The sequence below is a fragment of the Pleurodeles waltl genome, chromosome 4_1, assembly GCF_031143425.1.
Source record: "Pleurodeles waltl isolate 20211129_DDA chromosome 4_1, aPleWal1.hap1.20221129, whole genome shotgun sequence".
In the NCBI taxonomy this organism is placed as follows: Eukaryota; Metazoa; Chordata; class Amphibia; order Caudata; family Salamandridae; genus Pleurodeles; species Pleurodeles waltl.
In genome coordinates this window covers 9,569,042-9,641,130 of record NC_090442.1, presented here as the reverse complement: position 1 = coordinate 9,641,130, position 72,089 = coordinate 9,569,042, and the positions used below count along the sequence as shown (strand labels likewise).

At 48.8% G+C, this 72,089-nt stretch overlaps 1 protein-coding gene across 1 annotated transcript; it reads left to right on the top strand.

Moving 5' to 3' along the window:
* The first annotated feature begins 30,235 nt into the window (after positions 1-30,235).
* On the top strand, positions 30,236-62,469 carry LOC138287234 (zinc finger protein 436-like). The gene is made up of 2 exons (XM_069227588.1): positions 30,236-30,284; positions 60,396-62,469. Exon 2 carries the CDS (start codon positions 61,139-61,141, stop codon positions 61,682-61,684), a length of 546 nt encoding a protein of 181 aa, XP_069083689.1. The 5' UTR covers positions 30,236-30,284; positions 60,396-61,138; the 3' UTR covers positions 61,685-62,469.
* Positions 62,470-72,089: the final 9,620 nt, after the last annotated feature.

Sequence of the window (72,089 nt, the reverse complement as noted above, 5' to 3'; positions counted from 1 at the left end):
CTACCAGCAACATTGTAGCGCCTAATTCTGCCAGCTTTCTCAACTGCTTCCTGGTGGTGCATGCTCTGAGGGCTGTCTGCCTTCACCCTGCACTGGAAATCCTGAAGAAATCTCCCATGGGTTGACGGAGTCTTCCCCCTGCCAACACAGGCACCAAACTTCTGTATCACCAGTCCTCTGGGTCCCCTCTCAACTCGACGAGCCTGGTCCCTGGCACACAGGAGCTGGATCCAAAAGACTCCCACAGTCCCGTGGTCCTTCAGTCCAAGCTTGGTGGAGGTAAGTCCTTGCCTCCCCACGCCAGACAACAATCCTGTGTTCTGCGTGATCTGCAGCTGCTCCGGCTTCTGTGCACTTTTCCAAGGCTTCCTTTGTGCGCAGCCTAGCCTGGGTCCCCAGCACTCTGTCCTGCATTGCCCAACTCACTGAGTTGGACTCCGACGTTGTGGGACCCTCCTTTGTGACTCTGAGTCGACCGCTGTCCTCAGATCTTCCAAGTGCCTGTTCCGGTATTTCTGCAGGTGCTGCCTGCTTCTGTGGGGGCTCTCTGAGTTACTGAGCACCCCCTCTGTCTCCTCCTCCAAGGGGCGAAATCCTGGTCTTTCCTGGTCCCCAGCAGCACCCAAAATCCTCAACAGCAACTCTTGCAGCTAGCAAGGCTTGTTTGCGGTCTTTCTGTGTGTATATATTTTGTGTATTTTACTTACTGTAGGAGGCTGGCCTGGCTTGTATTGGGTACCAAGGGGTACTTACACCTTGCACCAGGTATCCCTTATTAGTGTAGAGGGGTGTCTAGCAGCTTAGGCTGATAGAAAGGTAGCTTAGCAGAGCAACTTAGGCTGAACTAGGAGGAGTGTAAAGCTCCTACTATACCACTGATGTCATATGCACAATATCATAAGAAAACACAATACACAGATATATTAAAAATAAAGGTACTTTATTTTTATGACAATATGCCAAAAGTATCCCAGTGAGTATCCTCAGTATGAGGATAGCAAATATACACAAGATATATGTACACAATACCAAAGATATGCAGTAATAGCAATAGGAAACAGTGCAAGCAATGTATAGTCACAATAGGTTGAAATGAGAGCACATAGGTACACGGGCAACACAAACCATATACTCTAGAAGTGGAATGCGAACCACGAATGGACCCCAAACCTATGTGACCTTGTAGAGGGTCGCTGGGACTGTCAGAAAACAGTGAGGGTTAGAAAAATAGCCCACCCCAAGACCCTGAAAAGTGGGTGCAAAGTGCACCTAAGTTCCCCAAAGAGCACAGAAGTCGTGATAGGGGAATTCTGCAAGGAAGACCAACACCAGCAATGCAACAACAATGGATTTCCAGACAAGAGTACCTGTGGAACAAGGGGACCAAGTCCAAAAGTCACGATCAAGTTGGGAGTGGGCAGATGCCCAGGAAATGCCAGCTGTGGGTGCAAAGAAGCGGCCACCGGATGGTAGAAGCTGTGGATTCTGCAAGAACGAAGAGGACTAGGAACTTCCCCTTTGGAGGATGGATGTCCCACGTCATGAAGAAGCTTGCAGAGGTGTTTCCGTGCAGAAAGACCGCAAACAAGCCTTGCTAGCTGCAAAGGTCGCGGTTAGGGTTTTTGGATGCTGCTGTGGCCCAGGAGGGACCAGGATGTCGCCAATTGCGTGAGGAGACAGTGGGGGCGTCCAGCAAGACAAAGAGCCCACTCAGAAGCAAGGAGCACCCGCAGAAGTGCCAGAAATGGCACTACAAAGAGGAGTGAACTGGAGCTCACCCAAAGTCACAAAGGAAGAGGGTCCCACGACGCCAGAGGACAACTCAGGAGGTCGTGCACTGCAGGTTAGAGTGTCGGGGACCCAGGCTTGGCTGTGCACAAAGGAAATCCTGGAAGAGTGCACAGGAGCCGGAGCAGCTGCAAATCACACGGTGCCCAGCAATGCAGTCTAGCGTGGGGAGGCAAGGACTTACCTCCACCAAACTTGAACTGAAGAGTCACTGGACTGTGGGAATCACTTGGACAGAGTTGCTGAGTTCAAGGGACCTCGCTTGTCGTGCTGAGAGGAGACCCAGAGGACCGGGGATGCAGTCTTTTGGTGCCTGCGGTTGCAGGGGGAAGATTCCGTCGACCCACGGGAGATTTCTTCGGAGCTTCTAGTGCAGAGAGGAGGCAGACTACCCCCACAGCATGCACCACCAGGAAAACAGTTGAGAAGGCGGCCGGATCAGTGTTACAAGGTCACAGTAGTCGTCTTTGCTACTTTGTTGCAGTTTTGCAGGCTTCCAGAGCAGTCAGCGGTCGATTCCTTGGCAGGAGGTGAAGAGAGAGATGCAGAGGAACTCTGATGAGCTCTTGCATTCGTTATCTGAAGAATTCCCCAAAGCAGAGACCCTAAATAGCCAGAAAAGGAGGTTTGGCTACTTAGGAGAGAGGATAGGCTAGCAACACCTGGAGGAGCCTATCAGAAGGAGTCTCTGACGTCACCTGCTGGCACTGGCCACTCAGAGCAGTCCAGTGTGCCAGCAGCACCTCTGTTTCCAAGATGGCAGAGGTCTGGAGCACACTGGAGGAGCTCTGGGCACCTCCCAGGGGAGGTGCAGGTCAGGGGAGTGGTCACTCCCCTTTCCATTGTCCAGTTTCGCGCCAGAGCAGGGCTGGGGGATCCCTGAACCGGTGTAGACTGGCTTATGCAGAAAGGGGCACCATCTGTGCCCATGAAAGCATTTCCAGAGGCTGGGGGAGACTACTCCTCCCCAGTCCTAACACCTTTTTCCAAAGGGAGAGGGTGTAACACCCTCTCTCTGAGGAAGCCCTTTGTTCTGCCTTCCTGGGCCAAGCCTGGCTGGACCCCAGGAGGGCAGAAACCTGTCTGAGGGGTTGGCAGCAGCAGCAGCTGCAGTGAAACCCCGGGAAAGGTAGTTTGGCAGTACCCGGGTCTGAGCTAGAGACTCGGGGATCATGGAATTGTCTCCCCAATGCCAGAATGGCATTGGGGTGACAATTCCATGATCTTAGACATGTTACATGGCCATGTTCTGAGTTACCATTGTGACACTATACATATGTTGTGACATATGTATAGTGCACGCGTGTAATGGTGTCCCCGCACTCACAAAGTCCGGGGAATTTGCCCTGAACAATGTGGGGGCACCTTGGCTAGTGCCAGGGTGCCCACACACTTAGGGCCTGATTCTAACTTTGGAGGACGGTGTTAAACCGTCCCAAAAGTGGCGGATATACCACCTACCGTATTACGAGTTCCATAGGATATAATGGACTCGTAATACGGTAGGTGGTATATCCGCCACTTTTGGGACGGTTTAACACCGTCCTCCAAAGTTAGAATCAGGCCCTAAGTAACTTAGCACCCAACCTTTACCAGGTAAAGGTTAGACATATAGGTGACTTATAAGTTATTTAAGTGCAGTGGTAAATGGCCGTGAAATAACGTGGACGTTATTTCACTCAGGCTGCAATGGCAGGCCTGTGTAAGAATTGTCAGAGCTCCCTATGGGTGGCAAAAGAAATGCTGCAGCCCATAGGGATCTCCTGGAACCCCAATACCCTGGGTACCTCAGTACCATATACTAGGGAATTATAAGGGTGTTCCAGTATGCCAATGTAAATTGGTGAAATTGGTCACTAGCCTGTTAGTGACAATTTGGAAAGAAATGAGAGAGCATAACCACTGAGGTTCTGGTTAGCAGAGCCTCAGTGAGACAGTTAGTCATAACACAGGTAACACATATAGGGCACACTTATGAGCACTGGGGACCTGGCTGGCAGGGTCCCAGTGACACATACAACTAAAACAACATATATACAGTGAAATATGGGGGTAACATGCCAGGCAAGATGGTACTTTCCTACACTTACCTCCTAAGGGAGTATACCCTCTGAGATACTTTTGGCATATTGGAGGTCATTCCAACCCTGGCGGTCGGTGTTAAAGCGGCGGCAAAACATCCAACAGGCTGGCAGTAAAAAAAATGCAATTCCGACCCTGGCGGAAACCGCCAACAGAGACCGCCACTTTAACACACCGCCCGCCACGGCGGGACAAACAAACAGTGCAGCGGTCACCGCCAACAGACAGGCGGGAGACAATGTACCGCCACCCTATCACAACCCACCAATCCGCCACCTTTTCCGGGGCGGTATCCCCTCCGATAAAAACATGGCGGAAACATCCATTTCAAACGGAAAATGCTCACCTCCATACACCCCACGAGGAATCTGGACAGCATGGAACCCGAACTCCACATCCTACCAGCCATTGTCTTCCTGCTCCTCTACCAGGAGCACAAACGCCGGCGTAGAAGACAACGGTGAGTACTGCACCTACGACACAGGGGAGGGGGGAGGCAAAAAATTACGGTGACACACTTATGCGACACACCCACCCCTACCCTCACCCACTGCAACACACACATCAATGCATAGCAACACATCACAGTTACCCCCCCAAACCCCCCGGAAGAATGCAAAGACAAAAGGAAATGATTATAAATTTAGAAATATATTGTAAGACTGAGTATAAAATATTTCACACATCTATAACTTTATATACATAAATTGTCCAGTCCGATATGTGTATCAGCCATTGTTCGTGGGCCACTGGGCCAAAACACATGGGCAAAGCCCACACAGGATACCTGCCTCCAACGGAGAGAACATTGCAGGGGCATCAGATAGGAAAACTACAGGTACCTCAGGGGGAAGGGAAGGGGGGGCACCTCAGCCAGATGAGTCCATGACGCCAGATCCACGAGCGGCCTCCATGGCCACTGTACCATCCTGGGGAGTGCAAAGCCACAGTCTCTCAAGTCTCTACAGTGGGTGGCTTGCCCACTGTGCCATCCTGGGGAGTGCAAAGCCACAGTCTCACAAGTCTCTACAGTGGGTGGGTTGCCCACTGTTCAACCCCGGGGAGTGCAAAGCCACAGTCTCTCAAGTCTATACAGTGGGTGGGTTGCCCACTATACCATCCTGGGGAGTGCAAAGCCACAGTCTCTCAAGTCTCTACAGTGGGTGGGTTGCCCACTGTGCCATCCTGGGAAGTGCAAAGCTACAGTCTCTCAAGTGGATGACAGTCTCCACTGGTACTGGAGGGGGACTAGTGCCCAGAGTGCTTCATGCAGCCCTGCCCGACACAGATGCGGGCCTGCCCCTTCCGCCAATGGGCCAGCGGTTCTTGAGATGAAGGGCCCAGTTCAGCGGTGCTTGAGACGGCGGTGCCCAGCAGAGCGGTGCTTGAGATGAAGGGCCCAGTGGAGCAGTGCTTGAGATGAATGGCCCAGCGGAGCAGTGCTTGAGATGAAGGGCCCAGTTCAGCTGTTCTTGAGACGGCGGTGCCCAGCGGAGCGGTGCTTGAGATGAAGGGCCCAGCGGAGCAGTGCTTGAGATGAAGGGCCCAGCGGAGCAGTGCTTGAGATGAAGGGCCCAGTTCAGCGGTTCTTGAGACGGCGGTGCCCAGTTCAGCGGTGCTTGAGACGGCGGTGCCCTGTTCAGCGGTGCTTGAGATGAAGGGCCCAGTTCAGCGGTGCTTGAGTGAATGGCCCAGTTCAGCGGTGCTTGAGATGGCGGTGCCCTATTCAGCGGTGCTTGAGATGAAGGGCCCTGTTCAGCGGTGCTTGAGACAGCGGTGCCGTGTTCAGCGGTGCTTGAGATGAAGGGCCCTGTTCAGCGGTGCTTGAGACGGCGGTGCCCTGTTCAGCGGTGCTTGAGATGAAGGGCCCTGTTCAGCGGTGCTTGAGACGGCGGTGCCCTGTTCAGCGGTGCTTGAGATGAAGGGCCTAGTTCAGCTGTGCTTGAGACGGCGATGCCCTGTTCAGCAGTGCTTAAGATGAAGGGCCCAATTCAGCGGTGCTTGAGACGGCGGTGCCCTGTTCAGCGGTGCTTGAGATGAAGGGCCCAGTTCAGCGGTGCTTGAGACGGCGGTGCCCTGTTCAGCGCTGCTTGAGATGAAGGGCCCAGTTCAGCGGTGCTTGAGATGAAGGGCCCTGTTCAGCGGTGCTTGAGACGGCGGTGCCCTGTTCAGCGGTGCTTGAGATGAAGGGCCCAGTTCAGCGGTGCTTAAGACGGCGGTGCCCTGTTCAGCGGTGCTTGAGATGAAGGGCCCTGTTCAGCGGTGCTTGAGATGGCGGTGCCCTGTTCAGCGGTGCTTGAGATGAAGGGCCCTGTTCAGCGGTGCTTGAGACGGCGGTGCTCTGTTCAGCGGTGCTTGAGATGAAGGGCCCAGTTCAGCGGTGCTTGAGACGGCGGTGCCCTGTTCAGCGGTGCTTGAGATGAAGGGCCCTGTTCAGCGGTGCTTGAGATGAAGGGCCCAGTTCAGCGGTGCTTGAGACGGCGGTGCCCTGTTCAGCGGTGCTTGAGATGAGTGTCCAGGTCAGCGGTGCTTGAGATGAGTGTCCAGGTCAGCGGATCCGGCCATGGCATGGATGTTACTCGCCACCTGACATGTGGGTGGCGGGCCTTCCTGCCCATCTGTCTGGTGGCTTGCGGGGCCCTCCTGGGCTGCAGTACCCGGCCTGTGGGTGTCCTCCTGCACACCTGGGATGGGGCAGGTGGGGCCCTCCTGGCCAGCTGGCCTGCTGCCGGACATGTCGGGCGTGCTGCCCTTCCCACCCTTCCCTGTATGCCTGTGGCCCTTTCCCACCTTTGGCGGTGTGCCAGGTGGCACCCGACTTCCTGCCGGAGCCAATGTAGGAATTTTTGGTCCCTGGTGTCTTTGGTCTCTCGCACCGGGCACTGGCAATCTTCGGATGCTTTTCCGGGGGTGGGCTGGCTGTGCCTTGGCTCCTAACTGAACTGGATGCCCTTGAGGGTGGGGGACTCCACAGTCCATGGCAAACAGTCTTTACAGGTCCTGGTTTTGTGGTGGCTGAGGTGCTGATTGGAGTCTTATGAGATGGACGGGGTGGGAGAGTTGTAGGAAAGAGGTCAAGTTTTGAAAAGAAAAGCAATTTCGAAAGAGAGGGACGGGTAGGTGTAGTGGGTATGGGAGTGGAGGAAGAGGATGTGGTTGTAGGAGTGTGAAGTCTGGTGTCTTTGGGTGCAGGTGCTTGGGCTGGAGGCTGTCGTGAGGTGGATGGCTGTTGGGTGGGTGGCTGCCTGCGTTTGTGTAGCTTGGAAGAGGGGGTCACAGACACACTGGGAGAGGACACAGGGGACGTGTAAATGGTAGTGGGGGTGGTGACTGCACGTGTGCGGAGTGTTCTGGTGGGTGTGCTGGTGATGGACGTAGTGGCTGAAGATGTTGTGCATGCAAGTGTGAGTGGAGACGTGACAGGGAGGGAGGAGGGAGACGAGGAGGAGGGGGACACAGTGGAGGCAGTGGGTGTTGGTATGTCTGCATGTGGATGTTGCTTGTGTGATGTGTGGTGCTTATGTCTGGATGAGCTTCCCTTGGGTGTTGAGGTGTGTGCAGGCTGGTCTGATGGTGTGGTTGGGATAGGCAGAGGTACAGGGGATTGGGTCTGGGTGGAGGAAGTTGGAGGGGGGAGGCTAGAGACAGGGACAATGGCTGCCGTCAGTGCTGAGGCCAGAGCGTTGAACGATCGCTGATGGGCAGCCTGACCAGAATGAATGCCCTCCAGGTATGCATTACTCTGGTGCACCTCCCTTTCTACACCCTGGATGGCATTCAAAAGGGTAGACTGGCCAACAATGATGGTCCTCAGGAGGTCAATGACCTCCTCACTGAGGGCAGCATGGGTGACGGGGCAGGGCCTGAGGTGCCTGGGGCGAAGGAGATGCTCACCTTCCTGGGTGAGCGGCCACGGGGCAAACGCTGAGGGGCTGCTGGGAGGGTGGTGCTGGTGCGCTGGGTGGCGGCTGTACCTGTTGTTGCGGGGGGCACGGATGTTGCCGCCACCACAAGGGAGCTCCCTTCAGAGGACGAGTCGCTGTCACTGATATCAGCACGAGTCCCTGCTGTGGAGCTCCCCTCGCCCTCCTTCCCACTGGTGTATTCGGACTCCGTTGCATGGCCCTCCAGGGCCATGTGGGATGCAGCTCCCTTGTGCTCCGATGCCACTTCTCCTCCGCCTGATGATGCTAATGTACACATGAACAGGAAGACCACAAAAAAGGGGGGAGAGAAATAAAGACATGTTGAGTGCATGCATTGGCGTCACTGTTGACGGAGAGGACAGACACAGAAGCCCCATGCACTACGCAGCGCACTTGGGGTCCACTATGCAATCCGTGGGACATGGCCTACAAGCCTATGGACGACAACTGCACACATAGATGACACAGGGCCATGGATACCTGTACTTGGCACCCTACAGAGGTGGGGGGTGGGGGCACAGGGCCATCCTATACGGAGGGGCCTAGCCTTCAGAAATCGCCCTGGCCTAGGGATACCCACAGCCCTCCTCCCCCACCCAGACACCTCCACTGCGCGCAAAGTCAGCAGAATGTATTTGTACTCACTCCCTTGTGTCTGCTGTGATGTCCTCACGCGCCCATCCAAATCGGGGTAGGCCACCGCCAGGATCCGGGACATCAGGGGGGTCAAAGTACGACTGGCACCCCTCCTACGTTGGGAGGCCATCCCCAGCTGAGCCTCCGCCGTCTTCCTGCTCCAGCGTCGGATGTCCTCCCACCTCTTCCGGCAATGGGTGCCCCCTCTGTTATGGACCCCCAGGGTCCGGACGTCCTTGGCGATGGCACGCCAAATAGCGACTTTCTGGTGGGCGCTGACCTATGTGACATGTACAGGGAGAGAAAAATTGTCATCACCTTCTGCATGCTCGATGTGAGTGGCCCCCCATCCCCACCCTTGCCATGTGGCACATGCTCTCATCTGTCGTTTGATGCATGCCTCAAACGCTCCCCTCCCCACCATCTTTCATCCACCCCACTCAACCCAGGCATTGCCCACTAAGCATGGTCCCTGTGTACTTACCTGTTGGTCCGGAGGACCGTAGAGTAGCGCATACTGGGGGAGGACCCTATCCATAAGTTTCTCCAACTCCTCTGCAGTGAAGGCAGGGGCCCTTTCTCCAGTCGCATGAGCCATTGTCTCTTCCAGACCGAGGTCACAGCAGCACTTGCAGTGTAGGTCCTCTCCTGTGGAAGATCAGGTATAAAGTGATTAAGCAGATAGAAAATGGTGGTCGCGACCGCCGGCGCACATCGTCATTGGCTCCTGAAACCCATAGGGTTCAATGTTAACCAATGCGGCTTTGCGCCGCGGTCTTCGACCGCCTACCGCCACGGTGTGCCACGCCAGCGCATTGACCTCACATCCCACTGCCGCACTTCATAGGTCAGGCAGCCGCCATTTCAAATGCCCACATGGCTTAATTTCTACTGCGTCACACATACCTAGGCCTTGCATCAACACTCATACAAACCTTTCAATGCATTGGGAATCGTGTTATGTGCAAGCTGTGGTTACGTACCTGTGGTTGATTGACTCTGTGCTCGCTGTTGTCCTTCATAGGCACCGTCCGCTGGGACATGCGAGGAGATGGAGGAATCTTTCCGTGTACAGACCGCTGGTGGACCTGTCGACAATGGAGGAACGACATGTCATACTGACATACAGGCTTGACCGAGCCACTATTCATGAACTGTGTGCCCAGCTGGAGCCAGACCTGATGTCACCAATCCGCCAACCCACAGGTATCCCCCCTCTAGTGCAGGTGCTGTCAGTACTCCATTTCTTAGCAAGTGGGTCATTTCAAACAACAGTGGCCATATCATCAGGGATGTCCCAGCCCATGTTTTCCAAGGTGTTGTCCAGAGTGTTGTCTGCCCTGCTCAAACACATGCGGAGCTACATCATTTTCCCTGAGGTGGGGGATTTGGTTACAGTGAAAGGAGACTTCTATGCCCTTGGACATATTTCCAACATCATTGGTGCCATTGATGGGACACATGTTGCTTTGGTCCCCCCCAGCAGGCGTGAACAGGTGTACAGGAACCGGAAGAGTTATCATTCCATGAATGTACAGATGGTGTGTTTGGCTGACCAGTACATCTCCCATGTTAATGCCAAGTTCCCTGGCTCAGTGCATGACGCCTACATCCTGCGGAATAGCAGCATCCCGTATGTGATGGGTCAACTCCAGAGGCACCGGGTGTGGCTATTAGGGGACTCTGGTTACCCCAACCTGTCATGGCTACTGACCCCAGTGAGGAATCCCAGGACCAGGGCAGAGGAACGCTACAATGAGGCCCATGGGCGGACTAGGAGGGTGATCGAGCGAACCTTTGGCCTCCTGAAGGCCAGGTTCAGGTGCCTCCATATGACAGGTGGATCCCTAATGTACTCACCAAAGAAGGTGTGCCAGATCATCGTGGCCTGCTGTATGCTTCACAACCTGGCTTTGCGATGCCAGGTGCCTTTTCTGCAGGAGGATGGTCCAGATGGTGGTGTTGTAGCAGCTGTGGAGCCTGTGGAGAGTGAAGAGGAGGAAGCCGAAGAGGGCGACATAGAGAACAGGAACACAGTAATACAGCAGTATTTTCAATGACACACAGGTAAGAGTACACACCGGCATATTACATTTACTTAAAGACTCCTACCTCTCTACTGTCTGACTTTTCCCCCAGTGTATGGTAACTGTGTTACCATGGAACACACCTTCCCCCCGTAGGTCGTTCCACCTCTTCCTGATGTCGTCCCTATTTCTTGGGTGCTGTCCCACAGCGTTGACCCTGTCCACTATTCTGCTCCATAGCTCCATCTTCCTGGCAATGGTGGTGTGCTGCACCTGTGTCCCAAACAGCTGTGGCTCTACTCGTACAATTTCCTCCACCATGACCCTGAGTTCATCATCAGAGAACCTGGGGTGTCTTTGCGGTGCCATGGGGTGGTGTGGGTGATGTGTAGGGTGGATTGTGTGGTGCTAAGTGTGGTGATGTGTATTGTTGTGTTGTGTGAAGTGCGTGCAAATATTGCTGGGTGACAGTGAATTGGGCGTCTGGGTGCTCGGATGTCTTTTCTCGGTGCGTGTTCACAAATCTCTAGGAGTGGAGGTTTGTGGGTGATGTGGGTGTGTATTTTATATTGTATTATGTGTGTGGGAGTGGTGTGTGTATGTGTATCAGGTGTGTGTATTTTGAATTGTCCAATGTGGTAGTGTTTTGGAAGAGTGTGTGTATTTCGAGCGCGGCGGTGTGTACCGCCAATGGAATACCGCGGTTGAAAGACCGCCGCGTGGATTTGTGTGTCGTGATAGTGTGGGCGTATTTCTGTTGGCGTGACGGTGGAGGTTTGGTCATCGCCAGTTTCTCGCTGCCCTTTGGTGTGGCGGACTTTTGTGGATGTCTGTATTTTGGCGGTTTGCCTGTTGTGGGTCAGAATGACCGTGGCGGTTTACCGCGGCGGTGTTATGGCGGTCTTCTTAACGGCGGTAAGCGACTTTTACCACCGAGGTTGGAATGACCACCATTGTCACTAAAATGAAGTACCTTTATTTTTAGTAACTCTGAGTATTGTGTTTCTTATGATATAGTACCTATATGATACAAGTGGTATGGTAGGAGCTTTGCATGTCTCCTAGTTCAGCCTAAGCTGCTTTGCCATAGCTACCTTCTATCAGCCTAAGCTGCTAGAAACACCTCTTCTACACTAATAAGGGATAACTGGACCTGGCACAGGGTGTAAGTACCTCTTGGTACCACTATAAGCCAGGCCAGCCTCCTACAAGTGCACAGATCCCTCACAGTGCAGTAAGATGCAGTGCAGTGCACAGACCCCTCAGTGCAGTAAGTTGCAGTGCACAGATCCCCTCTTTAACATAAATGATGAGCACAAACACCCCCAGTCCCGGAAGGAGAGCCCCCCAGAGGTCCCCGGATAGAAGTGCCCAGCTCAGCCCAGCTCCTGGCAGAGATTTCCTCCAGCATTATTCAGTCTATTTCTACAAACACAGCAGAAGGTGCTGACAATCTCCTACCTGAGCAGAAACCTGTGCAGACATTTCCAGGCTCTCTCCTCCTCCTGGGGCTGGGGGGGGGTGCGGGGGGGCAGGTGCAGATTTGGAGTCTGAGGGGGGTCTGTGAGGGTCTGAAGATGAAGATAACTGCACAGACAGACAGGGGGTCCTTCCTCCTCTGCAGCAGGCTGGACACAGAAGGAGAGGCCGGAAGTGATGTCAGCATCCGCTGCTCGTGCTGTCTCTGCCGCCGCTGACCCGGAAGAGGAAACCCTTCTCCCTTTCATACAATGTGCTCAGTGGATTTCACCAGCAGGCGAGGAGCGCCCTCCGGTGGCCGCTGGCGGGACCGCCTCCTCCAGGCTCCAGGAGTAAATACGTTTCATACAAAGAAGCAATTCGTGAGGTCAAACAATGTCCAACAATTCTATGGCAGGACCGGAGGCTCAGATTATGCTTCTCTCTCTTTACTACTCAAATTTTCAGCAGACAATCAAAACACATAAAAACATCAACTACATTTCCCAAAAGTCATTGCACAAAATGTCCACCAATCAACAGCCCCTTTGACCATATTAGAGTCCATAAAATTTCTGGAACCTCCTCTTTCTTTGACGCTCGTCGGCGAGTTAAGTGCTCTTCTTCTTATCTCTTACTATTGGGTTATTGTGACATTTGGCGGCGCGTGTGCTTGCTTACCGTGGCGCCTGCATTGTTCTTGTATTTTTCACCGTCAGTAGCCTTGCTGTTCTTCCGATCCGAGCGGAGTCCCGTTTTCGGGACGTTCCGCTATCTGATCAGCTACGTGAGTTTCTATTCAGGCATTTCCCCCTTTGATGTGATTTTAGCGCGTCTGCGCGTGAACAGTGCCTGTCCCTTATACGGCCCGCACCTGAGAGCTCGACAGAGCATGTAGCCCAAATCCTACTAGATCTACTAGTTGGGCTATGCGCATTCCGTCATGACGTAGGAATCACGCGTTATTCGCATTCCTGACGTGTTGGTCATCGGCATTCCACGCCTTGCTCTGGCTGCAATAATTGAGTTTTGCCCTACCTAAGTAGCGGTGTGCACGCTTATGAAAGGTTGTTTTGGGCTCTCATTTACGCCCCTTAAATATTGGTGGGGCTGCAATAATTTTTATACGGCTGTGGCTGAGGAGCTTTGCTGGAAGTCTTCCTGTGCACCTGGGGTGGCTCCCCCCTCCTTTGACCCCAGTGTTGTGACTGGATTTCGGTGGCTTGCCGACGGCAGTTCATTGCGCTACAATGACCGAGTGGCTGCCCTTGGAGGAGGAGGAGATTGGGCATGGTTTTGAGGAGGCCCTCGGTCCTCAGTTGGGAGCAGGTTTATCTGAGGTGATTAATGCCTCAGTGCAGCAGTCTCTGAGCAGGGCGTTGGCGGTGTCCGTACCGCAAAGGATGAACCAAGCTGTTTTAGCAGCTCTCAAGCCCATCACTCAGCAATTTGAATGTTTTGTGAAGAAACAAGGGTTGGCTCCCTTGCCAGAGGATAAGTTGATGGAGGAAGGCCATTCGGCTGCGGCTAATCCAATTCCCCAGACTTCTTCATGGCCGCATGATGGCGCCTTGTCGACGTTGACGCAGGCTTCTTCTGACCACGTGTATTGTTCCCTTCCCTCTGCTTCCAAGGGATCTTCCCTAGAGGCTGTAGTTTCGTCTGTTTGTCTGATTCAGTCACATCTGACTCTCATTCTAGTAGTCCCCTGTGCAAGCGTAAGGGAGCTCGGAAGTCCAGTTCATCCCATGCCAAGGAAAGGCCTATGTCGACCTCTAATCCCTTTCAGTTCAATCCGGAGGACATTATTCATCCTCGTTCAGCGGATTGGGCCCCGGCGGATTACCTCCATGATAAATTAAGTAAAGGTTTTCACAGTTAGTGAAAATAGGGCTGAGTGAAATAGGCCGGAAATTCCGGATAAGGTGGCGGAGATGCCAGACATTGATCCCAGCATGCTTACTTTCCTCAAGAAATTCACCAAGGACCCCAAAAAAGATATTGACAGGGCCTGGTGCTCATGTCAGGACAAGCTTTTGGACCTTTCGGGCCCTTTGGCCAAGATATTGGAAATGGCCTTAAGGGCTAAAGAGTCTGGTGAACAAATTGACCGTCACACCCTGGCTGAGTGGACGCAGAGGGCAATGTGTTTATTAGGAAATGCTAACTGCGCCATTTCAACGGAGCGGCGTTAAGTCCCTTCTCATGAGGATTGATTCTACCTTGACTGAGTTGGCGGCGGCTGATGCAGGTCCCCTGGCGGGAGGTTGTCTTTTTGGCGACAAATTCATCAAAGACATAGCCACGTATGTGACAACTTTCACGACCCTGGATAAGGCGCAAGTGGATCTTAAAAAGGTTTTCCACTCGGGTCTTTTTGGACAGGCCGGGCGAGGCAGCGGCCGTTCATCAGGCCATCCAACCTTCCAAGGCTCCCAGCGAGGCTCTTTCAGGTGTCAAGACTATGTCAGAGGAGGTGCTTTCTTCTCCTCCCACTCCAGATTCATTCGTCGGCGTTGCCAACGAGGAGGCTCAAGATCTAACACCCAGTCTAGTTTGTCTGTAGGTGAGATGGTTCTTTCATTCAGTTGGGGGGGTCGTGTACAGTTTTTCCTCCACAATTGGTCCAACATTGGGTGTTGCAGACTTTCCAGGGTTTTCGTCTGGAGTTCTATCAGACTCTGCTGCAGGAGAGTATTCCTCCTACTCTCCATTTTTCCCTACAAGACGCCAGCGTCATAGATTCCGAGATTCAGGATTTGCTCCAGAAGAGAGCAATTGCCTTATGCAAACCCCATCCTTCAGGGTTCTGCAGCAACGTTTTTCTAGTACAGAAAAGGGGAGGAGATCATCGTTTGGTCTTAAATCTACGAGAATTCAACGCTTTCATTGTTTACCGGCATTTCAAAATGGAGGGTCTTCATCTTTTACCAGACCTCCTTCAGTTGGGAGACTGGCTGATGCGCCTGGACCTCAAAGATGCATATTTGACGAGGTTTTCTGATAGATTGCGACAGATCGCTTCTGGTCCTTCCCAATTCCAAGCTTCGTGCCATCAAGAAGGAGCTTCAGGTGGCCTTAGCCAGACCCTCATTGTCCTTGAGAATAATTGCTCTGATTGTGGGGCTTCTGGCCTCCTCAGTCCAAGCGATTTTTCCAGGATCCCCCCATTACAGAGCGTTACAGAGATTCAAAATCCGTCATCTCCAGAGGGGCATGACCTATTCTGATTTGGTTCCTCTGACGGAGGAGGTTCGTTCAGAGCTCAGCTGGTGGTTGACCCAGGTCGATGCGTGGAATGGCAGAGCCATCTTCAGCTCCCAGCCCAAGACGGTGATAGAGTTGGATGCCAGTCTTTGGGGCTGGGGGTGAGATGCAGGGACATCTCGATGGTGGGGGAGATGGTCTTCGCAGGAACTTCAGTTGCACATCAGTTGCCTGGAGTTATTAGCGGGTTCTTTTGCAATAAGGACGCTGTCGCCCAAGAGAGTTTCGTGTTCCATTCTTTTTCAGATGGACAATGTTGTGGCAGTCAGGTATATCAACAAGATGGGGGATACTCAGTCGCCTGTCCTAGCTGAGATAGCCAAGGATTTTTGGCATTACTGTTTGGAGCACCATCTGCGGGTGACGGCGGAGTACCTTCCGGGTCAGATCAATGTGGTAGCGGATTGGAATTCCCGGTATCTCAGGGATTACAGCGACTGGAGGCTTCTGACTCAGTTATTTCTTTTGACTCAGCAACTGTGGGGCCAATGCAGGATAGATCTGTTTGCCTCTCGTCTGAACAAGCAGTTACAAGAGTTTTTCAGTTGGATACCGGATCCGTTGGCGAGGGCCACTGACGCTTTCCTTCAGGATTGAGCGGGGTCCCTCAATTACTATTATAAAGTCCCACACAATGTACTTATCTTTAAGCTTCAGACTTTATTTCCATCTCCACTGCTTCACCCTTCACACAGCCTTTTTGATCACCTCCACCTCACAGCTCCTCCAGTCATCTCCGCATTCTATTCCACCCTCCAGCCTCCAACTGTCTGAATGTTCCATCTCCCACACAGGGGAACAGAGCATACCAACTCTAATAACCTAAATTTCCTAACTACTTCTACATTTCCACTACCATTTTAATTACCTATTACCCTACAATATAACTACTTAATTTACATTATAAGAAACTATATTACAACAATTATGCTTTTCCTCCATTCGCCATGATCCCAAGGGTGGAGATTCAGATCAAATGGCAGAAAGCAGAGATGATATTGATCACTCCTCTTTGGAGAGCGCAGCCTTGGTTCCCGTTGCTGTTGGAGCTGGCGTGCGACTCTCCTCTACTTCTTCCTTGGTCTCCGGACATGCTTCTGGGTCTGCAAGGCGAGAAGCATTCTCTGGTGCTGGGGAGACAGTTGCAGCTGATGGCTTGGAGGCTTTCAGGCAGCAGTGGCACTTGCCAGGCATTTCATGATCGGGTCAGAGGTTTATCAGTGGGGCCTGGGCGCCCTCCACTAGGAAGAGGTATCTCTACGCTTGGAGAATCTGGAGGAGTTGGTGCCTGGAACGGCATTTGGATCCCGTGGCAGCCGGGCTTGTCCAAATTGTACAATTATTGTCGCAGAAAGCTGATGAAGGATTGTCGTACAGGTCGGTAAGTCATTTTCGTTCAGCCATTTCTGCAGGCCGTGTCAAGGTGGATGGAGTTCCGGTAGGTATGCATCCGGTGGTGGCTAAGCTTTTAAAGGGTGAGTGAGTTTCCAACCCTCCTTCTTCCCGGTATACGTCCCTTTGGGATGTGAACTTAGTTCTCCATTTGTTTGAGAGATGGCCTGATAACTCAGGAAAGTTAGCAATGATTCTATGCCTAGCGGGTTGTCAATGATCTTCTGATGTGATGGTCATGGATCTTGCAGGTAGAGTTTTTACACACAAAGGTGTTTCTTTTTCGATATCTAGAAGAACTAAAACAATGTCTACCGGTATAGAATACTTTGCTTTTCCATTTTCTAAAAAGGTGTGTGTCGTTGCTTGCTTGAAGGAGTATGAGCAGTGTACTAGATCTCTTAGGCAGAATCTGACGGGCCAATTGTTGATTTCACTTTCTAAACCTTTTAAACCTGTCTCTGCGGCTACCATTGCCAGATGGTTGCGTTTTGTAATGGTTGAAGCTGGTAATGATACTCATTTATTTGGAGCGCACTCTGTTCGGGGCGCGATGTCTTCCAAATCTGCAGGTTTGGGTGTGTCGGTGCTGGATATTATGAAATCAGCTGATTGGTCCTCGGATTCCACTTTCAAACAGTTTTATTACAAGCCAGTTGGTGCTTTTGCATCTAGAGTGTTTCAGACAGCTTTGAACTAGCATAATCTGAGCCTCTGGTCCGGCCATAGAATGAACCGTTTGCTAGCAATCGTGCCAAGAATCTTCAATTCTATTAAGGACACGGAGGCGAGGATTATCCCTCCCAAGGATTGAGGTTGTTTTTTGGGCAGCAATATGTTAATTACAAGAATATTGATATTTTAAGGTAAGAAATATAGGGGGTCATTACGACCCTGGCGGATTTCCTCCGCCAGGGCCGCGGGACGCGGTGGCACCGCCGACAGGCCGGCGGTGTCCCGCGGGGCATTCTGACCGCGGCGGCTTAGCCGCGGTCAGTAAAGGGAAACCGGCGGTCTCCCGCCGGTTTCCCGCTGCCCCCAGGAATCCTCCAAGCCGGCACAGCTTGCTGCGCCGGCTTGGGGATTCCGACTCCCCCTCCCGCCATCCAGTTCCTGGCGGTTCTCCCGCCGGGAACCGGATGGCGGGAGGGGGAGTCGCGGGGCCCCTGGGGGCCCCTGCAGTGCCCATGACAATGGCATGGGCACTGCAGGGGCCCCCGTAAGAGGGCCCCTACAAGTATTTCACTGTCTGCTTGGCAGACAGTGAAATACGCGACGGGTGCAAATGCACCCGTCGCACCTTCCCACTCCGCCGGCTCGATTACGAGCCGGCATCCTCGTGGGAAGGTCGTTTTCCCCTGGGCTGGCGGGCGGCCTTTTGGCGGCCGCCCGCCAGCCCAGGGGAAAACTTGAAATACCCGCCGCGGTCTTTTGACCGCGGCGCGGTATTTTGGAGGGCGGAATTCTGGCGGGCGGCCTCCGCCGCCCGCCAGAATCAGAATCAGGCCCATAGTTGTTTAAATTTCTTTATGTGTTTTAATTGTTCTTTATGTGTTTAAATAAGGATTAATAATGTTTTTGTATTTGTGTAATTGCTGTTAATGTTTTTAGAAAATGTTTGTAATTTTAGATTACTTATATTATTAATTTAATTGTAAAACAGTAATTTATTGTGTCATAGCGGTTTGTGAGGTTTGAAGCAGTACAGAGTGGGAAGGTAATTAAGTATAATTAATATATATACTTTTTTAGTTAATATTAATTATTTATATTCATTATTAAGTACGTAAATAATATTTTTGAAAGTTATAATTTAGGTGCAGGTTATTGGGTTTGTAGGCGTATCGGGTGGGTTGTTAATTAGATAATAATGTATTAATTATTAGTCATTGCTAAATTATTAATTCATTCATTGTTTATGTAAATTGTGTAATTATAATGTTTTAATTTATGTTTTAAGCGCGGGTTGTTAGTTTGTAGAGATATAGGGTGGGAAATTCATAAAAAATAATAGATTTATTATAAATTATTTACTTTCAAGTAGTCCAAGTCCGGGGCATTCATCAGTGCTACAGCGGATCCCACATTCAACACTAATTATAATGTGCTGAAGGGAAGGACCTACCTTCCCATACCCTCCAAAGATCAATTAACCTAATCACCTAAGGCCCTATACCTCGAACTCAGTTCACGTCGGCTGTAGGAGGGGCCTGGTTAGGATTTGTGAGGACGGCATCATTGATGACTGTGTGACTACAGGAGGCGCCTACCCCCTACAGACCATGAGGCCTAGGGCCTTAGGTGATTAGGTTAATTGACCTTTGGAGGGTATGGTAAGGTAGGACTTGCATTATTACTCACACTAAAAGGGTGTTCGGAGTGGAGGTTGATCTGTGCACCCTGCAGTGCTTTGTGATCACACTAGTGTTGCATAGGCTCTCATTATCCTAATGAGACTACTGGATTTGAGCAGCGGAATGACTTGCACTGTGGGAGACTGAGTCTGAGCCCACTACAAGTGACTCCTGTCGACCCAATTTGGGTTTTGTTCTGGCTAACTAGCAGTGCCTCATCTCCACCCAAGAGCAGGGATGATTAGGCAACCTGGCACATGACACAAATGACTCCTCAGGGAAATCGTTGTCACTCAGATCTCATCTGTTTCTCTCAGTTATATTAGTCTCACATATGCAAGGACAATCAGAGGCAGAGTATAGTCCAATAAGATTTTATTGAAGTAACTGCATCTTAGATAATAAAGCATGCATTGCAATAGCTAGGACGATGAAGCATGACAGGATTAAAATTGTGACAAAGAGAGTAAAACATAAAAATAACACTACCACATTGTCACTAAGATCGTTAGGAATAGCTCCTACCTAGGCTATGTTAGAGCAGAGCATATTAAGCTCTTATTCTGCCCTTCAGGTTCCCCTAGGAAGACATCATCCCTCATACCTGAGAAAGAGGCCTGAAGTCTTCATAAGCAGCTGCAGCGAAGCACTCAGCAATCAGCGTACATTCGTGGTCATCTGGCTGAAATCTCCCTCTAACGTACATGGGTCAAAGTAGTGTTTTTATAATAAAAACAGCTGATGTTCCAAGAAAGGATCCCCACGTAAGAGTGTGTATGTTTCTGTGAACATTAGAGACAAAGCGTATCACTCTTGCCGGCAACCTATCTTACTGAAGCCTTGAGAAAAGCACTGAGTGAAAGAAATGGCTTGTTGCTGGCCTAGGCGAAGAACAGCTAGATAGAGAAAATAAATCAAGACTGCAAATGTGGCTATTGTTAAAATAATAAAAACAAAGCTGAATAAATCTAGGTTAAAGTGCACAGCGGCAGGCCGAGTTTGCTAAAATAATGTATATAAAACTATAGCTAAAATGGCTACAAAACACTAGGAGGGCATTTACAGTGGAAACTAAACCATGTCCAGGCATGTGCACTTTATAAAATAAGCTATCACAAAGCCTCACAAAAGCTGCAGATGGTTACCTGCATTAGGGATTTTATTCCAGGGGTGAGGTGGCATCTTTAATGGGGGGACCTGGGCGAAGAGGACCATATAGGGAACTGCAGGTAAAAGAAAGAAATGGGGGAGCTAGCCCCTCCTTTCCCTCGATTCTGCCAAACCTGGCGGTCTCCAAGTCATAGTCGGCTTAGAATTCGGGCACCTCGTAATGTGCACGGCAGTCGAATTGCCTGTAACGCTATTCCTTTTCGCAGACCGCCAACATGACGGTCGCTGCTTGGCTGGTGGTGCTGGCAGTCCTGGCAGACTTCCCGGAGGCTACAGTACCGCATCCTTCTATCTCGTAATACAGTGGTTGGACTGCCACTGCTGACATGGCGGTCCCACCACTGCCACACATGTCATGACGGTGACGGTCAGACCACTGCACTCCAGGCGAACCAACCATCACATTACAGCCCTGGGGGGCACACCCACCAGGGGACCGCCATCACTGCCAGGAACATCGTTCCCAGTGGGCTGAGGGCACTCTGCAAGCCTTTCTGTGGTGGTCTCCCCACCATGGAAAGGCTGGCGGAAAGTCAGTATCAGAGGCCACAGGAGGGAAATCCAAGGCCCCCACGCCCAGCACCATCGGAATGCGCACTATCTGCTTAGGCCAACCGCCAAACTTGCAGGGAGGATGCCACCACCATGGCGGTGGCATCCCCTCAAACGTATTACAGTGTTCCCCCAAGAATGACTAGTGGAAACATTATATTACATTGTTCCTGCTGGGCTGCCCGTGGGAACAGTGTTACGGTGTTGCTTACAGCTCCTTTAAGGGAGCCATGGCCAATGATGTAGCACACCAGCTATGCAGCAAAGCAGACATTTCAGTGCGCATGCGGATAGTGCTGGGCAGGGAGCCTCTGCACTGCCCATGCCACGGGCAGTGCATTGGGCACCATGTGGCCCCTAGCTTTCCACTAGCCTTTCCATGGCAGAATGACCTGAATGGAAAGGCTGTTGGAAAGCTGAGTTGAAATCATCAGCGCTAAGTTCAGTGCTGCCGTAGCTGAGTACAACTCAGACCGCCGTCAGCACATTGGGAATGATGTTCCTGGCAGTGAAGGCAGTCCCATGGCGTGTCCGCCCACCAGGGTTGTAATGTGGTGGTCTGACCGCTGCACTCCAGGCCTCATTACAAATTTGGCTGTTTCGGGGTCACAATGTCAGTGTGGCACTTGGTAGCACCTCTCTGTGTGCAGGTTACAGTGCAGTACTTGGTGGCACCTATCTGCGCTTAGGGTACAGTGTGGTACTTCGTAGCACTCCTCTGCATTCAGGTTACAGTGCGGTACTTGGTGCACTCAGATTACAGTGTGGCACTTGATAGCACCTCTCTCTGTGCAGGTTACAGTGTGGCACTTGGTGGCATCTCTCTGCAATCAGGTTACAGTGTGGCACGAATTGGCACCTCTCTGCTCTCAGGTTACAGTGTGGCACTTGGTGACACCTATCTGTGCTTAGGTTACACTGTGGCACTTGATGGTACCTCTCTGCACTCAGGCGACAGTGTGGCACTTGGTGGCACCTCTCTGCGCTCAGGTTATAGTGTGGCACTTGGTGGCACCTCTCTGCGCTCAGGTTACAGTGTGGCGCTTGTTGGTACCTCTCTGCGCTCAGGTTACAGTGTGGCACTTGGTGGTACCTCTCCGCGCTCAGGTTACAGTGTGGCACTTGGCACTTCTCTGCATTCTGGTTACAGTGCGGCACTCTGTGGCACCTTTCAGTGTTTAGGTGACAGTGTGGTACTTGGTGACACCTCTCTGCTCTCAGGTTACAGTGTGGTACTTGGTGGCTGTAGTAAATGACATGAAGACACATAGGTAGATTTGCTGTGAAAACGTCTTTCTAGTTTATTAGAAAGTCCAAACTGCAAGGATAACAACTGTCTCTGCCCTCCACCAGGTTACAACTGCCATTTCAATTTCAACATAAACCTTCTTAGATTGTTCATGGAGCATTCTATGGAATACTGGAGTGGTATTCCATAGAATGGTGAGAGTGATAGATGCAAGGTAGTACATTACTCTTCCCTTTTAACAAAACACAAAAGCAACTTTGACCACACCCACATTAGTGTGATATACTATTATAATTACTAAAAAACAAAAACATAACACAATCAAAAAGGGAAAGACAAAAATAAAAAACACAGGCTTACAGTAAAAAGTATATAAAATCACTTAAATATAAGAAACACAATTTCTAGTTAAGCTTTATCTAAACCTGGCCGGAAATCTTTTTACTCTGTTGCTTCTATGAATCCCCTAATTTCTCACTAACGTCTGGAAAGACTAGTGTCCCCAACATCCTTCCCATTTCTCACAACACCCCTCTGGGGCATTTCAACTTCCTGTAGGTTCTGGTCACCCTACACTTCACTACTCTCCCAGCTTTCCATCAATCACAACCATTCACTCTGACTGCACTACCACACCTTGTCTATCACCATTAAATCACTGAACGTATTGCCAACTTTCTTAATGTGTGCTCCTTTTCTGATACGGATAACATCATTCACTTGCAGCTCAATTTCTTTCATTCTGGAGCAAATGTCTTAGTCTGTTTTTTGTTTAGGCTTTGCCATCGCAGAATTCTTCTTAACTGTTACATTGCATTCTTCCAATGACACGTAGTGGTTTATCCATTTTTCCATCCAACTCGAACATATCTTAGGGAAGAGTTTCCTCCCTCTTAGCAATTCAAAGGGAGATATCAATGTAGAACTTTGTGGGCTGCTCCTATAGAACCGTATCATGGATCTTTTAGCATTCAGAACTAAATACTTGTTAGATATTGCCCACCTGACACACTACACCGCCACCCTGTTCATGTGTTCCACTTGACCATTGGATTGTTGATTGAATAGTGATGTTCTAATGAGCTTGACATGCCCTGATCTCAAAAAAAACTTTTACTTCTTTATTCACAAGTTGTACCCCGTTGTCTGACAACAAAAAACGTGGGAATCCTTCCAGCATGAAACTACCTTTTAAAAACTCCACCACAGTTATGGCATTGGGTTCTGATACAAACCTTATCTCAGGCCACTTAGACCACAAACCAACTAAAACTTGATATTGATGTTGGGTGGCCAGAGCGTTAAATGGGCCTACTAGGTCAATCCCGATTTTTTTCCCAAGTGCGGAATGGACATTCAATCCATTGTAAAGGTGGCGTCCTCGAAACTAAATTTTTCTCCAAAGTGGCACAAATGATACACTTGTTAACAAATTAATCCCCCTCCTTGACCATCAAGGGTCACCAGAATGTCTGCCTCAAACGACATTTGGTGACGGTGCAACCTAAATGTCCCTTGTGTGCCATTTGAATGAAAATATACCTTAGCCATGTAGGCGGTACTACTTTTTCTATTCTGAGTTCCACAGGCAACTCTTCTGCTATTTTCCTAAAAAGATGACAAGCTACTTCAACTGATTCCTCATTAGACCAGCTTTTCAAGACATAGTTGATGGTTAGTTTTATGACTTCATCAACTACCATCCCGTCCTCCATTCATTGTCAGATATGGCACTCATCTCTTCCTAGTCAACAGCTGCAATCAGTCTTCCTCACATTCTTCAGTGTACATTTCATTGCTTTCCAATGAGGGGCAGCTCGTAAAAAAAAAAAACAGCCCTAGCATTCTTTGCCCCTTCAATGTGAAAAATATTGAAATGGAATTGTGTCAGTTTGGTCGATAACCTAGCTATGCAAGGCGTTTGGTCTTTCACTTTCTCTCCACTCAAGATTGTCACTAAGGGTTTGCAATCAGTGTTTACTGTAAATTTGGTTCCCCACACATAATGTTTACATTTTAAAATGGCCCACCCACAATCCAGTTCTTTCTCAATGGTAGAAAAAGTTGTTTCAGGTTCTTGGAGTGTCCTGGATGCATATCCAAATGTGTTTTCTACTCTTGACTCATTTTGTGTAAGTATGGTTCCCAAACCATAATTACTGGCATCAACTGTTATACAACAAGACAGATTGGGTTTGAACAGTTTCAACACTTTGAAACTGGCCAAGTGTCTTTTAATCCATTCAAATGCTTGTTGGCACTTGATGTTCCAAACAAAAGAGACATGCTTTTAATACTTCTGTCAAGGGTTTAATGTGGGAGGCATAATCAGGGATGAAGCAGCTATAAAATTTGCACACTCCCAAAAATGACTTGAGTGTTATTTTATCTTTAGGTGTTATGACATTTATGATAGCATCAACTGAACCTGGTCTTGGTTTGATACCCCCACCCGATATCACATGCCCCAAGTACTCCACGTTGTCCCTAAGTAATTCACATTTTGCTTTTTTTGAGCACAACTCCTTTTTCTTGCAATATATGCAACACTTTGTTAAGAATCTTATTGTTTTCTTCATTTGATGCTGCGAATATCAACAACGTCATCTTGAAAAGCACCTTTTAATCTCTTGAACAGGTGATACGTTATCCTGTGAAACACTGACTCCGCTGAAGCCAACCCAAATGGCATGCAGCAATACTGAAATGTGCCAAACAGTGAAACAAAAGCTGTATAGTGTCTAGATTCCAGCTCTAAGACCACCCATTGGTATGCTGATGCTAAGTCCAGTTTGCTGAACCATTTTGCACCTGCAATAAGTGCTAGCAGATCAGATACAGGGCTTGAAAAATCTACTCGACCACTTGCTATGGCAAGTTTTATTTTATGAGGTTGAGCTATTTTTTGATTCCACTCAACCCTTCTGGCGAGTGGACAAAGGACAGGTTTTCTGTTCAGTCATAAACTGAATTAGTAATTAAGCTGCCTTTAAATATTATTCTTGTCACATTTGCTGTGTGTTCAGAGACAGAGGTCAAAAGTCAGTTTGTCTTCTTGCATTGCAAATACTCTTCCTTGTGACTGCAAAGTTCCAGGATTTTGTAAGGTGACTGTCTGATCTATGTGAAATGAAAGGCTTTCGGTATCAGGTTTTTCCTACCACACACAACATTTATATAACTAAGTCAGCTTTACAAACATTTCAAAATATATTTCAGTAGCTGTGAAAGATCATTTTTTTACTTCTGTATGATGAAAAAAAATATTTTAATAGAATGAATAAAAATCATAACAATTTACTTGGTGATTTGCAAATGATAAATGTTTTCTAAAACCCAATTTTCACAGATTATTGTTAATACACTATACAGTTTTATCAGTAAAGCTGCAAGTTAGTGGGTTTTTTGGACATTTCTTGGAAATTTACTGTCTGGAAGTGACAGTCTGTTACCACATCATGCTTTAGTAATATATTTATTAAAAGTGAGTGTTTAAACATAAACCTCAGAAGCACTCCTGCCCTGGTGACAAACCTATTAGTAAACTAATAGGCAAGCCATGCATTGATCATGTGTACCCTATATGTGGGCTAGATTTATTATACTTGGAACAAATGTTTAGTGTTTTTAATCAACCAAAAGCGGATTTTTTTACAGCAGAAATGCTGAACTCACATATTTGAAGGTGCACTCATGTAAGAACGAAGAAAAAGATGAATGTAAAATACAATATTTGCCTAGGGGCACACAGTTTGAGACCCGTTTCCGGGGCAAGTACTTTACAGTTAGGTAGAGTAGAATATTCAAGCTACTTGATCTGCAAGTCTAGTAACATTTTTATGATTTTTCGAGGCCGGAGTTATTTTCAGTAGAGGATGTGAATCCACCTATATTGCTTTGTTTAGGCTGTGCAGATCCACACAAACTCTAAGTACTCCATTCCGTTTGTGCGCTACCACAAGCAAAGACAACCATAGAGATGATTCAGTGGGATCTATTATACCTTTCACACACTGCTCCTTTAATACTTATTCTAAATCCTCTCTAATGGATAAAGGAACACTGCAAAGTTTGTGCTTAATAGGGATGGGTCCTTCTTTGACTTTTATAGCATGGATGAACCCTTTGATTGTTCCAATTTCTTCTGTGAGTAGTAAGGGATTTAGGGCCATATGTACCAACACATTTTCCCATAGACACAGAATGGGTAAAACCCTTTGATACATCTGGCCCCTAGACCTCACCTCTTCTATGTGATCTGCAGCAATGGCCGTGACTTGATCTTTGACAAAACAAATGACACAAAATTATCTCTTTTTTTTTGCGCCATTTATTCCCCCCCCCCCAATGGGGGAATGCCCTCATTGCATACCTTATGCATGGCACATGTATAATTTAGTACAAAGGGTTATAAAGTGGTGCAATGCATGCATTTCGCCACTTTGTAAATTTGGCGCGGGGAAAAGGCCACCTTAGTTCCACCTTATGGTAACAAAATGATGCTAAGGTGGCGCTAAAGTGGCGCTAGGCCTTCTTACATCTGGGCCATGGTTTCTTCAGAAAACCCAGCTAACTCAATTCTTCTGCCCTCATATGCCACAGGAGAGCGATCGAGGGGCTCCAAAATCTTTCCAGACCATTTCTCCCGTAATATTTCATCCATAATTATTGTTATTCTAGCTCCTAAACCAACTAGTATTCTGATAGTTTTATTTCCTATTAATACATCAATGTAAGGATCAGCACATTCAGCTGGATCTCCTGTCTTAGGGCCCGAATGCGAGTCTGGTGGTCCTAAGACTGCCAAACGCAGGGTGGCGGTCAGACTGCCCTGGCTGTGGCGATCTGATCTAAGATCCTTACGTGCTGATGGCGGTCTTGGTTGTAATCAGCCAAGTTAGCACTGAACTCAGCACCACCCTGCTGATTACAACCTTGCTCTCTGCCAGCCTTTTTCATGGCGGTTCCACCACCATGAAAAGACTGGTGGCGAGCAATTATGGCCAATCGCAAGTCCATCTTCGAGATTAGGAAAGCACTGAAGGATTAGTTGGCAATTTGTTTTGCAAAATATCCTCTCAGATTCATTTGAGGATTTGGAAAGAGGTCTGCAAATATAATACGAATGTCTTAAGAGGAGTACAAGATGGCAGAATGAGGCTCTTTGCTGCATGCATGATATTTTACGGATAAAATAAAAAGCACATCTAATACAGGCATTTCTGTGGAGCACTAGACTGTTACGCATCAGCTTAGTACACTTGGGCAGTCTCACATGAAGGCACAATTAGTCTCTTCTCCTTAAGGGGGGGCTTATGTGTATTTCATCTCTCGAAGTAACAATTCCTCTGGGAAGCCCCCTCCATCATTTGGCCCCTCTATGATTAGATCATGGGACGTGCCTCTGTTCCGCCCTCAAGCCCAAAGAAGCCCTTCCAAGGCCTTCATAGCTTTTAAATTACCTGGGACATCCCTTACCTGTAGACCCCATTCTGCCAACTTCCTTGCTTGAATCCTATCAGGTCAACCATCTTGTCCTAAGCATCAGCTTGTTCCCCATATGTTTGTAATGTCCATTTTTGCATCTATCAAGCCTTGTTTCCCATGTTGGTTTTTGCCTCTGTGGATCAAATGCTTTCATATATCCCAGCAGGACATAGTGAGGTATCATGAGGCATGTAACATCTTATACCCCAGAGAGCACACCCTCCACCTCGGTGCAAAACTCCTGTGTTACATGCCAGATCCAAAGGGAGTGCACCAGCTTCCTTGCGCAGTTCTCCATTTGAGACTCATCTTTGCCTGTTACAGTTACATGCTCCAGCCTGTTCCTCATGTAGTTGGCCTTTTGAGGATTTGTCGTCTTACTCATCTGAAGTTACCACAAATTGAAACCTCCCCAGGGTGTTGCAGTGCTCCTAAATCCTGCCTCATTTTTCCTAAAATGCTGCAGATCCTTCAGGTCATTATTTATTAATGTTCCACAGATTTGGGATATTACCCCTTTATCTAGTTCTCAGAGAGGAGCCTGTTCTGCAGTGGTCGTGCATCCGACACCTCCTGCAGTCCCTATACTCCACAACTTAATCTGAATATATCCAGACAGTGCCCAGGGTGCAGAGGGATGGGTGACTGGATGCTCATGAGATGGGCATGTCCTGCTTTGGTGAGATATTGGGGATCTCATGTTGGTGACTGTATTGGAATTAAAATAAACCTGTGTCCCTGATCTTCAATCTTGGATAGCTCTGGATATTATAGATTTCTTTCAGGAGTAAGTATTTGTTTGTATCAGTAATGGGTGGTTCATGGGTGGTTCATGGAAAGCCAAAGAGCCACTAGAATCTGAATATCGACATGAAAAATAAAATATACAAGGAAACAATATTGGAAAACCAAAATGATTCACAACAAAAGTAGGAAAACATTTAGGGGTTCTTTGCAAATGTTAGTCATTTGAGATGTCATCATTGATGTAAATGACCTTGTCATGAGTGATGTAAGGAGGGAGGTCATGAGCAGTGCATTGCTGTGGGATAGGTTTTATTGTTAGCTCAGGTAACTATAACTGATGAATTTCACTGGTTTTGTACGGGTGAAATGTGAGCCTAGCTATAACGTCCCTGTAAACTTTGATTTTTTTAAGTGAATTTCTAGTTTTTAAAATTTTATTTCCTAACTATAATATCTCTTTCACCTTTGTTTTTTTTAAGTGAATTTTTAAGTTTTTTTAATTATATTTCCTAACTGTAACCACTAACCTCTGACAGTGAGTGAGTGTCTGAATAGGTCTGGGAGTGGGTGTGAGAGTGTCTGAGTAGGTCTGTGAGTGGGGACATGAGTCTCTGAGTGGGTTTGTGAGTCAGTGCATGAGTTTCTGAATGGGTATGTGGGTGAGTGCGTGAGTATCTGAGTGGGTCTGTGAGTGAGTGCGTGAGTCTCTGAGTGGGTCTGTGAGTGAGTGCGTGAGTCTCTGAGTGGGTCTGTGAGTGGGTAGAAGGGAAGGGGGCCATGCACCCCCTCGAGGGACATATTTTGGCCCCCAGGGACCCCATCCCCCAGGGCCTGGCTGTAGGAGGATGTCCCTCTATTTAGTGTGCAAAAACATGCACACTGTGCAGGGGGTCCAGACAACCACACGTTGGTTTACAGAGTTAAAAACTAGATCACCTAATGCTCTAATTTTTATGGTAGCTCGGTTGAGCAGTTAGGCTAATCTTGTAGAAGTGCAAAGCATTTGTTGTACTCATAGTATCACTAAAGCAAGACAAATACTCAGAGGAATAACTCGAGACCAAAATCCTTCAGATTTTTAATACATTTTTAAGATCAATATCATCAAAATTGGGTAAGTACTTTATAAGTTATGAATTTTTTAAGTTTTAATAAAATTAGTCTTTTATAATTATGCGCCATAGGAATCAATGTATAAATACTTTACAAATGCACATAAAATCAGGAAATGCGTTTACCATTGCCTCTTTTTGCAGGTATGTGGAGGTCGTCAGTGGACCCTATGGACCAGCTGGAGCAGTTTGGGCGATTCCCGGTTTCATCGAGAGCAGTTGCAGAAAGTCGTTGGAGCTGGTGCCTGGCCACTGCTGGGGACCACTTGGAATAGCACTGCACAGGAGGACTTAAAGGTAAGTAGTGCCCTTAGAAGCAGGAGGTAGGTCTCTTTGAGGGTCCCTTACAGGTCAGCAAGGGCACTCTGGTGGGAGGCCCTGGTAGTTTCCCTATGCCTCTGGGTGTGTGCAACCGCTGCCACATTTGGGTCAAGGCCTGCTCTCTGGGTTTCTGCCCTGTCACACTGGGTTCAAATTCTCACTTCTCTTGGTTCTCTGGCACACTTTGTAGGAGGATGGCCCACAATGTAGTGTATAAAGCTCGGCACACTGTGCAGGGGTAAAAACTATACCACTTAATGCTGTACTTTGTACGATAGCTTGGTTGAGTAGTTAGGCCAATCTTGGAGAAGTGCAAAGCATTTGTTGTACTCACCACATCAGTCTTGCAACTCACACACTCCAAGGAATAACTCGAGACCAATTTATAAAAACACTTCTGATTTTTATATACATTTTTAGACCAAGATCATTAGAATTCATTAAGTACTTTTTGAGATATGAGTTTTTGAAGTTCAATAAAAATAGTCTGTCTGTGCGTAATTACGCACCATAGGAATCAATGGAATATAACCTTGAAAAATACATATAAAATCACACACGTGGTTTACCCGGTTCTTCTTTTGCAGGTTTGTCGAGGATGTCAGTGGGCACGCTGTGCCAGCTGGAGAAGTTCAAGTGGCTCCCAGGTCCGGCGGGAGAATCAGGAAAAGGTCTCTGGAGCTGGTGCAGTGCCCACCTGGACAAGCACTGCACAGGTAAGTTTAAAGGTGAATCCTGGGGTCCCCTTGGAGTGTCGAGGTCACAAGGGGTAGGGCACCCTTAGAACACTGTGTGAGAAAGTAGCCTCTTTCTAGCCTTGTTACCCCCACTTTTGGCCTGTTTGTGAGTGTATGTTAGGGTGTTTTCACTGTCTCACTGGGATCCTGCTAGCCAGGGCCCAGTGCTCATAGTGAAAACCGTATGTTTTCAGTATGTTTGTTATGTGTCACTGGGACCCTGCTAGTCAGGACCCCAGTGCTCATAAGTTTGTGAACTATATGTATGTGTTCCCTGTGTGATGCCTAACTGTCGCACTGAAGCTCTGCTAACCAGAACCTCATTGGTTATGCTCTCTCATTTCTTTCCAAATTGTCACTAAAAGGCTAGTGACCAATTTCACCAATTTACATTGGCATACTGGAACACCCTTATAATTCCCTAGTATATGGTACTGAGGTACCCAGGGTATTGGGGTTCCAGGAGATCCCTATGGGCTGCAGCATTTCTTGTGCCACCCATAGGGAGATTTGACCATTCTTACACAGGCCTGCCAGTGCAGCCTGAGTGAAATAACGTCCACGTTATTTCACAGCCATTTACCACTGCACTTAAGTAACTTATAAGTCACCTATATGTCTAACCTTTACCTGGTAAAGGTTGGGTGGTAAGTTACTTAGTGTGTGGGCACCCTAGCACTAGCCAAGGTGCTCCCACATTGTTCAGGGCTAATTCCCCAGACTTTGTGAGTGCGGGGACACCATTACATGCGTGCACTATACATATATCACGACATATGTATAGCGTCACAATGGTAACTCCGAACATGGCCATGTAACATGTCTAAGATCATGGAATTGTCACCCCAATGACATTCTGGCATTGGGGAGACAATTCCATGATCCCCTGAGTCTCTAGCTCACACCCGGGTACTGCCAAACAACCTTTCTCGGGGTTTCACTGCAGCTGCTGCCAACCCCTCAGACAGGTTTCTGCCCTCCTGGGGTCCAGCCAGGCCTGGCCCAGGAAGGCAGAACAAAGGACTTCCTCAGAGAGAGGGTGTTACACCCTCTCCCTTTGGAAAAAGGTGTCAGGGCTGGGGAGGAGTAGCCTCCCCCAGCCTCTGGAAATGCTTTGATGGGCACAGATGGTGCCCATCTCTGCATAAGTCAGTCTGCACTGGTTCAAGGACCCCTCAGCCCTGCTCTGGCACGAAACTGGACAAAGGAAAGGGGAGTGACCACTCCCCTGACCTGCACCTCCCCTGGGAGGTGCCCAGAGCTCCTCCAGTGTGCTCCAGACCTCTGCCATCTTGGAAACAGAGGTGCTGCTGGCACACTGGACTGCTCTGAGTGGCCAGTGCCAGCAGGGGACGTCAGAGACTCCTTCTGATAGGCTCCTTCAGGTATTGCTAGCCTATCCTCTCTCCTAAGTAGCCAAACCTCCTTTTCTGGCTATTTAGGGTCTCTGCTTTGGGGAATCCCTTAGATAATGAATGCAAGAGCTCATCAGAGTTCCTCTGCATCTCTCTCTTCACCTTCTGCCACGGAATCGACTGCTGACCGCGCTGGAAGCCTGCAAAACTGCAACAAAGTAGCAAAGACGACTACTGCGACCTTGTAACGCTGATCCTGCCGCCTTATCGACTGTTTTCCTCGTGGTGCATGCTGTGGGGGTAGTCTACCTCCTGTCTGCACTAGAAGCTCTGAAGAAATCTCCTGTGGGTAGACGGAATCTTCCCCCTGCAACCGCAGGCACCAAAGAACTGCATCACCGGTCCTCTGGGTCTCCTCTCAGCACGACGAGCGAGGTCCCTTGAACTCGGCAACTCTGTCCAAGTGACTCCCACAGTCCAGTGACTCTTCAGTCCAAGTTTGGTGGAGGTAAGTCCTTGCCTCCCCACGCTAGACTGCATTGCTGGGAACAGCGTGTTTTGCAGCTACTCCGGCTCCTGTGCACTCTTCCAGGATTTCCTTTGTGCACAGCCAAGCCTGGGTCCCTGGCACTCTAACCTGCATTGCACGACCTCCTGAGTTGTCCTCCGGCTTCGTGGGACCCTCTTGTGCAACTTCGGGTGAGTTCCGGTTCACTCCCCTTCGTAGTGCCTGTTCCGGCACTTCTCCGGGTGCTGCTTGCTTCTGAGTGGGCTCTTTGTCTTGCTAGACGCCCCCTCTGTCTCCTCACGTAATTGGCGACATCCTGGTCCCTCCCGGGCCACAGCAGCATCCAAAAACCCTAACCGCGACCCTTGCAGCTAGCAAGGCTTGTTTGCGGTCTTTCTGCAAGGAAACACCTCTGCACGACTCTTCACGACGTGGGACATCCATCCTCCAAAGGGAAAGTTTCTAGCCCTTGTCGTTCTTGCAGAATCCACAGTTTCTACCATCCGGTGGCAGCTTCTTTGCACCCACAGCTGGCATTTCCTGGGCATCTGTCCACTCCCGACTTGATCGTGACTTTTGGACTTGGTCCCCTTGTTCCACAGGCACTCTTGTCTGGAAATCCATTGTTGTTGCATTGCTGGTGTTGGTCTTTCCTGCAGAATTCCCCTATCACGACTCCTGTGCTCTTTGAGGAACTTAGGTGCAATTTGCACCCACTTTTCAGGGTCTTGGGGTGGGCTATTTTTCTAACCCCCACTGTTTCCTTACAGTCCCAGCGACCCTCTACAAGGTCACATAGGTTTGGGGTCCATTCGTGGTTCGCATTCCACTTCTAGAGTATATGGTTTGTGTTGCCCCTATCCCTATGTGCCCCCATTGCATTCTATTGTGACTATACATTGTTTGCACTGTTTTCTATTGCTATTACTGCATATTTTGGTATTGTGTACATATATCTTGTGTATATTTGCTATCCTCATACTGAGGGTACTCACTGAGATACTTTGGCATATTGTCATAAAAATAAAGTACCTTTATTTTTAGTATATCTGTGTATTGTGTTTTCTTATGATATTGTGCAAGTGACACTAGTGGTACTGTAGGAGCTTCACTCGTCTCCTAGTTCGGCCTAAGCTGCTCTGCTAAGCTACCTTTTCTATCAGCCTAAGCTGCTAGACACCCCTCTACATTAATAAGGGATACCTGGGCCTGGTGCAAGGTGTAAGTACCTCTTGGTACCCACTACAAGCCAGTCCAGCCTCCTAAATTGGTTGTGCAGCAGTGGGATAAGTACTTTGCAACTACTTACCACTTTGTCATATTGTACTTTTCATAAGAGAAAAATATACAAAACAAGTTCAGTGTATGTACACCTAACCAAAAAGTTTTGCTTTTCTTCTCTCACTTCTTTGCTAAGTGCTGAAAAGTACCTCTAAAACTTTCAAAAAGTTCTTAAAAAGTTTAAAATGTTTTTTTATTGTTCTTTAAAAAGTTCTGAAACTTTTTCTTTATTTTTCTGTCCCTTAAACCTTTTCTATCATGTCTGGTACAGGCCAAACTCTTGATCTGGCCAGCATAGCTTATGACAACCTTAGCTGGAAGGAAGCAAGGAGTCTCTGCATAGATAGAGGTTTAGGGGTAGGGAAGAATCCCTCAAGACAACTGTTAGTTAATATGCTCATTGAACAAGATAAGACCTTAGTTGGTACTTCTGGTGAGAAATTAGCTGATGGTTCCCACTCTGATTCTGGGGCACCCCCAGTGAAAGATTTGGGAGGGAATCTTTCCAACCTGCCCCTTAGCAGGCCACCTAGCATAGCTGGTACTGATGTGAATTCACATCACAGTAATAGTGTTGCTTCTCATCACAGTAGAAGTGTTACTTCTGTAGGCCAGAATGTTAGAGTGCCATCTGTTAGGGCCAGGTCTCCCTCTATTCATTCTCACCATTCTTCTGTATCAAGACATGCCCAACCCACCCACCCTGATGACAGAGTGTTAGAAAGGGAGCTCAATAGATTGAGAGTGGAAGAATCCAGGCTGAAGCTCAAGAAGCAACAGCTGGATTTAGATAGGCAGTCCATTGATTTAGAAAAAGAAAGGCAGAGGTTGGGGTTTGACCCCATGGTGGCAGCAGCAGTATTCCCCATAGTCATCCTGTAAAAGAGCATGATTCTAGGAATCTGCACAAGATAGTTCCCCCTTACAAGGAGGGGGATGACATTAACAAGTGGTTTGCTGCACTTGAGAGGGCCTGCGTTGTACAGGAGGTCCCTCAAAGGCAGTGGGCAGCTATCCTATGGCTATCTTTCAGTGGAAAGGGTAGGGATAGGCTCCTTACTGTAAAGGAAAGTGATGCCAATAATCTTACAGTTCTTAAGAATGCACTCCTTGATGGTTATGGCTTAACCACTGAACAGTACAGGATAAAGTTCAGAGAAACCAAAAAGGAGTCTTCGCAAGACTGGGTAGACTTTGTTGACCATTCAGTGAAGGCCTTGGAGGGGTGGTTACATGGCAGTAAAGTTTCTGACTATGAAAGCCTGTATAACTTAATCCTGAGAGAGCATATTCTTAATAATTGTGTGTCTGATTTGTTGCACCTGTACCTAGTGGACTCCGATCTGACCTCTCCCCAAGAATTGGGAAAGAAGGCAGACAAATGGGTCAGAACAAGAGTGAACAGAAATGTTCATACAGGTGGTGACAAGGATGGCAAGAAGAAAGATGGTGAAAAATCTCAAGATAAGCATGGGGATAAGGGTAAAACCAAATATCCCACTTCAAATCTTAAACACTCTTCAGGGGGTGGGGATAAAACAAATTCTTCCTCTTCTTCACAACCTACACAATTTAAAAAGCCTTGGTGCTTTGTGTGTAAAAACAGAGGCCATAGGCCAGGGGATAAGTCCTGTCCAGGTAAACCCCCGGGGCCTACCACCACTAATACATCAAGCTCTAGTGCCCCTAGCAGTAGTGGTACTAGTGGTGGGACTGCTGGCAACAGTCAAACTAAGGGTGTAGTTGGGTTCACTTATGGGTCCATCATAGAAACTGGGGTAGTCAGTCCCAAGACAGTTTCTGTCACACCTAGTGGCATTGGCCTTGCCACACTGTGAGAAAGTAGCCTCTTTCTAGCCTTGTTACCCCCACTTTTGGCCTGTTTGTGAGTGTATGTCAGGGTGTTTCCACTGTCTCACTGGGATCCTGCCAGACAGGGCCCAGTGCTCATGGTGAAAATCCTATGTTTTCAGTATGTTTGTTATGTGTCACTGGGACCCTGCTAGCCAGGACCCCAGTGCTCATAAGTTTGTGACCTACATGCATGTGTTCCCTGTGTGATGCCTAACTGTCTCACTGAGGCTCTGCTATTCAGAACCTCAGTGGTTATGCTCTCTCTGTACAAATTGTCACTAACAGGCTAGTGACCAATTTCACCAATTTCCATTGGCATACTGGAACACCCTTATAATTCCCTAGTATATGGTACTGAGGTACCCAGGGTACTGGGGTTCCAGGAGATCCCTATGGGGTGCAGCATTTCTTTTGCCACCAATAGGGAGCTCTGACAATTCTTACACAGGCCTGCCACTGCAGCCTGAGTGAAATAACGTCCACGTTATTTCACAGCCATTTACCACTGCACTTAGGTAACTTATAAGTCACCTATATGTCTAACCTTTACCTGGTAAAGGTTGGGTGCTAAGTTACTTAGTGTGTGGGCACCCTGGCACTAGCCAAGGTGCCCCCACATTGTTCAGGGCAAATTCCCTGGACTTTGTGAGTGCGGGGACACCATTACAGGCGTGCACTACACATAGGTCGCTACCTATGTGTAGCTTCACAATGGTAACTCCGAATATGGCCATGTAACATGTCTAAGATCATGGAATTGCCCCCTCTATGCCATCCTGGCATTGTTGGCACAATCCCATGATCCCACGGGTCTCTAGCACAAACCCGGGTACTGCCAAACTGCCTTTTCAGGGGTTTCACTGCAGCTGCTGCTGCTGCCAACCCCTCAGACAGGTTTCTGCCCTCCTGGTGTCCAGCCAGGCTTGGCCCAGGAAGGCAGAACAAAGAACTTCGTCAGAAAGAGGGTGTTACACCCTCTCCCTTTGGAAAAAGGTGTTAAGGCATGGGAGGAGTACCTTCCCCCAGCCTCTGGAAATGCTTTCATGGGCACAGATGGTGCCCATTTCTGCATAAGCCAGTCTACACCGGTTCAGGGACTCCTCAGCCCTGCTCTGGCACAAAACTGGACAAAGTAAAGGGGAGTGACCACTCCCCTGACCTGCACCTCCCATGGGAGGTGCCCAGAGCTCCTCCAGTGTGCTCCAGACCTCTGCCATCTTGGAAACAGAGGTGCTGCTGACACACTGGACTGCTCTGAGTGGCCAGGGCCAGCAGGTGACGTCAGAGACTCCTTCTGATAGGCTCCTTCAGGTGTTGCTAGCCTATCCTCTCTCCTAGGTAGCCAAACCCTCTTTTCTGGCTATTTAGGGTCTCTGCTTTGGGTAATTCCTTAGATAACGAATGCAAGAGCTCATCAGAGTTCCTCTGCATCTCTCCCTTCACCTTCTGCCAAGGAATCGACTGCTGACCGCGCTGGAAGCCTGCAAAACTGCAACAAAGTAGCGAAGACGACTACTGCAACTCTGTAACACTGATCCTGCAGCCTTCTCAACTGTTTTCCTGGTGGTGCATGCTGTGGGGGTAGTCTGCCTCCTCTCTGCACTAGAAGCTCCGAAGAAATCTCCTGTCGGTCGACGGAATCGTCCCCCTGCAACCGCAGGCACCAAAGAACTGCATCACCGGTCCCCTGGGTCTCCTTTCAGCACAACGAGCGAGGTCCCTTGAATCCAGCAACTCTGTCCAAGTGACTCCCACAGTCCAGTGACTCTTCAGTCCAAGTTTGGTGGATGTAAGTCCTTGCCTCCCCATGCCAGACTGCATTGCTGGGAACCGCGTCTTTTGCAGCTACTCCGGCTCCTGTGCACTTTTCCCGGATTTCCTTTGTGCACACCCAAGCCTGGTTCCACGGCACTCTAACCTGCATTGCAAGACCTCCTGAGTTGTCCTCCGGCGGCGTGGGACTCTCTTGTGCAACTCCGGGTGAGCACCGTTTCACTCCACTTTGTAGTGCCTGTTCTGGCACTTCTCCGGGTGGTGCTTGCTTCTGAGAGGGCTCCTGTTCTTGCTGGACGCCCCCTCTGTCCCCTCACGCAATTGGCGACATCCTGGTCCCTCCTGGGCCACAGCAGCATCCAAAAACCCTAACCACACGATTTGCAGCTAGCAAGGCTTGTTTGCGGTCTTGTGGCGGGAAAACACTTCTGCACGACTCTTCACGACGTGGGACATCAATCCTCCAAGGGGGAAGTTTCTAGCTCTTGTCGTTCCTGCAGAATCCTCAGCTTCTACTGCCTAGTAGCAGCTTCTTTGCACCCACAGCTGGCATTTCCTGGGCATCTGCCCACTCTCGACTTGATCGTGACTTTTGGACTTGGTCCCCTTGTTCCACAGGTACTCTAGTCTGGAAATCCATCGTTGTTGCATTGCTGGTGTTGGTCTTTCCTGCAGAATTCCCCTATCACGACTTCTGTGCTCTTTGGGGAACTTTAGTGCACTTTGCACTCACATTTCAGGGTCTTGGGGTGGGCTATTTTTCTAACCCGCACTGTTTTCTTACAGTCCCAGCGACCCTCTACAAGGTCACATAGGTTTGGGGTCCATTCGTGGTTCGCATTCCACTTTTGGAGTATATGGTTTGTGTTGCCCCTATCCCTATGTGCCCCCATTGCATCCTATTGTAACTATACATTGTTTGCACTGTTTTCTAAGACTATACTGCATATTTTTGGTATTGTGTACATATATCTTGTGTATATTTGCTATCCTCATACTGAGGGTACTCACTGAGATACTTTGGCATATTGTCATAAAAAATAAAGTACCTTTATTTTTAGTATATTTGTGTATTGTGTTTTCTTATGATATTGTGCAAGTGACACTAGTGGTACTGTAGAGCTTCACTCGTCTCCTAGTTCAGCCTAAGCTGCTCTGCTAAGCTACCTTTTCTATCAGCCTAAGCTGCTAGACACCCCTCTACACTAATAAGGGATACCTGGGCCTGGTGCAAGGTGTAAGTACCTCTTGGTACCCACTACAAGCCAGTCCAGCCTCCTACATTGGTTGTGCAGTGGTGGGATAAGTACTTTGCAACTACTTACCACTTTGTCATTTTGTACTTTTCATAAGAGAAAAATATACAAAACAAGTTCAGTGTATGTACACCTAACCAAAAAGTTTTGCTTTTCTTCTCTCACTTCTTTGCTAAGTGCTGAAAAGTACTTCTAAACTTTCTAAAAAGTTTCTAAAAAGTTTTAAAAGTTTTTTTTCTGTCTTTAAAAAAATTCTTTAAAACGTTTTCTCACTTTTTCTATCACTTAAACACTTTCTAAAATGTCTGGCACAGGCCAAACTGTTGATCTGTCCAAACTTGCTTATGATCACCTTAGCTGGAAAGGAGCAAGGAGTCTCTGCATAGAAAGAGGTTTAAGTGTAGGGAAGAATCCCCCTAGAGAACTGTTGGTAAATATGCTTGTTGAACAGGATAAGGCCAGAGGTGGCACTTCTGTTGAAAAGTTAGCTGATGGTTCCCAATCTGACCCTGTGGCACCCCTAGCAAAAGATTTAGAAGGGAAACTTCCTAGCCTGCCCATTAGCAGACAACCTAGCATAGCTGGTACTGATGTAGAGTCACATCATACAGATAGTGTGGTCTCACATCACAGTAAGAGTATTCCTTCTCATCATAGTAGAAGTGCTGTTTCTGTTAGTCAAGCTGTTAGGGTGCCATCTGTTAGGGACAGGTCTCCTTCTGTTCATCCTCACCATACTTCTGTTTCAGGCATGTCCCTCCCACCCACCCTGATGACAGAATGTTAGAAGGGGAGCTCAATATATTGAGAGTGGAACAATCCAGGCTGAAGCTCAAGAAGCAACAGCTGGATTTAGATAGACAGTCCTTAGAAATTGAAAGAGAAAGACAGAAAATTGGGTTGGAAACCCATGGTGGCAGCAGCAGTATTCCCAATAGTCATCCTGCAAGAGAGCATGATTCTAGGAATCTGCATAAGATAGTTCCCCCTTATAAGGAGGGGGCTGACATTAACAAGTGGTTTGCTGCACTTGAGAGGGCCTGTGTTGTACAGGATGTCCCTCAAAGGCAGTGGGCTGCTATCCAATGGCTATCATTTAGTGGAAAGGGTAGGGATAGGCTCCTTACTGTGAAAGAAAGTGATGCCAATAATTTTGCAGTTCTTAAGAATGCACTCCTGGATGGTTATGGCTTAACCACTGAACAGTACAGGATGAAGTTCAGAGAGACCAAAAAGGAGTATTCACAAGACTGGGTAGACTTTGTTGACCATTCAGTGAAGGTCTTGGAGGGGTGTTTACATGGCAGTAAAGTTACTGATTATGAAAGCCTGTATAACTTAATCCTGAGAGAGCATATTCTTAATAATTGTGTGTCTGATTTGTTGCACCAGTACCTAGTGGACTCCGATCTGACCTCTCCCCAAGAATTGGGAAAGAAGGCAGACAAATGGGTCAGAACAAGAGTGAACAGAAATGTTCATACAGGTGGTGACAAGGATGGCAAGAAGAAAGATGGTGAAAAATCTCAAGATAAGCATGGGGATAAGGGTAAAACCAAATATCCCACTTCAAATCTTAAACACTCTTCAGGGGGTGGGGATAAAACAAATTCTTCCTCTTCTTCTCAACCTACACAATTTAAAAAGCCTTGGTGCTTTGTCTGTAAAAACAGAGGCCATAGGCCAGGGGATAAGTCCTGTCCAGGTAAACCCCCTGAGCCTACCACCACTAATACATCAAGCTCTAGTGCCCCTAGCAGTAGTGGTACTAGTGGTGGGACTGCTGGCAACAGTCAAGTTAAGGGTGTAGTTGGGTTCACTTATGGTTCCATAATAGAAACTGGGGTAGTCAATCCCAAGACAGTTTCTGTCACACCTAGTGGCATTGGCCTTTCCACACTGGCTGCTTGTCCCCTTACAATGGATAAGTACAGGCAGACAGTTTCAATAAATGGTGTTGAGGCCTTGGCCTACAGGGACACAGGTGCCAGTATCACTTTGGTGACTGAAAACCTAGTGCATCCTGAACAACACATCATTGGACAACAGTATAAGATTATTGATGTCCATAACTCCACTAAGTTTCTTCCCTTAGCTATAATTCAGTTTAGTTGGGGCGGAGTTACTGGCCCTAAGCAGGTGGTAGTATCACCTAGCTTACCTGTAGACTGTCTCTTAGGTAATGACCTAGAGGCCTCAGGTTGGGCTGATGTAGAGTTTTATGCCCATGCAGCCACGCTGGGCATCCCAGAGGAATTGTTCCCTCTCATTTCTACTGAAATGAAAAAGCAAAGGAGAGAAGGCCTGAAAACTCAGGATCCCTCTCCAACAACAGGTAAAAAGGGTATCACAGTATCCCCTAACCACCCTACCATTCAGGATACCATTCCTGTGGTGGGAGAAACCTCTCCTGGGGTGGCACCTGTTCCAAGGGAATCATCAGCTGGCAAAGCTGTACTCCCTGAGGTAGAAGTACCTCTCTGTGGGATAACTAACATTGGTGAGAAAAAGAAAACCATTTTAGTTAACATGGAGCATCCCTCCAACCCTCCCAGAGAAACTTTAGTGCAGAAACCCTGCACTGCCTCACAACACTTAGGACAGCATCCCTATCTGGCATTCTCATCACTAGAAATAGGTTCAGTGGATAATTCCCACTGCTCTAAACTAAAACTTACTGATAGAAACTCTGAAAATACATCTTCACATTGTTGCTTAGCTAAAAAACTTCAAACAGGGTGGTTTACATCCCCACAGGGAAGTAACCATATAGTGGATGATAAAGGGAGTAACCAGTGTATTGCAGAGCTACTCTCTACTTATCACCACTTAGACAATAAAGTCTCAACTGGCCAAGGTTAGCATTATTGTCCTTCGTTTGGGGGGGGGGGGTTGTGTGAGAAAGTAGCCTCTTTCTAGCCTTGTTACCCCCACTTTTGGCCTGTTTGTGAGTGTATGTCAGGGTGTTTTCACTGTCTCACTGGGATCCTGCTAGCCAGGGCCCAGTGCTCATAGTGAAAACCCTATGTTTTCAGTATGTTTGTTATGTGTTACTGGGACCCTGCTAGTCAGGACCCCAGTGCACATAAGTTTGTGACCTATATGTATGTGTTCCCTGTGTGATGCCTAACTGTCTCACTGAAGCTCTGCTAACCAGAACCTCAGTGGTTATGCTCTCTCATTTCTTTCCAAATTGTCACTAACAGGCTAGTGACCAATTTCACCAATTTACATTGGCATACTGGAACACCCTTATAATTCCCTAGTATATGGTACTGAGGTACCCAGGGTATTGGGGTTCCAGGAGATCCCTATGGGCTGCAGCATTTCTTGTGCCACCCATAGGGAGATCTGACAATTCTTACACAGGCCTGCCAGTGCAGCCTGAGTGAAATAACGTCCATGTTATTTCACAGCCATTTACCACTGCACTTAAGTAACTTATAAGTCACCTATATGTCTAACCTTTACCTGGTAAAGGTTGGGTGCTAAGTTACTTAGTGTGTGGGCACCCTGGCACTAGCCAAGGTGCTCCCACATTGTTCAGGGCAAATTCCCCGGACTTTGTGAGTGCGGGACACCATTACACGCGTGCACTATACATATGTCACAACATATGTATAGCGTCACAATGGTAACTCCGAACATGACCATGTAACATGTCTAAGATCATGGAATTGTCACCCCAATGCCATTCTGGCATTGGGGAGACAATTCCATGATCCCCCGAGCCTCTAGCTCAGACCCGGGTACTGCCAAACAACCTTTCCCAGGGTTTCACTGCAGCTGCTGCTGCTGCCAACCCCTCAGACAGGTTTCTGCCCTCCTGGGGTCAAGCCAGGCCTGGCCCAGGAAGGCAGAACAAAGGACTTCCTCAGGGAGAGGGTGTTACACCCTCTCGCTTTGGAAAAAGGTGTCAGGGCTGGGGAGGAGTAGCCTCCCCCAGCCTCTGGAAATGCTTTCATGGGCACAGATGGTGCCCATCTCTGCATAAGCCAGTCTGCACCAGTTCAGGGATCCCTCAGCCCTGCTCTGGCGCGAAACTGGACAAAGGAAAGGGGAGTGACCACTCCCCTGACCTGCACCTCCCCTGGGAGGTGCCCAGAGCTCCTCCAGTGTGCTCTTGACCTCTGCCATCTTAGAAACAGAGGTGCTTCTGGCACACTGGACTGCTCTGAGTGGCCAGTGCCAGCAGGTGACGTCAGAGACTCCTTCTGAGAGGCTCCTTCAGGTGTTGCTAGCCTATCCTCTCTCCTAAGTAGCCAAACCTCCTTTTCTGGCTATTTAGGGTCTCTGCTTTGGGGAATTCCTTAGATAACGAATGCAAGAGCTCATCAGAGTTCCTCTGCATCTCTCTCTTCACCTCCTGCCAAGGAATCGACTGCTGACCGCGCTGGAAGCCTGCAAAACTGCAACAAAGTAGCAAAGACAACTACTGCGACCTTGTAACGCTGATCCTGCCGCCTTCTCGACTGTTTTCCTGGTGGTGCATGCTGTGGGGGTAGTCTGCCTCCTGTCTGCACTAGAAGCTCCGAAGAAATCTCCTGTGGGTCGACGGAATCTTCCCCCTGCAACCGCAGGCACCAAAGAACTGCATCACTGGTCCTCTGGGTCTCCTCTCAGCATGACGAGCGAGGTCTCTTGAACTCAGCAACTCTGTCCAAATGACTCCCACAGTCCAGTGACTCTTCAGTCCAAGTTTGGTGGAGGTAAGTCCTTGCCTCCCCACGCTAGACAGCATTGCTGGGAACCACGTGTTTTGCAGCTACTCCGGCTCCTGTGCACTCTTCCAGGATTTCCTTTGTGCACAGCCAAGCCTGGGTCACCGGCACTCTAACCTGCATTGCAGGACCTCCTGAGTTGTCCTCCAGCTTCGTGGGACCCTCTTGTGCAACTTCGGGTGAGCTCCAGTTGACTCCACTTCGTAGTGCCTGTTCCGGCACTTCTCCGGGTGCTGCTTGCTTCTGAGTGGGCTCTTTGTCTTGCTAGATGCCCCCTCTGTCTCCTCACACAATTGGCGACATCCTGGTCCCTCCTGGGCCACAGCTGCATCCAAAAACCCTAACCGCGACCCTTGCAGCTAGCAAGGCTTGTTTGCGGTCTTTCTGCACGGAAACACTTCTGCACGATTCTTCACGACGTGGCACATCCATCCTCCAAATGGGAAGTTTCTAGCCCTTGTCGTTCTTGCAGAATCCACAGCTTCTACCATCCAGTGGCAGCTCCTTTGCACCCGCAGCTGGCATTTCCTGGGCATCTGTCCACTCCCGACTTGATCGTGACTTTTGGACTTGGTCCCCTTGTTCCACAGGTACTCTCGTCTGGAAATCCATCGTTGCTGCATTGCTGGTGTTGGTCTTTCCTGCAGAATTCCCCTATCACGACTTCTGTGCTCTTTGGGGAACTTAGGTGCACTTTGCACCCACTTTTCAGGGTCTTGGAGTGGGCTATTTTTCTAACCCTCACTGTTTTCTTACAGTCCCAGCGACCCTCTACAAGGTCAGATAGGTTTGGGGTCCATTCGTGGTTCGCATTCCACTTTTGGAGTATATGGTTTGTGTTGCCCCTATCCCTATGTGTCCCCATTGCATCCTATTGTAACTATACATTGTTTGCACTGTTTTCTAAGACTATACTGCATATTTTTGGTATTGTGTACATATATCTTGTGTATATTTGCTATCCTCATCCTGAGGGTACTCACTGAGATACTTTGGCATATTGTCATAAAAATAAAGTACCTTTATTTTTAGTATATCTGTGTATTGTGTTTTCTTATGATATTGTGCATATGACACTAAGTGGTACTGTAGTAGCTTCACACGTCTCCTAGTTCAGCCTAAGCTGCTCTGCTAAGCTACCATTATCTATCAGCCTAAGCTGCTAGACAGCCTATACACTAATAAGGGATACCTGGGCCTGGTGCAAGGTGTAAGTACCCCTTGGTACTCACTACAAGCCAGTCCAGCCTCCTACATTGGTTGTGCAGCGGTGGGATAAGTGCTTTGTAACTACTTACCACTTTGTCATTTAGTACCGTAGGGGTGGTGCATTCTAGGTGGGGCCACTCATCCTGTCCTAGGTTTGAATTTTCAGCCATTGCTCCCACCAAAAGAGGGGGTTTGCACAGAGCGATCATCTGGTGCTAGCAGCAGACCTGGAGGTCAAGTTTCAAAGGCTGTAAGCTCTTTGATGCTCACCAGCAGGGCTGTGCACATTCCTGAGGGAGCAGGTTTTAGCACCTCCATGAAGGAAGGGCTTTGTTCTGTATCCCAGAGGGCTGACCCCTCACCCCAGGGGTTAGATTTGAGTCTGGAAGTGCCAGGCTGGTTAGCACCTGTCAGAAAGCATGCAAGGGTTGTTAGCTTTTGCAGGGGTCCCCTCTAAGATGACCTCTGGGTACATTTTATAATAAATTCAACACGGGTACCAGTTTGAATTTATCATTCTGAGTTGTTTGATACCAAATAACCCAGGGTTCAGAGTGGCCATCATGTAGCTATGAACCTCACATTGGCCAGTGTCCAACACATGTATTTAAATGGCTGCTCTGTTCACTCACTATGTCCCAGGTATGGCAAGGAGACAGTGGGGGCATATTGCACATGCAGCTATGCCCTCACATACAGTATGGTGCACCCTGCCTTAAGCCTGGAAGGCCTGCCAGAGGGGTGCTTTACCCATAGTGCATGCAGTTTATAGGGGGTAGGGCACACAGACAGTGTGCCATGTTGCATTTGTATTTTTGGTTTGCACCAGAGCACTCAGTCTACAATGTTAGGACTTGGTAGATCTGGATGCATGGCCCTAGAGAGTTGCACAATCAGTGCTGCTGCCCTCAGGGACTTACCCTTACTACCCCATTCCCTGGGTACTTAAGTACCATTTACTGGGGACTTATAGTGGCAGCTAAAGATGTTGCCAATTACCTTTTTAATTTGTAGGGAAAGACCATTAGCACTTGGAGCATGGTGAGCAGGATCCCAGTGCACTCCAGTCCAAGTTGCATCTAGAAACCAGGCAAAAAGTGTAGTGGGGAGAGGTACTGCAACAAAGTGCCAGTTTCCCACACACGTAATGAGCTCTCCTAGCTTTAACTTCTGTTTGAGTTGATCTATTTCCCTGATCATGTGGCCCTGATTACAAATGAATGTATTCCACCCACAGCAGTAAATCTTTATTGAATTCTGCTACTGGCAAGCCTGCAAAATACTGACCCACCAATTATGGGTCTGAATATTCCAGACTCAGAAATTCCAGGTCTAGAGACACTGGTCCAGTTTCACCGGGTCTGGATGTGAAACCTCTGCATTTGGCATTTGCACAGCATTTGCCCTAAATTGGGGGATTGCATTTAGGACCCATACTTTCAAGAGCATGGGAGGTGCAGTGGCCGTCCACTCCCATTCCGAACTGTCTTCGCTCATGTATAAAGATAAAGAGGACATGAGTGGAGGAGAAATAGAGAAGAACAAACCGGAAGAGGCTGGGAGAGGGGGTATAAAAAGACTATCCCCCCTGCCCACCTGGATACCAGAGAAAGCCAGAGATGAAAACGTGAGCGTGACTCTGTGGACGAGCACTGCGGACAGGAGGATAAGGAAGAAACCCATGGGGAGTTTAGAGGCAGCGATAACCATAGTGACGGACAGAAATAGGAAAGCAGATCTGACAGAATTCTATAAGGAGGGGATATAAGAGAGCCCAAGTACGGCTGGAGCAGAGGAAACGCAGCCTGAGTACAAAGAGAGGTGACCCACCCAATATTGAGTTTGAGCTCCACCTCTATCCAGGAGGGTCAGGTAGGGTTGGGCCTACAAGAAGCCACTGAAAACGTTTATGAGCAATGAGTCAAGGGTTCAAGGTGCAGTAAAGGGGAGAATGAAGGGAAACAGTGAAACATATGTGCTTAAAAAGGACCAATTTGGGAACAGTGTTTAATTCTTAGCTACTAACTAGTAACAACAGAAGGTCATTTGCACAACACATTGACAAGAGGAAAGGCAGGAAAAGGAAGAGGAGAAGGTGAAGTGAACCCGTAGTCATGGCATGTGTGGTATCTAGTGCCCCTAACTCTTTTAAATGCTTTCTTTCTTGAGCGCCTGATAGCATAGTTAGTGCAACAGTTAGTGGTACTTTTTTGTTGGGAAGTCAAAATGTAATTTAAATAAATGTATATCACTGTTTGCTGGATCAGGACTATGTTTCCCATAATCCCTGCCACAGGACGAAAGAGGGGCCTTGAGGGGAGCGCCTCATAGCACAAGGTGACTTCCTGCACGCGGGAGATCACGGACTCTGCTTGACGGGACAGGGCTATACTGCCCATAATCCCTGCCACAGGAGACAGGAGGGGCCACAGGAGACAGGATGGGGGGGGGGGCGCTTCGTAGTGCGAGGACACTTCCAACACGTGGGACACACCTGGGCACAGCCCAGGCCAAGCGTGAGCCCGTCTGTGCCCACCAGAGCCCAGAAGAGGCTTCGCTGTGCCACCCTTCTTGGCTCCTATTTCTCCCTGTAACTCTCTGTGCTCTTCATATCATTTACATTTAAGGAAATATGGGGAAAAGGAAGCACTGCAACCTCCCAGTACAGAAAGACTACCTCCTGGCTGTTTCTACCTTTGCAATGATATGGGGGTTATTGAACACACACTTGATGCAGTCACAGAGCAGATAACGTTACAGGGGCAAAGAATACTGGGGGCCATCGCCAGCAAGGACACCCCAGGCATTGCTGTTAACTGAATCACATTCTGGCAGACCTGAGAACAGTTACCAGGGCTAACCCTCATGTATTTTACATGCCAGTGCTATTGCTATCCAGGGCCCTAGGAAAAGTCCCCATTTATTGTGCATTCACCCCCAGCTAAGAAAAAAAAGGGTACGCGCATTCCAACTAATGGAGGGGCCAAGAAAGGGTCAAGTCTATCCTTGTTGCAGTCCACTTGCAACAGTGAAAAATTCTACTAAAGCGGTTGTGACCAAAGGGGATTTCAGTTCTATTTGTCTTCTGCTCACACATTTGAGGAATGGATTGTTGGCTTCATGGAAACTGTATCGAGTTGTCTTGGGGTGATGGAAAATGTATTGATGAAACTTCAGCCAGATGCGAAGCGTAGATCTGACCACCTAAAAACAATGTAATCATCTTCAGCAGCAGATGATTGTCTTCTCAGGCAAGACTCTGCCCATGCAAGTATCCACATAAAGAGAAAGGCTCAGCGTGTGTTAAAAGGCGCTGCACCTCTAATGTTGCCTAAATTGTCAGTGCATCACCCCGATCTGCACCACCTGACCAGATCATGAAACCCCAGGATGGACAAACTCAGGCAGTGGCGCCTGGTGGCACAAGGCAGCTTCTGACAGTGAGGAGAACCCTGGCTGGATCTTTTCACCACAATCGTGAATGCACAGTTGTAGGAAGTTGACTCTGAATACACTATCTCAAAGTGAGAGATAGTGTGCGCAGAGTCCAAGGGTTCCCCTTAGAGGTTGATAGTGGCAAAATTAGATAATTCTAATGCTCTATTTTGTGGTAATGTGGTCGAGCAGTAGGCTTATCAGAGGGTAGTGTTAAGCATTTGTTGTGCACACACAGGCAATAAATGAGGAACACACACTCAAAGACTTAACTCCAGGCCAATAGTTTTAATATAGAAAAATATATTTTCCTAATTTATTTTAGAACCACAAGATTCAAGATTTGAAGTAAATACATAAAATGCAAGGTACTCCACACAGGTAAGTTAAGAACTTTGAATGAGAGCAGTAACATACACAGTTTTAGTTAAAATGGCAATAAGCTATTTTAAAAGTGGACACAGTGCACAAATCAGCAGTTCCTGGGGGAGGTAAGTAATGGTTAGTTTTTCAGGTAAGTAAGGCACTTAAGTTACTGGGCATAGGCAGCCCACCATTATGGGTTCAAGGCAACCCCAAAGTTACCACACCAGCAGCACAGGGCCGGTCGGGTACAGAGGTCAAAGAGGAGCCCAAAACACATAGGTCCCTATGAAGAACAGGGGTGCTCCAGTTGCAGTCTGCCAGCAGGTAAGTATACGCATCCTCGGAGGGCAGACCACGGGGTTTGGTTTTGTAGAGCACTGGGGGGGAGACAAGTAGGCACACAAAACACACCCTCAGCGGCACAGGGGCAGCCGGGTGCAGTGTGCAAAGCAGGCATCTGGTTTGTAATAGAAATCAATGGCGGGACCCGGGGGTCACTCAAGTGGTGCAGGCAGGGCACAGGGGGGCTTCTCGGGCCAACCACCGACTGGGCTAGGCAGAGGGTTGCCTGGTTGTCACTCCTGCACTGAGGTTCGGTTCCTTCTGGTCCTGGGGGCTGCAGGTACAGTGCTTGGTCCAGGCGTCGGGTTCCTTGTTACAGGCAGTCGCGGTCAGGGGGAGCCTCTGGATTCTCTCTGCTTGTGTCGCTGCAGGGGTCCAGGGGGGTCATCTCGAGTTACTCACGAGGTCGCAGTTGCCTGGGAGTCCGCCCTGTAGTGTTGGTTCTCTGGAGCTCGAGCCGGGGGGACCGGGTGCAGAGTGTGAAGTCTCATGCTTCTGGCGGGAAGAGTGAGTCCTTTGAAAGTTGTTAGAAAGTTGCAAAACGTTTGCTGTAGGTGAACAGTGCCGCTGTTCTCTGGATATTCTTGGTCCTTCAGATTTCAGGGCGGTCCTCAGGCTTCAGAGGTCGCTGGTCCCTGTCGGATGCGGCGCTGTGCAGTTCTCTGTGAATCGGGAGACAAGCCAATAGGGCTCGGGTCAAAGCAGTTGTCGTCTCTGTCATTTCTGCAGGGCTTTCAGGTCAGCAGTACTTCTTCTTGTTTCAGGTTGCAGGAATCTGATTTCCTGGGTTCTGGGGTGCCCCTAAATACTAGATTTAGGGGTGTGTTTAGGTCAGGAGGGCAGTAGCCAATGGTCACTGTCCTGGAGGGTGGCTACACCCTCTTTGTGCCTCCTCCCTGAGGGGAGGGGGGCACATCCCTAATCCTAATCCTACTAGTGGAATCCTCAAATCTCAAGACACCTTAGGGGCTGTCCTGACTGGTGGGTGACTCCTCCTTGTTTTTCTCATCATCTCCTCCAGCCTTGCCACCAAAAGTGGGGGCAGCGGCAGGAGGGGCGGGCATCTCCACTAGCTGGGATGCCCTCGGGTGCTGAAACAAAAGGCATGAGCCTTTGAGGCTCACCGCCAGGTGTTAGGGAGCAACCTCTGACCCTGTTTACCAGGCAGGTCGCTCCCCTCACCGCCACGCAGCCCCTGCGTGACCGTTGACCGCTGCTCCATACCTGTGTCCTGTTGCCGCCTTTTTTGCTATCCTCACCTTCTTTTGCCCAGTCTGGTCCTGTTTTCTGGTTCCCTGCGCCCAGCATCTCCCCCTCGCCGCCCGTTTCCCGCCGCCGCGTCCCGTAGCTCCGCCCCCCTCGCTCCCCATTGGCCGCCCCGCTCCCACCTCCCAGCTGCTCCTCCCACCCTCTTCCACTCTTATGGAGGCCGCGCAGCGGTAGAGAGAGCGACCTCTGACCCTGTTTACCAGGCAGGACGCTCCCCTCACCGCCACGCAGCCCCTGTGTGACCGCTGACCGCTGCTCCATACCTGTGTCCTGTTGCCGCCTTTTTTGCTATCCTCACCTTCTTTTGCCCAGTCTGGTCCTGTTTTCTGGTTCCCTGCGCCCAGCGTCTCCCCCTCGCCGCCCGTTTCCCGCCGCCGCGTCCCGTAGCTCCACCCCCCTCGCTGCCCATTGGCCGCCCCGCTCCCACCTGCTCCTCCCACCCTCTTCCACTCTTATGGAGGCCGCGCAGCGGGCGCGCCGCTGGCACGCCTAAAAGAAGCCCGTCTGCGCCCGTCCGCGCGTGGCCCGCGCCCAGCGCCAGACCCCCTAGCCCCCGCAGAGGCCAGCCCACCCGCAAGACCTACAGCGCCGCCACCCTCCTCGCACTCAACACCGGCCGGATCCCCGGGTGCTGCCGTGCCGCCCCAAGACGCACCCACAGACCCTTCACCTGCCAATCCTGCAAGTTCTCCTGCATCCAGACCCGCACCGCACCCGCCAAACCGAGCACCAGCAGCAACCACCTAAAGTGCATCCTGCTCAACACCCGCTCCATCCACAGACACGCCCTGGAACTCTGGAACCTGCTCGACACCACATCTCCAGACGTCGCCTTCCTCACAGAAACCTGGATGAACGCCTCCTCAGCGCCCGACATCGCCATCGCCATCCCGGACGCATACAAGATCACCCGGAGGGACCGCGTCAACCAGACAGGAGGAGGCATCGCCATCGTCCACAAGAACACCATCCGCATCACGACCAACACCGACGACACCCTCACAGCCGCCGAACACCTTCACTTCCAGATACACACCGACCCCAAGACTACACTCAGAGGCACCCTCATCTACAGACCCCCAGGACCCCGCACACAATTCAGCGAAGACATCGCAGACTTCATCAGCCCACACGCCCTCCCCTCCGCTGACTACATCCTCCTAGGGGACCTCAACTTCCACCTGGAGAACAACAACGACAACAACACCACCACCCTGCTGGACAACCTCACCAACCTCGGACTCAAGCAACTGGTGAACACCCCCACCCACTACGCGGGACACACGCTTGACCCAGTCTTCTCCTCCAGCAAGTACATCTCCTTCAGCCACTCCACCGGACTCCACTGGACAGACCACAGCTGCGTCCACTTCAGCTTCAGAAGAACCACGACTCACCACCACCCACACCAGGCTCCCCGCAGGAGCTGGAACAAGATCACCACCGACAGGCTCTCCACATCACTGAACCAGAACCCTCCCGCCAGCTCAGCGGACCCCAACCAAGCAGCCAACAACCTCACACAATGGATCACCAGCTGCGCCGACAACCTCGCACCGCTGAAAACCCATCCCATCAAGCACAACAGCAAGAAAGCCTCCTGGTTCAACATCGACCTCAAGAACTCCAAGAAGAACTGCTGCACCCTCGAGAAAGCCTGGCGAAAAAACCAGACTACAGACAACGTGACCGCCCTCAAGCACGCCTCCCGCAAACACCACCAGCTGATCCACACCACCAAGAAGACAGCATTCAAAGAACGACTAGACAACAACGCACACAACAGCAAGGAACTCTTCAACATCGTTAAAGAGCTCTCCAACCCCAGCGCCGGAAACAACAACATCACTCCCTCACAAGACCTCTGCGACTCACTCGCCTCGTTCTTTCACCGCAAGATAGCCGACATACATAACAGCTTCGGCGCACAGACCACGCAACCAACCACCAAACCGACGCCCCCCAACACCACCCTCCGCGCCTGGACCCCGGTCAGCACCGAAGACACTATCCATACGATGAACACCATCCACTCCGGATCACCAACCGACCCATGCCCCCACCACGTCTTCAACAAGGCCGACTCCGTCATCGCACCCCACCTCCGGGACATCATCAACTGCTCCTTCAACACCGCCACCTTCCCGGAGAGCTGGAAGCATGCCGAACTCAGCGCCCTCCTGAAGAAACCCTCAGCAGACCCCACCGACCTCAAGAACCACTGCCCCATCTCGCTCCTCCCGTTTCCTGCCAAAGTCATCGAGAAGACCGTCAACAGACAGCTTGCCACCTTCCTCGAGACTAACGGATCCCTCGACCACTCACAGTCCGGCTTCCGAGCCAACCACAGCACCGAGACCGCCCTCATCGCAGCCACTGACGACATCCGAGCCCTTCTCGACAACGGGGAAACAGCGGCACTCATCCTCCTGGACCTCTCTGCAGCGTTCGATACTGTCTGCCACCACACCCTAGTGCAGCGCCTCAGCAACATCGGAATCCAAGAGAAGGCACTAGAGTGGATCACCTCGTTCCTCGGCCGAAGAACCCAGAGAGTCCGCCTCCCCCCGTCCAGATCCGAGGCCACCGAAGTCATCTGCGGCGTACCACAAGGATCGTCACTCAGCCCCACCCTCTTCAACGTCTACATGAGCCCCCTCGCAGCCATCGCACGCCAACACAACCTCAACATCATCTCCTATGCCGACGACACCCAGCTGATCCTCTCCCTCACCAACGACCCAGCCACCGCCAGAACCAACCTGCACGAAGGGATGAAAGACGTAGCCGAGTGGATGTTGAACAGCCGCCTGAAACTGAACTCAGACAAGACGGAAGTCCTCATCCTTGGATCATCACCCTCCACCTGGGACGACTCCTGGTGGCCCCCTGCCCTGGGCAGCGCACCCAAACCAACGGACCACACACGCAACCTGGGCTTCATCCTGGACTCCTCCCTCTCGATGACCAGACAAGTCAACGCCGTCTCATCATCATGCTTCAACATCCTACGCATGCTCCGAAAGATCTTCCGATGGATCCCCACCGAAACCACGAAAACGGTCACCCAGGCACTCGTCACCAGCCGACTGGACTACGGAAACACCCTCTACACCGGAACCACGACCAAACTACAGAAAAGACTCCAACGCATCCAGAACGCATCCGCACGCCTCATCCTCGACATCCCCCGACACAGCCACATCTCTGGACACCTGAGAGACCTGCACTGGTTCCCTGTCAGCAAGAGAATCACGTTCCGCCTCCTCACCCACGCACACAAGGCCCTCCACGACCTGGGCCCCAGGTACCTCAACAACCGCCTGACCTTCTACACTCCCACCCGCCAGCTACGATCGACCAGCCACGCCCTCGCCGCCGTTCCACGCATTAGAAAAGCCACCATGGGAGGAAGATCCTTCTCCTACCTGGCAGCCAAGACTTGGAACTCCCTCCCCATCCACCTCCGTCTGACCCAAGACCACCTCACCTTCAGGAAGCAACTCAAGACCTGGCTGTTCGAGCAGTAGCGGTCCCCCCTCTCCCAGCGCCTTGAGACCCTCCGGGTGAGTAGCGCGCTTTACAAATTCTTGATTGATTGATTGATTGATTACAGTTCCTGCATGGGGAGGTGAGAAGCACCTCCACTCAGTATAGGCTTTGTTCCTGGCCACAGAGTGACAAAGGCACTCTCCCCATGTGGCCAGCAACTCGGCTGGTTGTGGCAGGCTGGCAGAAACTGGTCAGCCTAGCACGAGGAGTCAGACTGGTATTCAGGGGGCATCTCTAAGATGCCCTCTGGGTGGATTTTACAATAAATCACACACTGGCATCAGTGTGCATTTATTGTGCTGAGAAATTTGATACCAAATTTCCCAGATTTCAGTGTAGCCATTATAGAGCTGTGGAGTTCGTGTTTGACAAACACCCAGGCCATATACTCTTTATGGCGACCCTGCACTTACAATGTCTAAGGTTTTGCTTAGACACTGTAGGGGCATAGTGCTCATGCATGTCTGCCCTCACCTGTGGTATAGTGCACCCTGCCTTAGGGCTGTAAGGCCTGCTAGAGGGGTGACTTACCTATGCCATAGGCAGTGTGAGGTTGGCATGGCACTCTGAGGGGAGTGCCATGTCGACTTAGTAATTTTCTCCCCACCAGCACACACAAGCTGTGAGGCAGTGTGCCTGTGCTGAGTGAGGGGTCCCGAGGGTGGCATAATACATGCTGCAGCCCTTAGAGACCTTCCCTGGCATCAGGGCCCTTGGTACCAGGGGTACCATTTACAAGTGACTTATCCGGGTGCCAGGGCTGTGCCAATTGTGGAAGCAAAGGCACAGTTTAGGGAAAGAACACTGGTGCTAGTGCCTGGTTAGCCGGGTCCCAGCGCACTTTCAATCATAACTGGCAACAGCAAAAGGCAAAAGGTCAGGGGGTTACCATGCCAAGGAGGCATTTCCTTACAAAAGTGTAAAGGCCTTTACACTTTGAGATTCAAAAGAAAGCTTTCTCTAGGAGATGGTTTGAATGGATCATGAACTTCTGTACGCCATTTCTTCTCTCAGTCAATCAATCAGCACTGTCACCCACAGGGATATCTGCGTGCTGAGGGTGCTATGTCTACATCGAACAGCCAAGTCTTGAGTTTCTTTCTGAAGTCTACCAGGGAGGATGCTGTTCCGAGGTGGGAGGACAGGTCGTTCCAGGCCTTGGCGGGGATGTAGGAGAAGGAGCACCCCCGCTATTGCTCCAATGGTTGCAGAGGGTGTGTGCGCGGGCAAGTGAGAAGGAGTGCAGGTGTCTTGCGGATAGATGGTAGTTCATTTGATGGTTGATGTTGGACAGTCCTTGATCATGTAGAGCTTTGTAAGTGCGCGTGAAGATCTTGAACTTGCATCTCTTTTGGATGGGGAGCTACTGTACGTGTATGTTTCTGAGGGGGGGAGGTGATGTGGGTCCACTTGGGGAGATCCGGGATGAGTCTAGCTGAAGAATTATGTATGGTCTGGAGTTTTCAATGATCTGGCTGGAGATGCCGGCGTAGAGAGTATTGCCGTAGTGGGGGTGACTGGTGACCAGGGTATGGGTGATGATCTGTCTGGTGTTGACTGGGATCCATCTGAAGATTCTGTGGAATTTCATGGTCAGTTCACTGTTGAGGAGGATGCCTAGATTGCGCCCATAGTCTGTTGGTGTCATTGTGGATTTGTGTTCTGCTTGCCACCAGCTGTGCTTCCAAACATAGATGTTCTTCCTAAAGATCAGTACTTCTGTCTTGTCGGAGTTGAGTTTGAGGCATTTGCCTCTCATTAGTTGGCTACATTGGGTGTGGCATCGCAGAAGTTGGTTGGAGGGGTCCTCAGTGAGCCAGAGGATAAGTTGAGTTTCGTCTGAGAAATAGATTATGTTGAGGCTGTGGGATCTGACGATTGTCTGCGAGGTGGGTCATGTATGTGTTGAACAAGGTGCACCTGAGTACGCCACATATGATGTCCTTGGGTTCTGAAGTTAAGGGAGGAAGTTGGGGGCTCTGTGTGCTTCCTGGTAGAAAGGAGGCGATCCATTTGGGGGCATTTTGCTGTATGCTGATGTTGTGAAGTCTGTTGATGAGGATATGGGGGAGATGGTGTTGAATGCAGCAGAGAGGCAGAGGAGGATCATGGCCATGGTTTCTCCGGTGGTCGAGGAGAGTTTTGATGTAATCTGTAGCAGCGATCAGAGCAGTCTTGGTGCAGTGGTTGGCACGGAATCCTGCTTGTGACGCGTCAAGTGGGTGGTTTTGTTCCAGGTATTTAGGGAGCTGTTGGTTGATGGCTTACTTAATTACTTTGGATGGGAATGGTAGTAGGTAAATTGATCAATAATTTTTGAGAACGCTGGGATCAGCAGAGGGTTTCCTTAAGAGGGGTCTGATCTCCATGTGATTCCATCTGTTCAGAAGGGTTGCTGTGCAGATGGAGGTGTTGATGCTGGTGAGATGCGTGCTGATTGGTTTGGATCATAGGTTAAAGAGACGTGGGGGCAGGTGTTGGTGGGCACCACAGACTGGATGGAACACATGATGGTCGTGGTGGTCTGGGTGGTGATTATGTGGCTGGTGTGCAGTGGTTGGTTGAGGCTGTTGAGATTGAGAGCAGTGGGCTGGGGGTCAAAACTGTTGTAGGAGGTGGAGATCTTGTTGTGGAAGTAGTCCGAGAGAGAGTTGTAGAGTTCTTGGGAGGGTTGGATGGTGTTTTCTGTGGCTGTCAGGTAGGAGAATTCCTGGAATACTTTGAAGAGTTCCTTTGTGTGGTTGGCCGCTGTCCTCTGCTTATTTTCTCCAAGTTATGAAGAGGATCAGGAATTACTATGTCCAAGTCATCCTTGTGACTCCAGATTGGGCCACAAAAGTGTGCGACCCTGACCTTCTAATGATGAGCACGTGTCCTCCGTTTAGGTTACTGCAGCAGCAGGGCATGGTTTTAAAACCAAATCTGTGCAGTCTACACCTCCATGAAAAACTGTTGTATTGTTTGTTTTGTCTTAGGCCAAGTAAGGTCTTCTGGTAGCCACTGTTAAAGGTTATTTGTTGGCCCTTTCAGCTTTTTTGCATTTGCCAGACTAAACATCTTTTGGAATGCCTCAGTGGGACCTTAACTTGGTTGTGATATTCTTGCACACCTTTCGAACCAATTCATAGTTGCTCTTTGCATCTTCTAACTCTCAAGACAGTTGTTCTCATTGTATTCACTTCAGCTTGTAGCATGATGGAGCGCCAGACTTTTTCAGTACAACTGCTATATACCAACGTTTATCCAAATGTTCTGGTGCTGAGGACCCGAGCTGCCTTTTTTTTTTTTACAAAGGTTGTGACTTCTTTTTACTTTGATTAATCCATCACTATCCCAGCAATCTGTGCCCCACCTCACCCCTCGAAGGAGGGGAGATCCCATCTGTTGGACCAGGTAGAGCTTTATATAAGTGTGATCATCTATTACTACTCTAGGGAAATTTGTTTGTGTAACTGAATCCCACAAAAGCTGTAAAACCACTCCAATCATGAATCCAAAACCATAGCAATGAAGGCTTCTGCATATTATTGGCTCACTCAGCCACATTCCAGAAGAAACAGGTGTAAGAATTGCAGATGTCGTCCCAGATCCTGGCACTGAAGCCAGCATGTGCAGAAGCTAACCCTTCATGAGCTGCTCCAATGAACCTAACGTTTTCATTGGGTGTAGGCTTCTCGCCCACCCCTGATATAGATACCATGGGCACACTCTCTGTGATTACAGTCTATGCACACGTAGAAGGGAAACCATCAGGAAGCTTTTCCCTTTTAAAGTTGCCTCGATTGCCATCGTGCTCTCTGCGTTGATCTGTGTTTGCAATCAATTTACAGCAGCAACCTTGAATCTTTGCACCACTGTCTTCATCGCTAATTAAGCAGCACGGTTCCCTTTATCGTGAATTCTGTATCCATTTTTGAGCCAGATACAGCAGCAACCTTGAAGGTTTGCTCCACTCTCTTCACTGCCAAACAGCTTCACAGCTCGCTTTAACATCAATGTCTTCTATTTTTGGGCCGTGGTATTCTGAACATGGACCAAAGGTCCTGGGCAGCCGCCTTTCCTCAAAGCTGTGTGGCTTTTGTCGATTTACCTTCGAGACTCTGAATCTGTTAAGGTGCCATTGCATCAAATCCACTTGTACCTGTGTACTGAGAATGCCTAATCCTACACTATTAGAGTGTGACTGACGGATCAGCTTTCTGAAGGACAAGCAAGAGGGCATTAATCTGATTTATTTGACCAGGACAATCCACCAGCACGTACTGCTTTGTAGTCACCATCTTCAAAAACTCCTTGCACATCAGTGCAAGCTGCGAAAGATTTTTGCTTAGTTCCAGTTGCAGGCTGCGCAGAGCTGGGGCGGTGGACCATGCTCTTACCTTAATGTATTGGTAACACATTCCAGGCTGCGCAGAGCTGGGCAGTGGAACATGCTCTTACCTTCATGTATAGGTAACATTGCAGGCTGCGCAGAGCTGGGCAGTGTAACATGCTCTTACCTTCATATATGGGTAACACATTGCAGGCTGTGCTGGGGTGGGTGGAACACGCTCTTACCTTCATGTATTGGTAACACATTCCAGGCTGCGCAGAGCTGGGTGGTGGAACTTGTTCTCACTTTCATGTATGGGTAACACACTGAAAGCTGCGCAGAGCTAGCAGTGGAACATGCTCTTACCTTCATATATGGGTAACAGTTTACAGGCTGCGCAGAGCTGGGCAGTGGAACATGCGCTTACCTTCACGTATAGGTAACATTGCAGGCTGCGCAGAGCTGGGCAGTGTAACATGCTCTTACCTTCATATATGGGTAACACATTGCAGGCTGTGCTGGGGTGGGTGGAACACGCTCTTACCTTCATGTATTGGTAACACATTCCAGGCTGCGCAGAGCTGGGTGGTGGAACTTGTTCTCACTTTCATGTATGGGTAACACACTGAAAGCTGCACAGAGCTGGCAGTGGAACATGCTCTTATCTTCATATATGGGTAACAGTTTGCAGGCTGCACAGAGCTGGGCAGTGGAACATGCGCTTACCTTCATGTATAGGTAACATTGCAGGCTGCGCAGAGCTGGGCCGCCGCCACAGAGGCCTGCTCCAGGCAGACTCCTGCTCAACACAGACATAGTAATTTTCCTTCAAGGGGGAATGTGGTTCCTCATGTCTAGTAGGAGGGCACAGGCCCTGAGTGCGACACCAGTCTCAGGATACCACCCCTGAGATTGCAGCAGTGTCAGTGGAAGGAGGGTAACTACCATCTGAGGGTGTAGCCCCCATACCCATCTCTGAAAAACCTAAAAGGCGAGGGAGACCTCAGGAGAATGGGAGGGATTCCTTGCCAAACTCTGGCCTGGAGGTGGGGCATGCCCAAAGCCCCAGACTGGAAGCTCCACCTGGTAGTTGATGGCTAGGGGCCTGGCCCTTGATATTGACAGATCTCAGTGACTTCTGTTTGTTACCGTCTTTGTGGGTTGGGAACAGAAATCTGACTCAGGGCAGAATGGGTTGCATCACCTAATTGGCTACAGCAGTACCACCTCCTTAGTGGAATCACAGATAAATCCTCCCAGATGTCATCTGCAGATGGGGAGAAGGGTTCCACGTGAGCCAGTTCAGTAGCCAAAGAGGATGATGACAGGGGTACAGATAGGTTCAAAGGGGCCTACAACAGACAAGTGCCACTGCAGAAGAAAATTGCCCACATTCTATCACCTGAGCAGGGTATTGATTAGCCTAGCATAGCTTTTGGCTGGAGCGGAGTTACCTTTATGTTGAACCTTATTTTTGCTGGCTACAGAACTTTGTGCACTTTACCCTGCCAACCAGTAGTAAAGTGATTGTATGCTTCCTTTCAACTTCGTAAAATTGGTTTCCACCTGATTGGCTTGTTTAATTTCCCATAAGTCCCTAGTATTTGGTACAAAGTGTACCCCTGGCCTATAAATTAAATGGTACCATTGGACTGCAGCACACTTCGTGCCATCCGCTGCAGTGGCCCTGTTAAGCAGGTCTCTGGACTTACCATTGTAGTCTGGCCATGCAGTTTTAAACTGCACATTCCACTCATCAAAATAACTCCTTTTGACAGCCCTAAGCTTTCCTTAGAAATATTAATAAGACCCTCCCTACTTAGGCGTCATTGCCCATAAGGCACGGTACACTGTATTTAAAAGTAGGACATGTAAAGGTTTACTTTTCCACATGTCAGTACAATGAAAAAGGTCCAAAAGCTGTTTTTAGTGTAACAAGGCTGCCTGCATAGTAGGAAAAGAGTGGGTTACATTATGACATCCAATAATGCTAATTTCTGTTTGGAAGCAGATAGAAAAATAATGTAAGAACTCTTTTTAAGAGATATTCAAACTCAAATTCAGTGGTAAAAATCACATTTTGTATATCTATTATGGAAAAGGTATTTTTAGAAAGTTACCTTTTCCCAGCCTTAGACGATCCCTAGAGAATTGGGCCTGCTGTCTTTGCTACCCAGGACAAAGAAGTTGACTTCAAGGATTATAAAACTGACCTCTTGTTCAAGCTACAGGGATCCATCAAGCGACAAGAAATCTTTCTTCAACTGCCAAGTTCATCTAGGGCAACTGGGCCTGGACTGGCCTCTGCCTGACACCAACTAAGGCCCTCATTATGACAGTGGCGGTAAAAACCACCTACCGCCATGGGGATGGCCGCCAAAGCATCGTCGCCGTGGCTACCAGTATAGCAGCACATCCAGCTTCATCTCTGTTTCCACAATCTGCTCTTGTATAAATTAAATCTTGTCCATTTGCATCTTCCTAAAGCTGTATCTGTAGCACGTGGTGCTCCGTGAGCGCCCGTTCTTTACTAAGTTACTCTGTGGACACTGGTGAATCACCTCCTTGTCCATGTGCATCTTCCTAAACCTGTACCTGTAGCACATGGTGCTCCGTGATCGCCCATTCTTTACTAAGTTACTCTGTGGACACTGGTAAATCACATTATTTTCTGAAGTAAATACAATGAGTTGTATTCAACAGAACTTTTAGTTGGATATCTATGTGTGGTGAAATATCCTTTGATACGTTTTAAAGATAGCAAAGAAGAGATGTCATTTACAGCCAGATAACTATTGTGTATTCACAGTACATTACATTTGCATTCAGTAATTTTGAATCTCTTTCCAATCAACAGGACCAACACCTTGAATGTACAAAATATTTATGTATAATGAAGATAATACTTGAAATCTGCAAAACAGCTGTAAGAAACAACAGGACCGACCCCTTGAATGTACAAAATATTTATGTATAATGAAGATAATACTTGAAATCTGCAAAACAGCTGTAAGAAACAATGTGTAACAGAATCACGCTAAACATTGGTGCAGTCAGAGACAGAGGAACCTGAACATAAACTGACAGATCCTGGAAGAATCAGTCAAGGGCAGTTCAGTGAAAGTCTGAGCTGTGCACCTCCACGCCACACGAATAAAGGAATTAACTCTAGAAACAAATTAAGGCAGCAGCACTGATCAACCACCAGCTTTGAATGGATCAGTATGAACTGGTTACCGCAGTGCTCTGTTCTAGGTGTATTGTAAACTCTATCTAGCCAAACCACAGCAACCAGAGAAAAGCACAACAGAGTGGAGACAAACAACTGAAGGGTGAAAGAAAGAGGAGTTCTGCTGTTTAAATTACAGAGTACTGTCCTAATTTGCACCAACCAGAAGGAGGAGGATTAATCTTCACCCACAAGCATCAAACACTGTTATTTATTCTAAAGACACAGTCACTCACAAAGAAGCCTGACACATATTGTAAGTGTGGCAAGAATTTAGTTACTATTGCATTTTATAGTTAAATTGCAATTCAAATGTACTGAATACCAACACATACAGCAAATGTGAGAATAGTACAAGTGCTTTATCAACCATGTTGGCCCGTCAGGAAACACAGTCATGGGAAGTGGACAAACATATCACCGACCCAGAGACACCAACCAAGAAAGAAGAATCATACACGTGCAGCGAGAGCTTTAATTTGTCATCGCTACAAAAGCGCCATCAGCAAACTCACACAGGAGAAGAACTATTCTATTGCACTGAATGTGTGCAAAGCTTTAGTCATTTAGCACTCCTTAAAGAGCATCAGCGAACACACACAGGGGAAAAGCCATTCAGATGTAGTGACTGTATAAAGAACTTTTGTCAGTTATCACACCTCCAAAGACACCAGCAAACACACACAAGTGAAAAACCATACAGTTGCAGTGAATGTGTGAAGAGCTTTAGTTGGTTATCACACCTCCAAGTACATCAACGAACACACACAGGGGAAAAACCATACCATTGCAGCAAATGTGTGAAGAGCTTTTGTCAGTTATCAGATCTCCAAAGACATCAGCAAACACACACAGGGGAAAAACCATACCACTGCAGTGAATGTGTCAAGAGTTTTAGTCGCTTACCAGACCTCTAAGTACATCAGCAAACACACACAAGGGAAAAACCACACTATTGCAATGAATGTGGAAGTAGTTTTAGTCGGTTATCACACCTCCAAGTACATCAACGAACACACACAGGAGAAAAACCATACCATTGCAATGAATGTGTAAGTAGGTTTACTCAGTCTTCAGCATTAAGGAATCATCAGCGAACACACACAGGGGAAAAGCCATTCAAGTGCAGTGAATGTGTAAAGCGCTTTAGTCAGTTATCAACCCTGTATAGTCATCAGCGAACACACACAGTATAAACCATGTATGAAGAGCTTTAGTCAGTTAACAACCCTTGAAAGACACTATTAAACACACACGGGAAAACCATACAATTGTGCCGAATGTTTGAATCACTTTAGTTGGTTATCACTCTTCCAAAGACATCAACACACACACATGGAGGGAAAACCATACCATTGTCGTGAATTTATGAAAAGCTTTAGTGGGTTATCACATCTACAAAGACCTCAACAGACAGACACAGGAGAAAAACCACACTGTGGCAATGAATGTGGAAGTAGTTTTAGTGAATCCTCAACATTAAAGAATCATCAGCGAACACACACAGGGGAAAAACCATTCAAGTGCAGTGAATGTGTGGAGAGCTGTCGTCCATCATGCTTATAAAGCCATCAGCAAATTATAAAAGATGATTCTGTTACAATTATGTGGGATGTTTAAATGCCAGCGGATAATTAATAGGTTATATAAGACCCGATTATCTGCAAAGATGAAAAAAAATAATCATAAAATCATAAAAGTGTCTGTTCTCAGCAATTGCTCATTTCTCTACAGATAAGAAAAAGAAATGAAGCATCACAAAACCCTCTGGCACTTTAGCACAGTGCGGACCAAAATAAAGAAAGTGCTGGTTTTTATTCTATGAAGTAGAGCTATAAAGAAAAACATCCGAGAACACCTGAACAGGCTACCTGTACAGGCAACACTATGAACAATGCTTGGACTAACAGGGGGATCAGTGATAAAACCCTTAAACCCAACACACTTGAACCGATTTAACAGTGTTCACCTTATGGTTCTGTGACAGCAGTTAGAGAACACGTCCAAAGGTAGAAGTACAGGTAGGAAAATGTTAGCCGTAATTCTTAGTGGTTAATGCTTGCAATGCACGACATTTACCTCCCAAGCCCTGACACAGGAGAGGTGATACTCCTTTCCATCATCACATGCGTCTGTAAATGCACTCACTATAGTGGCACTTCCAGAGGACAGCTGCATCCTTGGGAGATTTGTCGGATCATCACTGACTAAGCAAATGATTCATGGGTATGTTAATTATATGTAAATATATTTCATGAGTTTCCTATTTGAAGACCGTTATTCAGCCAAATCCTGACTGGTGAAAGGGCAGAAATAGTGACTGATGACAAAATTATTGATAGGAGAAAGAGCTGTTGAAAATTAGTTCTTAATAGGTTTCTGAAGGCTTTGACAGTTTGTTAAAGATTGACTCTTTAGCAGTAACAGATTTCTGCTGTTAGGAGCTAGAATCAAGAATCATTGACTCACAGCTTTACATTTCTGGAACCTTGGCACTGGAAAAGAAATCTGAATTCAGAAGAAAAGAGGCATGAATGATTTTCAAGACTGTGTTTCCAAGCACAAAGGAATCCCCATTGTATATAAACTCTGCTGGTGAATGCATGAACTTGAAAAGTATGTGCTGCTTGTGAGCAAACAGTGAAAGTATGTGATATTGTTGAGACTTTCTTAGACCAGGAATGTCACTGAGTGCAACATTCTGAATCACTTGAAAATGAGCTGTGTGATGCTGAAACCCTCAAATACACAGTGTTCTCATAGCTCAACCTTGCGTAAAGGAAGGAATTCACCAATCAAATATGCAAGTCAGAAGAAAGAAAAATAAACCTCTTCAGTAGCCAATGATGGCAAAAACTAATGCATCCACTGAATTAATTTCAGCAAATTGCTGAGTCCCTGCTGCAGACCATCATCTCCACTACCTAGTAGTGTTAGTTTGGAACGAGGTCACTGTAGGAGGCTGGCCTGGCTTGTAGTGGGTACCAAGGGGTACTTACACTCTGTACCAGGTCCAGTTATCCCTTATTAGTGTAGAAGAGGTGTTTCTAGCAGTTTAGGCTGATAGAAGGTAGCTATAGCAGAGCAGCTTAGGCTGAACTAGGAGACATGCAAAGCTCCTACTATACCACTGGTGTCATATGCACAATATCATAAGAAAACACAATACACAGATATACTAAAAATAAAGGTACTTTATTTTTATGACAATATGCCAAAAGTATCTCAGTGAGTACCCTCAGTATGAGGATGCCAAATATACACAGGATATATGTACACAACACCAAAAATATGCAGTAATAGCAAAAGGAAGTAATGCAAGCAATGTAAAGTTACAGTAGATTGCAATAGGAGCACATAGGTATAGGGGTAACACAAACCATATACTCCAAAAGTGGAATGCGAACCACGAATGGACCCCAAACCTATGTGAGCTTGTAGAGGGTCGCTGGGACTGTAAGAAAACAGTGAGGGTTAGAAAAATAGCCCACCCCAAGACCCTGAAAAGTAGGTGTAAAGTGCACCTATAACCCCCACAGAGCACAGAAACCGTGATGAGGGGTTTCTGTAAGGAAGACCAACACCAGCAAAGCAACAACAGTGGATTTCCGGACCTGAGTACCTGTGAAACAAGGGGACCAAGTCCAAGAGTCGCGACAATGTCGAGAGTGGGCAGATGCCCAGGAAATGCCAGCTGAGGGTGCAAAGAAGCTGCCACCGGGAGGAAGAAGCTTTGGTTTCTGCAAGAACGAAGAGGCCTAGGAACTTCCCCTTTGGAGGATGGATGTCCCACATCGTGAAGAAGCTTGCAGAGGTGTTCCCACGCAGAAAGACCGCAAGCAAGCCTTGTTAGCTGCAAGGGTCGCGGTTAGGGTTTTTGGATGCTGCTGTGGCCCTGGAGGTACCAGGATGTTGCCACTTGGATGAGGAGACAGAGGGGGCGCCCAGCAGGTCAGGGAGCCCTCACAGAACCAGGTAGCACCAGCAGAAGTACCGGATCAGACACTTAGAAGAGGAGTGAACCGGAGTCCACCCAAAGTCAGAAAAAGGAGTCCCACAACACCGGAGGACAACTCAGAAGGTTGTGCACTGCAGGTTAGAGTGTCGGGACCCAGGCTTGGCTGTGCACGAAGGAAATCCTGTAAGAGTGCACAGGAGCTGGAGCAGCTGCAAATCACGCGGTACCCAGAAATGCAGTCTAGCGTGGGGAGGCAAGGACTTAACTCCACCAAACTTGGACTGAAGAGTCATTAGACTGTGGGAGTCACTTGGACAGAGTTATTGAGTTCCAGGGACCACGCTCGTCATGTTGAGAGGGGACCCAGTGGACCGGTGATGCAGTCTTTTGTTGCCTGCGGTTGCGGCGGGAAGATTACTTCATCCCATGGCAGATTTCTTCAGAGCTCCTGGTGCAGAAAGGAGGCAGGCTACCCCCAGAGCATGCACCACCAGGAAACAGACGAGAAAGCCGGCAGGATGAAGCGATACAAGGTTGCAGTAGTCGTCTTTGCTACTTTGTTGCGGTTTTGCAGACGTCCTGAGCAGTCAGCGGTCGATCCTTTGGCAGAAGGTGAAGAGGGAGATGCAGAGGAACTCTGGTGAGCTCTTGCATTCGGTATCTGAAGAATTCCCCAAAGCAGAGACCCTAAATAGCCAGAAAAGGAGGTTTGGCTACCTAGGAAGGAGGATAGGCTAGTAACACAGGTAAGAGCCTATCAGAAGGAGTCTCTGACGTCACCTGCTGGCACTGGCCACTCAGAGCAGTCCAGTGTGCCAGCAACACCTCTGTTTCCAAGATGGCAGAGGTCTGGAGGTCTGGAGCTCTGGGCACCTCCCCTGGGAGGTGCAGGTCAGGGGAGTGGTCACTCCCCTTTCCTTTGTCCAGTTTCGCGCCAGAACAGGGCTGGGGGATCCCTAAACCGGTGTAGACTGGCTTATGCAGAAATGGGCACCAAATGTGCCCATCAAAGCATTTCCAGAGGCTAAGGGAGGCTACTCCTCCCCAGCCTTCACACCTATTTCCAAAGGGAGAGGGTGTCACACCCTCTCTCAGAGGAAATCCTTTGTTCTGCCTTCCTGGGCCAGGCCTGGCTGGACCCCAGGAGGGCAGAAACCTGTCTGAGGGGTTGGCAGCAGCAGCAGCTGCAGTGAAACCCCGGGAAAAGGCAGTTTGGCAGTACCCGGGTTCTGTGCTAGAGACCCGGGGGATCATGGAATTGTCTCCCCAATGCCAGAATGGTATTGGGGTGACAATTCCATGATCTTAGACATGTTACATGGCCATGTTCGGAGTTACCATTGTGACGCTATACATAGGTAGTGACCTATGTATAGTGCACGCGTGAAATGGTGTCCCCGCACTCACAAAGTCCGGGGAATTTGCCCTGAACAATGTGGGGGCATCTTGGCGAGTGCAAGGATGCCCACACACTAAGTAACTTAGCACTCAACCTTCACCAGGTGAAGGTTAGACATATAGGTGACTTATAAGTTACTTAAGTGCAGTGGTAAATGGCTGTGAAATAACGTGGACGTTATTTCACTCAGGCTGCACTGGCAGGCCTGTGTAAGAATTTTCAGATCTCCCTATGGGCGGCAAAAGAAATGCTGCAGTCCATAGGGATCTCTTGGAACCCCAATACCCTGGGTACCTCAGTACCATATACTAGGGAATTATAAGGGTGTTCCAGTATGCCAATGTGAATTGGTGAAATTGATCACTAGCCTGTTAATGTCAATTTGGAAAGCCGAGAGAGCATAACCACTGAGGTTCTGGTTAGCAGAGCCTCAGTGAGACAGTTAGACATCACACAGGGAACACATACATATAGTCCACAAACTTATGAGCACTGGGGTCCTGGCTAGCAGGGTCCCAGTGACACATAACAAACAAACTGAAAACATAGGGTCTTCACTATGAGCACTGGGCCCTGGCTAGCAGGATCCCAGTGAGTCAGTGAAAACACCCTGAGATATACTCACAAACACCATCTTTGTGCCTCCTCCCTGAGGGGGGCACATCCCTAATCCTAATCCTACTGGTGGAATCCTCCAATCTCAAGACACCTTAGGGGCTGTCCTGACTGGTGGGTGACTTCTCCTTGTTTTTCTCCTCTCCTCCAGCCTTGCCACCCAAGTGGGGGCAGCGGCAGGAGGGGCGGGCATCTCCACTAGCTGGGATGCCCTCGGGTGCTGAAACAAAAGGCATGAGCCTTTGAGGCTCACCGCTAGGTGTTACAGTTCCTGCATGGGGAGGTGAGAAGCACCTCCACCCAGTATAGGCTTTGTTCCTGGCCACAGAGTGACAAAGGCACTCTCCCGATGTGGCCAGCAACTCGGCTGGTTGTGGCAGGCTGGCAGAAACTGGTCAGCCTAGAATGAGGAGTCAGACTGGTATTCAGGGGGCATCTCTAAGATGCCCTCTGGGTGGATTTTACAATAAATCACACACTGGCATCAGTGTGCATTTATTGTGCTGAGAAATTTGATACCAAACTTCCCAGATTTCAGTGTAGCCATTATGGAGCTGTGGAGTTCGTGTTTGAAAAACACCCAGACCATATACTCTTTATGGCGACCCTGCACTTACAATGTCTAAGGTTTTGCTTAGACACTGTAGGGGCATAGTGCTCATGCACATATGCCCTCACCTGTGGTATAGTGCACCCTGCCTTAGGGCTGTAAGGCCTGCTAGAGGGGTGACTTACCTATGCCATAGGCAGTGTGAGGTTGGCATGGCACTCTGAGGGGAGTGCCATGTCGACTTAGTCATTTTCTCCCCACCAGCACACACAAGCTGTGAGGCAGTGTGCCTGTGCTGAGTGAGGGGTCCCCAGGGTGGCATAATACATGCTGCAGCCCTTAGAGACCTTCCCTGGCATCAGGGCCCTTGGTACCAGGGGTACCATTTACAAGGGACTTATCCGGGTGCCAGGGCTGTGCCAATTGTGGAAGCAAAGGCACAGTTTAGGGAAAGAACACTGGTGCTAGTGCCTGGTTAGCCGGGTCCCAGCACACTTTCAGTCATAACTGGCAACAGCAAAAGGCAAAAGGTCAGGGGGTTACCATGCCAAGGAGGCATTTCCTTACAAAAGTGTAAAGGCCTTTACACTTTGAGATTCAAAAGAAAGCTTTCTCTAGGAGATGGTTTGAATGGATCATGGACTTCTGTACGCCGTTTCTTCTCTCAATCAATCAATCAGCACTGTCACCCACAGGGATATCTGTGTGCTGAGGGTGCTATGTCTACATCGAACAGCCAAGTCTCGAGTTTCTTTCTGAAGTCTACCAGGGAGGATGCTGTTCAGAGGTGGGAGGACAGGTCGTTCCAGGCCTTGGCGGGGATGTAGGAGAAGGAGCACCCCCACTATTGCTCCAATGGATGCAGAGGGTGTGTGCGCGGGCAAGTGAGAAGGAGTGCAGGTGTCTTGCGGATAGATGGTAGTTCATTTGATGGTTGATGTTGGACAGTCCTTAATCATGTAGAGCTTTGTAAGTGCGCGTGAAGATCTTGAACTTGCATCCCTAATGGATGGGGAGCTACTGTACGTGTATGTTTCTGAGGGGGGGAGGTGATGTGGGTCCACTTGGGGAGATCCGGGATGAGTCTAGCTGAAGAATTATATATGGTCTGGAGTTTTCAATGATCTGGCTGGAGATGCCGGCGTAGAGAGTATTGCCGTAGTGGGGGTGACTGATGACCAGGGTATGGGTGACGATCTGTCTGGTGTTGACTGGGATCCATCTGAAGATTCTGTGGAATTTCATGGTCAGTTCACTGTTGAGGATGATGCCTAGATTGCGCCCATAGTCTGTTGGTGTCATTGTGGATTTGTGTTCTGCTTGCCACCAGCTGTGCTTCCAAACATAGATGTTCTTCCTAAAGATCAGTACTTCTGTCTTGTCGGAGTTGAGTTTGAGGCATTTGCCTCTCATTAGTTGGCTACATTGGGTGTGACATCGCAGAAGTTGGTTGGAGGGGTCCTCAGTGAGCCAGAGGATAAGTTGAGTTTCGTCTGAGAAATAGATTATGTTGAGGCCGTGGGATCTGACGATTGTCTGCGAGGTGGGTCATGTATGTGTTGAACAAGGTGCGCCTGAGTACGCCACATATGATGTCCTTGGGTTCTGAAGTTAAGGGAGGAAGTTGGGGGCTCTGTGTGCGTCCTGGTAGGAAGGAGGCGATCCATTTGGGGGCATTTTGCTGTATGCTGATGTTGTGAAGTCTGTTGATGAGGATATGGGGGAGATGGTGTTGAATGTAGCAGAGAGGCAGAGGAGGATCATGGCCATGGTTTCTCCGGTGGTCGAGGAGAGTTCTGATGTAATCTGTAGCAGCGATCAGAGCAGTCTTGGTGCAGTGGTTGGCACGGAATCCTGCTTGTGACGCGTCAAGTGGGTGGTTTTGTTCCAGGTATTTAGGGAGCTGTTGGTTGATGGCTTACTTAAGTACTTTGGATGGCAATGGTAGTAGGTAAATTGATCAATAATTTTTGAGATCGCTGGGATCAGCAGAGGGTTTCCTTAAGAGGGGTCTGATCTCCATGTGATTCCATCTGTTCAGAAGGGTTGCTGTGCAGATGGAGGTGTTGATGCTGGTGAGATGCGTGCTGATTGGTTTGGATCATAGGTTGAAGAGACGTGGGGGCAGGTGTTGGTGGGCACCACAGACTGGATGGAAGACATGATGGTCGTGGTGGTCTGGGTGGTGATTATGTGGCTGGTGTGCAGTGGTTGGTTGAGGCTGTTGAGATTGAGAGTAGTGGGCTGGGGGTCAAAACTGTTGTAGGAGGTGGAGATCTTGTTGTGGAAGTAGTCCGAGAGAGAGTTGTAGAGTTCTTGGGAGGGTTGGATGGTGTTTTCTGTGGCTGTCAGGTAGGAGAATTCCTGGAATAGTTTGAAGAGTTCCTTTGTGTGGTTGGCCGCTGTCCTCTGCTTATTCTCTCCAAGTTATGAAGAGGATCAGGAATTACTATGTCCAAGTCATCCTTGTGACTCCAGATTGGGCCACAAAAGTGTGCGACCCTGACCTTCTAGTGATGAGCACGTGTCCTCCGTTTAGGTTACTGCAGCAGCAGGGCATGGTTTTAAAACCAAATCTGTGCAGTCTACACCTCCATGAAAAACTGTTGTATTGTTTGTTTTGTCTTAGACCAAGTAAGGTCTTCTGGTAGCCACTGTTAAAGGTTATTTGTCGGCCCTTTCAGCTTTTTTGCATTTGCCAGACTAAATATCTTTTGGAATGCCTCAGTGGGACCTTAACTTGGTTGTGATATTCTTGCACACCTTTCGAACCAATGCACAGTTGCTCTTTGCATCTTCTAACTCTCAAGACAGTTGTTCTCATTGTATTCACTTCAGCTTGTAGCATGATGGAGCGCCAGACTTTTTCAGTACAACTGCTATATACCAACTTTTATCCAAATGTTCTGGTGCTGAGGACCCGAGCGGGCTTTTTTTTTTTTTTACAAAGGTTGTGACTTCTTTTTACTTTGATTAATCCATCACTATCCCAGCAATCTGTGCCCCACCTCACCCCTCGAAGGAGGGGATATCCCATCTGTTGGACCAGGTAGAGCTTTATAAGAGTGTGATCATCTATTACTACTCTAGGGAAATTCGTTCGTGTAACTGAATCCCACAAAAGCTTTAAAACCACTCCAATCATGAATCCAAAACCATAACAATGAAGGCTTCTGGCATATTATTGGCTCACTCAGCCACATTCCAGAAGAAACAGGTGTAAGAATTGCAGACGTCGTCCCAGATGCTGGCACTGAAGCCAGCATGTGCAGAAGCTAACCCTTCATGAGCTGCTCCAATGAAATCTAACCTAACGTTTTCATTAGGTGTAGGCTTCTCGCCCACCTCTGATATAGATACCATGGGCACACTCTCTGTGATTACAGTCTATGCACACCTAGAAGGGAAACCATCAGGAAGCTTTTCCCTTTTAATGTTGTCTCGTTTGCCATCGTGCTCTCTGCGTTGATCTGTGTTTGCAATCAACTTACAGCAGCAACCTTGAATCTTTGCACCACTGTCTTCATCGCTAATTAAGCAGCACGGTTCCCTTTATCGTGAATTCTGTATCCATTTTTGAGCCAGTTACAGCAGCAACCTTGAAGGTTTGCTCCACTATCTTCACTGCCAAACAGCTTCACAGCTCTCTTTAACATCAATGTCTTCTATTTTTGGGCCGTGGTATTCTGACCATGGACCAAAGGTCCTGGGCAGCCGCCTTTCCTCAAAGCTGTGTGGCTTTTGTCGATTTACCTTCAAGACTCTGAATCTGTTAAGGTGCCATTGCATCACATCCACTTGTACCTGTGTACTGAGAATGCCTTATCCTACACTATTAGAGTGGGGCTGACAGATCAGCTTTCTAAAGGACAAGCAAGAGAGCATTAATCTGATTTATTTGACCAGGACAATCCACCAGCATGTACTGCTTTGTAGTCACCATCTTCAAAAACTCCTTGCACATCAGTGCAAGCTGCGAAAGATTTTTGCTTAGTTCCAGTTGCAGGCTGCGCAGAGCTGGGGCGGTGGACCATGCTCTTACCTTCATGTATTGGTAACACATTCCAGGCTGCGCAGAGCTGGGTGGTGGAACTTGTTCTCATCTTCATATATGGGTAACACACTTAAAGCTGCGCAGAGCTGGCAATGGAACATACTCTTACCTTCATATATGGGTAACAGTTTGCAGGCTGCGCAGAGCTGGGCAGTGGAACATGCGCTTACCTTCATGTATAGGTAACATTGCAGGCTGCGCAGAGCTGGGCAGTGTAACATGCTCTTACCTTCATATATGGGTAACACATTGCTTGCTGTGCTGGGGTGGGTGGAACACGCTCCTACCTTCATGTATTGGTAACACATTCCAGGCTGCGCAGTGCTGGGTGGTGGAACTTGTTCTCACTTTCATGTATGGGTAACACACTGAAAGCTGCGCAGAGCTGGCAGTGGAACATGCTCTTATCTTCATATATGGGTAACAGTTTGCAGGCTGCACAGAGCTGGGCAGTGGAACATGCGCTTACCTTCATGTATAGGTAACATTGCAGGCTGCGCAGAGCTGGGCCGCCGCCACAGAGGCCTGCTCCAGGCAGACTCCTGCTCAACACAGACATAGTAATTTTCCTTCAAGGGGGAATGTGGTTCCTCATGTCCAGTAGGAGGGCACAGGCCCTGAGTGCGACACCAGTCTCAGGATACCACCCCTGAGATTGCAGCAGTGTCAGTGGAAGGAGGGTAACTACCATCTGAGGGTGTAGCCCCCATACCCATCTCTGAAAAACCTAAAAGGTGAGGGAGACC

What these genes read in the sequence shown, in the direction of transcription:
- LOC138287234 (XM_069227588.1), top strand. Translation starts at nt 61,139, where the DNA reads ATGTTGGCCCGTCAGGAAACACAGTCATGGGAAGTGGACAAACATATC.